General features: G+C 38.8%; 6 protein-coding genes across 13 annotated transcripts; 3 read left to right on the plus strand and 3 right to left on the minus strand.

Moving 5' to 3' along the window:
* Positions 1-534: 534 nt before the first annotated feature.
* Positions 535-13760, plus strand: LOC125258932. 2 transcript variants are annotated; one of them, XM_048176173.1, is made up of 7 exons: positions 536-1049; positions 1190-1318; positions 1394-1501; positions 2255-4322; positions 4641-4682; positions 12137-12235; positions 13275-13760. In XM_048176173.1, exons 1-7 carry the CDS (start codon positions 936-938, stop codon positions 13490-13492), a joined length of 2778 nt encoding a protein of 925 aa, XP_048032130.1. In that variant the 5' UTR covers positions 536-935; the 3' UTR covers positions 13493-13760. The 2 variants fall into 2 exon arrangements, with proteins under 2 accessions (XP_048032131.1, XP_048032130.1); XM_048176174.1 differs by lacking the exons at positions 12137-12235; positions 13275-13760 and adding an exon at positions 8974-9032 and having other exon boundaries at positions 535-1049.
* Positions 13761-15445: 1685 nt separating this feature from the next.
* LOC125259356 (janus kinase and microtubule-interacting protein 1-like) lies at positions 15446-28612 on the minus strand. 2 transcript variants are annotated; one of them, XM_048176965.1, is made up of 7 exons: positions 28330-28612; positions 20085-20344; positions 18260-18754; positions 17795-17974; positions 17597-17710; positions 15736-15882; positions 15446-15635 (listed from the first exon to the last, which is right to left on the minus strand). In XM_048176965.1, exons 2-7 carry the CDS (start codon positions 20226-20228, stop codon positions 15471-15473), a joined length of 1245 nt encoding a protein of 414 aa, XP_048032922.1. In that variant the 5' UTR covers positions 20229-20344; positions 28330-28612; the 3' UTR covers positions 15446-15470. The 2 variants fall into 2 exon arrangements, with proteins under 2 accessions (XP_048032922.1, XP_048032923.1); XM_048176966.1 differs by having other exon boundaries at positions 15447-15635; positions 20085-20341.
* Positions 28613-35730: 7118 nt separating this feature from the next.
* lpar4 (lysophosphatidic acid receptor 4) lies at positions 35731-39310 on the minus strand. 3 transcript variants are annotated; one of them, XM_048177091.1, is made up of 3 exons: positions 39131-39310; positions 38972-39054; positions 35731-38082 (listed from the first exon to the last, which is right to left on the minus strand). In XM_048177091.1, the coding sequence occupies exon 3, from the start codon at positions 37900-37902 to the stop codon at positions 36847-36849; it is 1056 nt and encodes a 351-aa protein (XP_048033048.1). In that variant the 5' UTR covers positions 37903-38082; positions 38972-39054; positions 39131-39310; the 3' UTR covers positions 35731-36846. The 3 variants fall into 3 exon arrangements, with proteins under 3 accessions (XP_048033048.1, XP_048033049.1, XP_048033047.1); XM_048177092.1 differs by lacking the exon at positions 38972-39054; XM_048177090.1 differs by lacking the exon at positions 38972-39054 and having other exon boundaries at positions 39095-39302.
* Positions 39311-40968: 1658 nt separating this feature from the next.
* Positions 40969-45952, plus strand: p2ry10 (P2Y receptor family member 10). The gene is made up of 3 exons (XM_048176774.1): positions 40969-41123; positions 42013-42221; positions 43029-45952. The coding sequence occupies exons 2-3, from the start codon at positions 42055-42057 to the stop codon at positions 43861-43863; spliced, it is 1002 nt and encodes a 333-aa protein (XP_048032731.1). The 5' UTR covers positions 40969-41123; positions 42013-42054; the 3' UTR covers positions 43864-45952.
* Positions 45953-56411: 10459 nt separating this feature from the next.
* gpr174 (G protein-coupled receptor 174) lies at positions 56412-63162 on the plus strand. Of its 3 annotated transcripts, none has more exons than XM_048176971.1 (3): positions 56412-56745; positions 57858-57997; positions 61604-63162. In XM_048176971.1, the coding sequence occupies exon 3, from the start codon at positions 61856-61858 to the stop codon at positions 62837-62839; it is 984 nt and encodes a 327-aa protein (XP_048032928.1). In that variant the 5' UTR covers positions 56412-56745; positions 57858-57997; positions 61604-61855; the 3' UTR covers positions 62840-63162. The 3 variants fall into 3 exon arrangements, with proteins under 3 accessions (XP_048032928.1, XP_048032927.1, XP_048032926.1); XM_048176970.1 differs by having other exon boundaries at positions 57858-57949; XM_048176969.1 differs by lacking the exon at positions 57858-57997.
* A 1396-nt stretch (positions 63163-64558) lies between these two features.
* On the minus strand, positions 64559-70120 carry commd5 (COMM domain containing 5). 2 transcript variants are annotated; one of them, XM_048176825.1, is made up of 7 exons: positions 69922-70120; positions 68593-68747; positions 67547-67575; positions 67336-67386; positions 67156-67251; positions 65809-65884; positions 64559-64954 (listed from the first exon to the last, which is right to left on the minus strand). In XM_048176825.1, exons 1-7 carry the CDS (start codon positions 70103-70105, stop codon positions 64853-64855), a joined length of 693 nt encoding a protein of 230 aa, XP_048032782.1. In that variant the 5' UTR covers positions 70106-70120; the 3' UTR covers positions 64559-64852. The 2 variants fall into 2 exon arrangements, with proteins under 2 accessions (XP_048032782.1, XP_048032783.1); XM_048176826.1 differs by lacking the exons at positions 64559-64954; positions 65809-65884 and adding an exon at positions 65965-66702 and having other exon boundaries at positions 67111-67251.
* Between the last annotated feature and the right edge of the window lie 785 nt (positions 70121-70905).

Genomic DNA, 70905 nt, shown 5'->3' on the forward strand with positions numbered 1-70905 from the left:
TTCTGAAAAGTGTTTAAATGATTTAAATAGATATTAAATAGATACAGATTGTGTATTTGCTATAGTGTTCATCACTGTGCCAAATACTTAAATATTTAGACTTAATAGGCTATTTATTTTCAAACTTTTTTACATTTTAATCTGGACTACAACATGCCCTAGATATTGTCTGAAAGTGTTTGGTTTTTTTGGGGGGTTTTTTCGGTCAAACTTTACATTACGGCTTCATTAGTTAACAAACTGCCAATGAAAAATTGATTCTAAACATTAATTAGTCTTAGGTAATTCCAATTTTAACACTGTTAAAATCAAAAGTTGCAACTGTTTAATGAGCTAACGACTAGGAGATGTAACAAAGATGAATAACTTGTGTAGCAAATGTAGCTATTGCTCATTTTGAATTTGAATGCATTAACTAACTGAGATCTTATTGTAAAATGATACCTATTGGTCTTTATAGTTCTTTTGCATTTTAATCTGTGTACATTTTTTTTTTTTTTTTTTTTTTTTTTTAACTTTATACATCTTTTGTCTATTGCTTAATTGTATTTAAATGTTCTGTTATTTTTGTTGTAAGAAAATGGTTATTAAACCTGTTATACTGTATTATGACAACACATTTTTGCGAATAAGTTTGTGTCGTGATAATACCATTAGGGCTGGTCAGAATACCTTTTTTTTTTTTTTTTTTTTTTTTTTGATTCGCAGCTCAGTAGTAAACGGCACTGAATATTCAAAGCTTCAGCGGGAGGGGGCTGAAGATATTTTTATTAAAGGCATGTGTAACGAGTATAAATATGGTGTGGCCCCTTTAAGAGCTGCACACTCTTGGTTGAACTGTGTCGAACTCGAACACATGTATGTGGGTTATTTCTGTTTTTCTGTTGCTCATTTAAAAGTTATTTTTAATGTGTATTTATTTTAATTCTATTTAGATGTTTACTGAAGGGTTTGGCCTGGTAAATTATTCCGAAAGTGATGAGACTGATGATGAGAAAGACAACCCTACCTCTTTTGTTCGACAAAAGACAAGGAATGAAAACATTCAGGTATGCCTCAGATGCAGTACTTTAAATTCTTGTGTAAAGTTTTTCTAAATAGTTCAAACATTTTTTTCCCTGTGACTGGTTTTAATAGAGTGTAAGCAAAAATGTATAATCGTACATTAAAATGACTCCCTTTTTGCCAGATGGATGGGGTACCTGATTATTCTGACCCTCTGTTTGACTCGAGTGAGAGTATAGTTGATGAAACTGATGAGGAGTCCAGTTCTCAATCAGACAAAGTTGTTCCAAAGCGAAGGACAAAAAGCATTTCGGTATGCAAATGATTTTATTAAATGATTTTGATAGAATGTGAACAACCATACCATGACCAAACTCCCTATTTGCAGATGGATAAAGTACCAGATTGTTCTGTTCCAAGTGATGAAAGCACAGATGAGATTGACACTATGTCGGAAATGGCTCCACAAAGGCCAAAGAGAAGCTGTCACCATCCTGTAAGCCTAATTTTTTTATGCTTTGTTACTTAATGGTTGATGCTACCCAAACTCCAGATTTTGTATGTAACCGACCCGGAAACGGCATTCCTTACGTCACGACTTAACAAGCGAATAAGGTCTCCATAAACGTAAACTTCAAATACCTTTCATAGTCAAACTATACTAACAGTAACTTAAGATTTCTCATCCATTAACATGATGCCAGTCCATTGTTGCTCCAAATAATATTGAAAGGGGTGTGCCACCTTATGCTTTTCTCTATATTTGGCACACTGTCAATGATTTTAGTCTCTTGGTCTAACTTTTAATTAATAGTTCATTTTTAATTTCTAATTTAATTTACTTGTTTAAAAGCTCTCTACATTTTTACCTAGGTTCCTTACAGAATGTATGTCATCCCAACATGCAGTAGGCAGTTCATTGTTTAGTCAGTTTTTCATGCTAAAGTTTATATATACATATATACACATTGAATGGAAATTGATTGCAACCAACAGTTTTAAGACTTGTATGTCGTTCAGGCTGGCTAATGGTAATCTATGCTTGTCCAATTGAAACTAAATGCTCTGTGTTTGTAATAAACAATATATAACATTATAAACCTATTAAGTAGTGCAAACTTCTGGTCAAAATGAGTGATCTGTATTTATTTCTATCATGTTATGAAGGATCACTAATGCACATAAATGATTGATGACCTTCATTTTGGGGGACTAATCCTGTTAACCTTTTCTTTTTCTTTTTTGAAAGATTCAAAGGCATCTTGTAGAATCAGATGACTCATGTGGCGATAGCGAAGATGAGTATATTCCAGATCCCAGGGAGGAAAGTACAGGGGAAAGCAATGACAGTGACTGCAGCTTGAAGTTATCTCTGGAAAATAAACCAAAGTCATCTATTAGTCAAAGCAGAAGCAAGTCATCAAGTAAGAGCAGGTGCAAGTCTTCAGGTCAGAGCCAATTTGAGTCCAGTCAGAGCAGAAGATTTGAAACAAGTCAAGACTCTGTGCAAAGATTTTCCAATAGCAGAGATGAAAGAAGCAGAGAGAAAACAGGGCAAACATATAGTAAGAAGGCGATGAGTGTTTCAGTTCCTCTTGAAGAGCCCTCTGTCTATGTTAATGAAGTTTTAAAAAAAGAAGATGGGTCTAGAAGATACAACAAGAAGCATCACTGCTTGTTTTGTAGCCAAGTTGTTCAGAAAATGTCCAGACACTTGTCACGTAAACACAGCGACGTAGTTGAAGTTGCTAAAGCATTAAGTTTGCCAAAGAACTCGAAAGAAAGGAGACTACAGTTAGATTATATCCGAAACAAAGGAAACTTTGAGCACAACGTTGAAGTTTTGGAGAGCCGCAAAGGCCAACTCATCCCATGGAAGCAACCAAAGAAAAAAACTGAAGGACAAGAATTTACGCACTGTGTTTACTGCTACGGACTGTTCCGAAAAAAAGTGATGTGGAGACATTTTAAGGTTTGCAATTTTAAGCCTCAGGGCAAAAACTCTAAACGAGGAAAATCCAGAGTTCAAGCGTTGTGTGCTTTTGCAGAACCTGCTCCAGCTGGTTTTAGTGACGCATACTGGAAGTTCCTGAGCGAAATGAACCAGGACGAAGTTGCAGTTGCAGTTAAGGAAGACCGCTGCATTCTTGAGTATGGTCTCAGATTATTCAGTAAGAATGAGCACGTAACTAGCCAACATCAATATATCAGACAGAAACTCAGAGAGCTTGCCAGGCTGGTACTTGAAGCAAAAAAGGTGACGCATGTGAAGTCAATAAAAGAACTCATAAAACCTGAAAAGTACAGTCAGGTTGTCAGAGCTACAAGATGCCTTGCTGGTTTTAGTGACACAACTGGCAAATATAAACGTCCATCTCTTGCTCGCAAAGTTGGGCATGGCTTGCATGCTTTAGCTATGTTTATCAAGTCTGAAGGACTGATGAGGAAAGATCAACAGACTGCCAAAGATGCTGAGGAATTTGCACTGTTATATCAAGAAAGTTGGAAATTTGACATTGCGAGTCAAGCACTTACTCAGCTTAATCAGACCAAGTGGAATTCTCCTCAGGTTCTGCCGTTCACACAGGACGTCCAAAAACTTCATTGCTATTTGTCTGACAAACAGCAAGAACTACTTGATGCTCTTCAAAAAGAGCCTTCTCCATTAAACTGGAAAGACCTAGCTAAAGTGACCCTGGCAAATGTTATCCTCTTCAACCGCCGTAGATCAGGAGAGGTATCCCGAATGCCCTTGTCTGTGTACTTGTCAAAGGATACATCAGAAACTCATGAAGATGTTAACCTAGCCCTTACAGCACTCGAGCAGAAGCTTTGCAAACATTTTGTCCGGGTTGCCATAGTAGGAAAGAGAGGAAGGAAAGTCCCTGTTCTCCTTACTCCAGTAATGAGGGAATCACTTGATGCTTTGACCGAGAAGCGAGAAGAATGTGGAGTTCTGAAAGAAAATGGCTTCTTGTTTGCATTGCCACACTCTGTCCATTACTTGAGGGGTTCTGATTGCATTAGGCAGTTTGTGAACGAATGTGATGACATCAAACATCCCGAAGCGCTAACTTCAACAAAACTAAGGAAACACATTGCTACTCTGTCAACCGTTCTAAATCTGAAAACAACAGAACTCGACCAGTTAGCAGATTTCCTTGGCCACAACATTGCAGTCCACAGAAAGCACTACCGTCTTCCAGAAGGCACCCTCCAGCTGGCTAAAATTAGCAAAGTACTTTTAGCTCTGGAAAAGGGACGGCTAGGAGAGTACAAGGGGAAGAATCTGGATGAAATTCAGCTTGATGTGACTGGTATTAAGCCTTTTTTTTTTTTTTTTTTTGTCCATCTGTAAATCATTCTCTTTTAGAGATGTAGCATTTAAATAGAGTAGTAAAATTGAATTGAGTTGTGGTTAGTAGAATGGAATTAAATAGGACAGAATAACATACTCATGGGGAGAGCAGGTTTTATAGTTATAATAGACCATAACTGGACCGTTTTAGACAGTCCGTTCAGTTCTTTATCAAGTATTTTTGCCTACTCTTGTTGGGTTGATCCCAGTTTCAGCTTTCCAACTCATTCATATTCTATTACTATTCTATTCATATTCTATTCTGTTATTATTTCAGAGGCTGTTGACGTGGACATGGATGAGTGCTCTCAAGAAGAAGGTGTGTCTGTATGATTTTTTTTTTTTATTATTTATTTAATGTTTATGAATGACCTTATTTAAATTAACTGATTAAAATTAGATTCAACTTTGTCACTGTGCAGAGTACAAGTACAGAGCCAATGAAATTTGGTCCAAATTGGCCAATCTTAATTGGCCAAATTGGCCGTTCTTATGGAGATGACATGACTACTTCGAGCTGTTTACAAAACTCTGCTGCTTTTTATTAGTTTATGTAAATACGCCATTTTCTATATAAAAAATACTAGTGCTGTTAATCAAATAAAAAAAAAGTAATCACACTTTTTTCTGAAATTGAGATTAATCCCACCTAACATTGTTTTTAAACATTATTTTTATATCAATATTCAAAAATGCACAAATAACTTAGTATATTTTTAATATTTGTTTAATGCTGTCTTTTATTGATACCAATACTACTGATGTCTTTACCCCCCCCCTTTTAATATTTTACAATTGACTATAGCCATTTAACTATACAGTATAATTGAGAACTATCATTTTTAACATTTATTAGACTTTAAAAAATAACCCATTATAATAAATTACATATTTAGCTACCTGAGCCCTTAAAGGTGCTCTAAGCGATGTCACATGTTTTTAGGCCAAAACATTTTTTGTCACATACAGCAAACATCTCCTCATTATCCGCTAGCTGCCTGTCCCCTGAACACACGTTAAAAAAATGTGGTCTCTGTAGTCGCCACAAGCTCCAAAAATGGCAACAAAAACAAACTGGTGCAGCCTGGACCACGAAACATAATAAACGCGCTCCAGCCAATAACCGATCAGAATGATTTTAAATGCGCCTTCATGACTGTTTCAGGAAGCACGGATGGGAGGGGAGGAGGAGGAGGAGGGAGGGTCTAGCTAGCCTCTGTTTTGTTTGACAACACTAAGAACGTCAACAGGAAGTTACTCCACCCAGGATCGCTTAGAGAACCTTTAAGCAGAAATATACAGAAATTGAATAAAGTTATCAAACACTAAATTCTAAATTAAATACAGCTCAATCCTTAAAGCTACAAAGGTTAAGTTAAACAAAGTTAATGATTTCCTCTTGGTAAATGGTTTCTTCTTCTTTTCCGATGAAGTTTAACAGTGGTTAAAATGCAGTGGTTAAAATTAAAACGACTATAATGCTGTGTACCAAACTGAAAGTGTCACAGGCACGCCAGGCTCTACCTTCACACAGACACAGCTCACGTCATCACCGGCGTTTTAATCACGCACACCTGCAGCCCATCACCACCCTCATCAGCAGCAGCACAAAAGACTCACGCACTCACTCAGTCACTGTCCAGTCTCGTTTGCACATGGTCTTACCTGCTTGCTTACCTCAAGGACTCCACTGAAGATACTTACCCTCGTTTCCTCATTGTCTCCTCTTCCTTCGTGAGTTCATCTATTTCTGCTCCAGCTCAAAGTCTGTCATCCATCTGCCATTACTGCAACACAAAGACAAGTATCAGTTCTACATCCATATCTGCCATCGTATTTACCTGCTATCACTTACCTGCACTCTGTCACTCAACTGGTTGTTCAATAAACATTATTACCTGCTTTCCTGTGTCGCTGTCCCCTTCTGTGTTGTAACGGAAGACCGGCCCAACACCGCTGAACACCAGTATGAGTACCGCGGATCCATTCCAAGAGGTCATAGACGCATTGCGCCGAGCACTCACAGCCACTCCACCCGCATCTTCACCAGCAAGCACTTCCGCATCCACCGCCGCCTCTTCCTCACCACCTGCCGTCGCTAGTCCCCATGGCCAAACCGGCACCCTTCTCTGGTTCGGAGGAGGATTGCAATGGATTCCTCCTGCAATGTTCGCTGGTCCTGGAGATGCAACTGCACCTGTATTCCAACGACAATGCTAAGGTAGCTTTTATAATCTCTCAACTAGCAAGGCGCTTCGCTGGGCTGAACCGCTCTGGTCCCAGAAAAATTCCATTACCCAGTCTCATTGCTCACTTCAAAGTCGTCTTTGGAAGACCCGCGTGGGATTCATCCATCGGTGAGCAGTTATACCAATTGAAACGAGGTTCAATGACTGTTAACGACTATGCTCTCCAATTCAGAACCCTTGCTGCAGCTAGCAGATGGAACGAGCAGGCCCTTATCACCACATATTGTCAAGGGCTGCATACGAGGATTCCATCGGGCTTGAACACTTCATTCAACTATCCATCAGATTTGCCACTCGAATGCAGTCTTGTCTCAGAGCACCAGGGCCAGCCGCTTTTCCATCTTCACTCCGCCGACCAGAATCCGTCAGCTCCCCAGAACCAGCCAATGAACCCATACAAATTGAAAACACTCGTCTGTCTGCGGCAGAGACGGTTGACCCAGAACTTATGTTTATATTGTGGATTATCTGGGCATTACATCTCTGAATGCCCCACTCGCCCAGTTCATCCCATGGTGAGTGTGATTATTCCCTCTATTAATAAGATGAAACCACTCACCACTATTGTAAAACCTTACTGCTGCCGGTTTGTCTCTTCCAGTCAGTGCCCTCCTCGATTCTGGGTCAGCTGGTAATTTCTTATCCGGCGCCCTCTGCCGACAGCTCGATCTCAAGACAACAGCCACGCCGTCGACTTACCAGATCCACTTGGTAACTGGAAGGCTCGTCAGCCGAAGTCAAGTGCGCTTCAGCGCAGGCCCGATCCAACTTCAAGTCGGCATCCTCCACGTTGAGCAACCCCATCTGCTGGTTCTGGAGGAATCCACCGATCTTCAGGGCGCCCGTGGTTGGAGCAGCATAACCCAGTCATTTCATGGAATACTGGGGAAATCCTGAAGTGGGGTGACAACTGCTTCCTGGACTGCTTTCCTGAGTTTCCTGTTCCAAGCTCTCCTTGTTTTGAAGAATTACCAGTCTGTGCTACGTCTTTAAGAAAGCCCCCTAGACAACCGTTCAGTGGACATTCCCCAGTGTTACTCCCACTTCAGTGATGTCTTCTGCCCAAGAAAGCCTCCACACCGGCCATGGGACTGCGCTATTGATCTGCTTCTGGGTGAGCCAGTGCTCCAAGGGAAGATCTATTCCCTATTCCCCTAGTAATGTCACAGACTAGCCAGGCTCTACCTTCACACAGACACAGCTCACGTCATCACCGCCGTTTTAATCACGCACACCTGCAGCCCATCACCACCCTCATCAGCAGCAGCACAAAAGACTCACGCACTCACTCAGTCACTGTCCAGTCTCGTTTGCACATGGTCTTACCTGCTTGCTTACCTTAAGGACTCCACTGAAGATACTTACCTGTGTGTTCCCTCGTTTCCTCATTGTCTCCTCTTCCTTCGTGAGTTCATCTGAGTCTGCTCCAGCTCAAAGTCTGTCATCCGTCTGCCATTACTGCAACACAAAGACAAGTATCAGTTCTACATCCATATCTGCCATCGTATTTACCTGCTATCACTTACCTGCACTCTGTCAACTGGTTGTTCAGTAAACATCATTACCTGCATTCCTGTGTCGCTGTCCCCTTCTGTGTTGTAACGGAAAGACTCGTACCAAAAAATTGCTGATCTGTATAACACCCCATAGGTGCATCTCAAAAAATTAGAAAAGCAAACATTCTTATATTCTAGATTCATTGCAGACAAACTGAAATATTTCAAGAGTTTTTGTTGTAATTCCGATGGTTACAACTTGTAGCTTAGGAAAATTAAATCAGTATCTTAAAAAATAGAATATTTTCTCAAAGATCAATTAAAAAAACAATATCCAAAGGTTTAATTATGTACTCAATACTTGGTAGGGGCTCCTTTTGGAAAAAAAATCCTGCAATGCAGCGTGGCATGGAGGCGATTAGTCTGTGGCACTGCTGAGGTATTATTAAAGCCCAGGTTGCTTTGATAGCGACCTTTAGCTTGTCTGTATTGTTGGGTCGGATGCTACTTATCTTCCTCTTGACAATATCCCATAGATTCTCTATGGGGTTCAGGTCCAGCGAATTGGCTGACCAGTCAAGCACAGTAATATTATGGTCAGCAAACCACTTAAAAGTAGTTCTGGCACTGTGGGTAGGTGCTAAGACCTGCTGCAAAATGAAATCCGCATCTCCAAAAGCTTGTCAGCAGAAGGAAGCATAAAGTACTCTAAAATCTCCTGGTAGATGGCTGCATTGATTTTGTACTTGATAAAACACAGTGGACCAACACAGATGACATTGCACCCCAAATCATTACTGACTGTGGAAACTTCACACTGGACTTCAAGCAACTTTGATTCTGTGCCTCTCCACTCTTCCTCCAGACTCTGGGACCATAATTTCCAAATAAAATTCAAAACTTGCTTTCATCTGAAAAGAGGACTTTGGACCAATGAGCAACAATCCAGTTCTTTTTCTCCTTAGCCCAGGTGAGATGCTTCTTGCTTTGTTTCTGATTCAGAAGTGACTTGGTTCTAGGAATGTGACAGTTGTAATGTGACAGTTGAAGATGTCTGTGTGCTGTGGCTCTTGATGCACCGATTCCGGCTTCGGTCCACTCCTTGTGAAGCTCTCCCAAGTTCTTGAATCTGCTTTTCCTGATAATCTTCCCAAGGCTGCAGTCATCCCTGTTGCTTATGCACCTTTTCCTACCATGCTTTTTCCTTCCAGTCAACTTCCTATGTGTATATTTCGATACAGCTCTCTGTGAACAGCTAGCTCTTTCAGCGATGACCTTCTGTGGTTTACCCTCCTTGTGTAGGTTGTTGATGTTCATCTTCTGGACGACTGTCATATCAGTAGTCTTCCCCATAATTGAGGTTGCATGTTCTAAACTAGTTTAGGAGGTACCCAATATTTATACTCAAAACTAATCAAGCTCAGTGGAATATTTTCATTTTTTGAGATGCTCTTTTTTTTTTTTTTTTTTTGGTTTTTTTTTTTTTCATTTTCCCAAGCTGTAAGTTGTAGTGCTGCAACAACGTGTCGACGTAATCAATTACGTCGACTACGAAAATACATCGACGTGCGTGAAATGCGTCAACGCGTCACATTGTTTACATTCATCTTGCGTAATGGCGGCTTCTGCTCCTGGGAATGGAGAAAGTTCTATTCTATCACAAAAACCTAGACCACGATTATCAAAAGTATGGGAATACTTTAAACAGAGGCCAAATAAAATGGTCCTTTGTTCCCTTTGCAAAAACGAGATGGCGTACCGCGGCAGCACAACTGCGATGCACGAGCACTAGGGGTGTGACATGAGATTAAAATGTGACTAGATTAAAATGTGACGAGATTTCTTGTCGAGGTGAAAAGTAGTCTTGTGATATTGTCATGACAGAGTGTTAGGATGATTAGGAAAGAATATGCCACCGCAACGTTTACATTATGCCTCCACTGTCGTTTTGCTTTGTATTTAAATAAAAAAACATTTAATTCAGCTGGATAACGGTCGCCGCCGCTCCATATTTACAGAGTTACATGCCATCGTGAATGTGAAAGTAGACGCGTGGGCGCATTCAAACGAGATTTCTGATGAATATATCTCTCAATATGAAAGCTATTTTAGGATGGGCAGTGTAGTTGTAACAATCTCTTAGCTCTGTATCAAAGAAAAAAATTGGTCTTAATTGCACTTTGAATATTGAGAGAGTGTGATTATGGTTGCACTTATTGTAAAGTGTTACCATAAAAATGAATAACAGATTTCTCTTAATCTTATTAAGCACAAACAGTAAGGTTTCATTTGTTAGCATTAGTTAATGCACTGTGAACTATCATTAACTAACAATGACTATTTTTATTAACTAGCATAAACAAAGATTAATAAATACTGTAGCAAATATATTGCTCATTGTTAGTTGATGTTGGTTAATACATTAATGTTAATAAATGAGACCTTATTGTAAAGTGTTACCATTTTTATTCTGTTTTTTATTTCTACGATCAGTTTGTGGAAAGGAGTTCAATTAGGAGGTCAAAAGTTGTAGAAGCTCATAAATCACATGAGAAGTCAGTCAGTTGAAAAAAAAAAATTAATAAAAGTTGAAATATTATATTAGAAGTTGTACTTATAATTTTTTGTAAAGTTATCCAAAGGATTCAGTAGCTAATCCCCGTATCCGCTTACATATATTTATATATAATCTATTTTTAATCTCTATAATAAAATGTATAATTTAGATTTTGATATATATATATTGATATATATATTATATATATCTTCCAAGGGGTTTTTTCCCTCCTAGGACTTTTTTCCCAGTGTTAGCACGCTGGGTTTTTCTCCTAGGGGTTTTTTTCCACCCCTGGGAGTCAGCCGACATTGGCTTAATGTAGCACCATCTTGTATATGTTACATATTACCACGCTTGTTTGTACAGCTTATTTTTAACCACTTCCCTTTTTTCTGTGCTTCTAATATGTAAAGCTGCTTTGAAACAATTACCAATTGTAAAAGCGCTATATAAATAAATTTGACTTGACTTGACTTGACTAATCAAAAAAAAGAACACTAAATTAATAAAAAATATTTAATAAAAATAATCGTTAGATTAGTCAACAGAAAAAATAATCGTTAGTTGCAGCTCTAGTAAGCTGTAACCATCAGAATTAAAACAAAAAAACTCTTGAAATATTTCAGTTACTGTGCAATGAATCTAAAATATAAGAAAGTTTGCTTGTTTTAATTAAATAACAAAAATAAAGAACTTTTTTTTCATGTGTTTTCCATATGTTCCTTTTAATATAAGCCTTTACTTTAAACATAGACTGTGAATCATAGACCCCCCCCCCCCCACACACACAAAAAACCCAAAACAAAACGAACAAAAAAAACAGATGACACATCTCCACTTCATTCCACTATAGAAAAGGTAAAACTAAAACATTGTTGATGACAACACCCAGTATTGGCTGCTGTCATCTTGACCGGTTACGTCATTTGCCTTTGTCTGCACAGTAGTGATTTGGAGCCTGAGTCTGTACAGTAGTGAGCATTGGAGTGACACCGGATGCGAGCGACGCAACATGTCAAAAGACAATAGATCCCATTATAATCCGTGATATTGTCTACACTGGATGCGGCACGGAGCGATTCCCCATTCTATTTGTGACGTAGTCCAATGGTCATCGTGTCACGTTCAGTGTAGACAGCTTTTAGCTGTTGCGGCGCAACGCGATAAATCACGTCTGGTGTAGACACGGTGTGAGCCTTATCTGTGCTATCAAAGTCCTGTCCAAACTACTACAGACCAAATAGAAAGTTCAGTCATGATGCTTCACCCCATTTTTATAACATCATATGGCTAAATAAACTTAAAAAAAAAAAAAAAAACTCGAACATTTGAGCATTGACTTTTAAAGTTTCTGTATGATAGGTCATAATCTTGTCAGTGTTGCTTGCAGTTAATTTAGATTTTGATTTGTCTTTTTAAATAGATTGATTTTTCTTTTTAAATACTTTTTTTTTTTTTTTCTTGCACTCAGATGAATTTATTCCGGAAGCTGTAGACAGCGTGAAGTCCATTGAGGAACCAACTTCAACAGTATATTTGCAACCAAAAGCAAAGACGGCCAAAAAGAGAGGTGAGCTTAAAGTAAAGCAGATTGATGGTTCAGCTGATCTTTAATCCTTTGGGGTCTGAGGGTGTTTTTGGGCCCTGGAAAAGTTGACATATTAGAATTCTACTGACTATAAGTAACTACATAAGTAACTCAACTAAACCTAACCCTACCAGTCTACTAACACTCAGAGTTATGAGATCGACTATTCACTTTATTTTGATGGTTATTCATACCCTTAGTGAATATGACCAAAGAAGGCTGTGAAAATAAATCTGCATCGTTAATACTTTTGATCTTTTATTTAAAAAATCTACAAAAATCCCAACTTTCATTGGAGAATAATAATTTTAAATGGGGGGGAAATCTCATTATGAGAGAAATGTTTTTCTCTAATACACATTGCTCACAATTAATCATACCCTTTTATTCAATACTTTTTGCAACTTCCTTTTTCCCAAGATAACAGCTCGGAGTCATCTTCTATAATGCCTGATGAGTTTGGAGAACACCTGACCAGAGATCAGAGATCATTCCTCCATGCAGAATCTCTCCAGATCCTTCAGATTCCAGCTCCATGTTGGTGCTTCTTCTCTTCCCTTCACTCCACTCATTTTCTTTAGGGTTCAGGTCAGGGGACTGGGACGACCTTGGCAGAAGCTTCATTTTGTGCTCAGTGACACATTTTTGTGTTGGTTTTGATGTTTGATTTGGATCATTGTCCTGATGAGTCAGGTTTTGATTTTCATCTGTTGTTATTTGATAGAATCCATGATGCCATGTATCTGAACAAGATGTTCCGGACCTCCAGCAGAAAAATAAGCCCACAACATTAAAGATCCAGTAGTATATTTCATTGTACACATGGGCTATTTTTTTACCCCTGTGTGCACGAAACCAATTTTAAGTGTTTGTGTGTGTGTTTGTTTTTTGTATATATGTGTATAATATATAATTTTAATCAAAACCAGTAGTGTTTCAGATGGGTTTTTTTTTTTTTTTTTTTTTCAAATTAAGTTCATAAACATAACTTTTTTTTTTTTTTTTTTTAATGTATACTTAGGCAAACAAACTGCAGCCAGAAGATGCTGGTCCGCCGATGAATGTGCTGCAGTGGAAAAGCACCTCAAGAAGTTCATTACGAGGAACCAAGTCCCTGGAAAAATGGACTGTGAGCATTGCATTGAGGCAGAACCAGAAGTTTTAGGAACCCGAGACTGGAAGGCAGTCAAGTATTTCATAAAAAACCGCATTACTGCTTTACGAAGAAAAGTAGAGTAAAATAGTGTCCACTAGTGTTCAGCTTGGGACATGAGTTCAAAGTGTTTTCAGGTAAAGGTCACACTCTAAAAAATGCTGGGTTAAAAACAACCCAAGTTGGGTTGAAAATGGACAAACTGGGTAGTTTTATTTAAACCAAAAATTGTTTAAAAATTACTATATTTCTTGCTTAAAATGAACCCATAATATGTTGGAAATTAATATTTATTCAAGTTTAATAAACAAACATTTGAATAATACTTAAACAATAAACATTTATTAAATTGCTTATTAATAAATGCTCCTCTTTTATTATTGTTGCCTCTAGTAATTATGTGTCTGATTTTTAATTTAATTTGGGTTCATTTTAAGCCAGCCGTACAGTAACTTTTAAACAATATTTGGTTTAAATAAAACTACCCAGCACGTTGGGCAAACATTTAACCCAACCACTGGGTTTGTCCATTTTCAACCCAACTTGGGTTGTTTTTAACCCAGCATTTTTTAGAGTGAAGTCTTTTTTTCCATTGTTTTTATTTTATTATTCTCTTAAAGCATTCGTTCACCCCCCAAAAAAAGTTTATTTTTTAAATAAACTGTTATTCTAAACCCATAAGAAATGTTGAGTCTTCATTTTGAAGGAGCTAATGTTGAAGGCCCCATTAAATAAGACAAAGGTTACTGGTTAGGAACACAAAACTGCATTAGAAATGGATAAAAAATAACCAGGGAGAAACCAGATCTTTCCACCAACACTTCATTAGAGAAGTCCATTTCATGATCAATACAATGCAGACAAAGTTCAGTTGGTGTCTTGTAGGCTGAAGTAATTCAGACCAAAATTTGAGGACTCATTGGTTTTATAGGAGACTAGGATTTGAGATATGTTGAGCCGGAGGTCATTTTTCTAAATGTCATTTTACTGCTATGTTTTCTGCCTCATTATATTTTGCTCAGATCCAACCAATCATAGGAGTGACTAAGCTAATGGGTTTATGAGCTGATTAATTTAAAGGATATAAACTATAATCTATACAATTTTCTATGATAATCAAGGCCAAACTAATGGAAATGGTTGTTTCCAGATAGTAACCTTTGGTCCTTGCTAGGATATAAAAACTGGAAATGTTTGTGTCTGTGAAAGTGGACCCCATAAGTTCTAAATGTTGAAACCAGAACCCCACAAGTGACCAAAAAACACACATGGGAGAAAATTTTGTCTGAATTGTCACATTGAAGTTATATTTGTTATTAGGAACTGTTTATTATCTTGCATGATTTTTTATATGTGCATAGATACACTGGAAAGGGTGGACCCCACAACTCGCCAAAAAACGGTGGGCCCCCTTATGTGAGGAAAACAAGAGTGTGTGTGTGTGTGTGTGTGTGTGTGTGTGTGTGTGTGTGTGTGTGTGTGTGTGTGTGTGTGTGTGTGTGTGTGTGTGTGTGTGTGTGTGAGTGTGTGTGTGTGTGTGTGAGTGTGTGTGTGTGTGTGTGTGTGTGTGTGTGTGTGTGAGTGTGAGTGTGTGTGTGTGTGTGTGTGTGTGTGTGAGTGTGTGTGTGTGTGTGTGAGTGTGTGTGTGTGTGTGTGTGTGTGTGTGTGTGTGTGTGTGTGAGTGTGAGTGTGTGTGTGTGTGTGTGTGTGTGTGTGAGTGTGAGTGTGTGTGTGTGTGTGTGTGTGTGTGAGTGTGAGTGTGTGTGTGTGTGTGAGTGTGTGTGTGTGTGTGTGTGTGTGTGTGAGTGTGAGTGTGTGTGTGTGTGTGTGTGTGTGTGAGTGTGTGTGTGTGTGTGAGTGTGAGTGTGTGTGTGTGTGAGTGTGTGTGTGTGTGTGAGTGTGTGTGTGTGTGTGTGTGTGTGTGTGTGTGTGAGTGTGTGTGTGTGTGTGTGTGTGTGTGTGTGAGTGTGAGTGTGTGAGTGTGTGTGTGTGTGTGTGTGTGTGTGTGTGTGTGTGTGTGTGTGTGAGTGTGTGTGTGTGTGTGTGTGTGTGTGTGTGCGCGGCTCAGAAACGCACCTGCGTGAGCTCATCTATGACGCCGCGCTGCTCGCTGATCTGCAGACGCAGATACTCCACTTCCTGTTGCTCGTGGGCGAGACTCAGGTCCGTCAGAGAGGTGTGTCTCTTCAGGCCGCCCGGCTGCTGCGAGTTCTGCTGCGATCGCTCCTTCTGGACACACACAGCCACAGAGCTCCAGTTTCAGTGCGGTTAAATCTTGAACATTCAAGTTATTCTGAAGATAATCAATATATCAAAGCTTCCATCACACCTGCTCTGCGTTCTCTCTGCTGAGCGTCTTCAGCTTGTCCTCCATGCGCTGGAGAGTCTGCTGCAGCTCTTCGTTCTTCTTATTCAAGCGTTTATTCTTCTCCATGAGCGGCTTCATCTCTCCGTCCGTTTCCCGCACTCGTTTCAGCTGTACGACAGAGACAGACTGATCAACACACACAATCCTGTTGGGATTTCCACCATCATGTGGACTATATCCTAAAGAGTTTCCCAACAGATATTAACAACAATAAACAATCTTGAGAACAGTGACTCTACACTGTAAAAAAGTGTTTTCAGAGGTTGTAAATACTAGATTATAGGAGTAAGTTTTACAAGAAAATACAATTTCAGTCATTTTATGTCAAATTTAATTCAATGTGTTTCTTTAAAGGTGCCCTAGAACCAGTTTTCACAAGATGTAATATAAGTCTAAGGTGTCCCCTGAATGTGTCTGTGAAGTTTCAGCTCAAAATACATCATAGATTTTTTTTTAGTAATTTTTTTAACTGTCTATTTTGGGGCATCATTAAATATGCGTCGATTCAGGCTGCGGCCCCTTTAAATCCTCGCGCTCCCCCACCCCTGAGCTCACGACTCTATCATCGCATAATCAAAGTTCACACAGCTAATATAACCCTCAAAATGGATCTTTACAAAGTGTTCATCATGCGCAGCATGTCTAATCATGTGAGTATAGTATTTATTTGGATGTTTACATTTGATTCTGAATGAGTTTGATAGTGCTCCGTGGCTAAAGCTAACATTACACACTGTTGGAGAGATTTATAAAGAATGAAGTTGTGTTTATGAATTATACAGACTGCAAGTGTTTAAAAATGAAAATAGTGACGGCTCTTGTCTCTGTGAATACAGTAAGAAACGATGGTAACTTTAACCACATTTAACAGTACATTAGCAACATGCTAACGAAACATTTAGAAAGACAATTTACAAATATCACTAAAAATATCATGATATCATGGATCATGTCAGTTATTATCGCTCCATCTGCCATTTTTCGCTATTGTTCTTGCTTGCTTACCTAGTCTGATGATTCAGCTGTGCACAGATCCAGACGTTAATACTGGCTGCCCTTGTGTAATGCCTTGAACATGAGTTGGCATATGCAAATATTGGGGGCGTACATTAATGATCCCGACTGTTACGTAACAGTCGGTGTTATGTTGAGATTCGCCTGTTCTTCTGAGGTCTTTTAAACAAATGAGATTTATATAAGAAGGAGGAAACAATGGAGTTTGAAACTCAGTGTATGTCTTTCCATGTACTGAACTCTTGTTATTCAACTATGCCGAGGTAAATTAAATTTTCCATTCTATGGCACCTTTAATGAAGGATTATTGCATTATTTTAGTGTTGTGTGTTACTGTGACATGAAGAGCAAAGGAAACACAAGGTCTATTTACACACAAGAGGAACAAGACACACATATAGGGCTTTTCACAATACACATTGCTTCAAAGCAGCTTCACAGTGGCAATAGGAAAATTCTTATCGAGCTAAAGTTGGTTTTTGATTGAATCACTTCCGTTGTAAAAATTGTTAATTATTACTTTAGGGGCCGCTTAAATGACACCTTTCCTGCTGGAAACCGAATACCTTTAATGCATTCTTGCTGTTCATTTACATGTTCAGTCTATAGGTTTGAGTGTTTGAGTGTGTGTGTGCACAAGCTGCAAAAGAACTACAAAGATGGCAGACAGAACAGGAAGTAGTAAGTTAAAGAAAAGTCCAGGGACAAACATGGAGAGCATATGACAGTTACTTTAATGTTGTGTGCACATGCTTCAGCTGAAGCTTATTGAGTGTGTGTGTGTGTGTGTGTGTGTGTGTGTGTGTACCAGTTCATTCCTCTCATCTGACAGCAGTGTGTTTCTGTCCTCTAGTTTCCGGATGACTGCCTGCAGCTCCGCGATCTTCAGCTGGAACCTGCGCACGTCCCTCTCTTCCACTTCCTGTGAACGGACAAACACAGTGTGATGGTAAAGGGCAGGAAACGGTCTCTGACATGTTCATGTTCCTGTTTCTGATGAACAAACCTGGTTACTGACAGAGTCTGTGTTTTCCCCGAGGGCCGGCACCACCTCCCTCTTCGGACTCCCATAATTCCGCTCGGATTCCTCCCTCTGCAGCAGCAGACGCTGCGTCTGTCCCGCCTGCGCTCCCAGCTCCCGCTCCAGAGACTGAACCACACGGTCTCTGCTCTTCAGCTCCTCCATCTCTCACACACACACACACACACACACACACACACACACGTGAATAAAGAAATGAATACTTGTATTCAAGCAAGGATGAATTTCTCCTTTTTTAATTAAAAAAGGTAAATGTAGTAATATCACAGTAACATTCAAAACACATTCACTCATTACTGAGAAGTTACTGATGAGATCCAACATGGTGTTAAGTTATGATTGATTTATAAGCTCACGTTCGACCGGGTCAGAACTGACCCAGCGATATGAAAGGTGTGAGCAGCAGTGAAATCCCTGCATCCGTCTCACCAGTCTCCGGATTTCTCTCTCGCTCTCGCGCTTGATCCTCTGGATCTCCTCCTGATGGGCCTGATGGGCCACTCTGAGATCGGCCGCTTTGGCCCGGTCCGCCTGCACGGCATTGGTCAGCGCCTCCTCCGCCTGCCGCCGGGACGTCTTGGCCTCCTGCAGCTCCTGCGTGAGTCGGAGCCTCTCGGCCTCGTGGCTCCGGCGGGCCTCCTCTCGCGCCTCCTCCTTCAGGGCGTTCCGGAGCTCGCTGCTGGCCCCGTCCCGTAACACGCACACCAGGGCCTGCAGCCGGGCCAGTTCTGTCTCGCGGAGCCGCGCCGCCCGGGCCAGCTCGGCCTCGTGCTGTCGGGACAGGCTCTCTCGCGCGGCCGCCACCTCGCGCTGCTTCTCCTCGTGGAGCTTGACCCGCAGTTCGGTGAGAGCGACCGAGTGCTTGTGCTGCTCCGTCTCTCGCTGCGCCCGCAAGTCCTGCAGCCGCTCCCGCAGCTTCCCCACCTGCAGAACAACACGACACCACTCGATTCACCACGGACACATCAGCGTTTCTCACGCCACAAGTTCACCGGTGAATCTCATCACCTCTTCAAATCTGAGATTCATGGGGCAGAATATCAAAACTACTTAAAAACTCAGAGATTCACATTGAGTCTGTCTCCGAGTGTTTTTAAACACTAACTAACCAAAACATCCTACACACACCAATCATCTGTTCAAACGGTCAAGGCATAAGTATAATACTCACGTCACATGACAACCTTCAATGTTCACTGACTCTGTATTCAAACAAAGGTTCAGACAAGTTTTATAACCTCGAGTAACTAAACATTTACTCAGCTAAACATTTATTTGCACTTCAGATCTGATCTGAGGTCAGTGTAAGAGAAACACTTCCTCTGCTTTAGTCTCCCATTGGCTTTTCTTTCCTTGGTCTTGCATTACACTGAATCTATGATCTATTTCGGTATCTGGCACATGTTCTCCACTCTTTGTTTCCACCATTAGCAAAATGTCTTCATATTTTTTGTCAATATTTTATAACCTTCAGGGTTTTGTAATGGTTTAGAGAGGGATGGACAGAAATGTACCAAACTGGTCTTGCATTACAATAATCTCTGTGTAAAAACATTGTTTCTGAGATTCATTTGATCAGCTCTGAAACCATGTTTGCATCATTTGATTATGTGGAATAATTCGCTGTAATCCAGGAGTTTCCTGGAGCTCATGCTGGATATGATTCATGAGCCGCTCAATCTTCAGAGATAAACTAATGCGTTAAAGCAAGAGCTCGAGCAAACTAATTATTCTTTTGAATATCTGAATCTGTTTAGTTGTTTGTGGCATAAATATTGCATGCGAATCTGATTTAAACCACGTTCATATATGGTTTACAATCTGATGCGAGTTTTTAAACCTGGATTTTAGGAAGTGTGTTTCGGTCTGACTGTCAGATGTAAAGTCTTATTCTCATGTAGGGAACTATTGAAAACACTGACTTCTTTTGACTTTGAAGTTACTGACAAGCATTTATGGTTGACTAAAATTCTTCAAAGCCATTTCTATTGAAACCTGTTTGTCATATTTAAATATATTAGTAATTAAACATTTGTAATGATGAACTTGCAGTTTAAGACACTTAAAATACATGAACTTGAAATGTAATATCAGTAAAATCAGTCAGCACATCAGAGTAAGTGCACTTCAGCAAACAATTATTAAAACATGATGATTTGAAGGAAAACCTTTAAATCTGACATTATTACAAAGTGTACTTTATAGTGTGTTCACGAGGGGTCGTACAGGTCAGGTCAGGTCAGGTCGGCCGTACCTTGCCTCTTTCCTGCTGCAGCTCGTTCTGTACGTCACTCAATCTGCTCTTCAGCTCCTCATTGGCTGTCTGTAGAGTCTCTGCTTCCTGTTTCCCTCGGCTCTTTTTGGGAGGCGGGGCCGAGGTGGGCGTGGTCGCAGCCATCCTCCCCAAACGATGATTTCCCAGTCAAATCCACACTTTGGCAGTCAGATGTCACTCTAACCCTTCTGTGAGGCTGGAGATGAAGCACAGCGCCGCGGCATCTTCGTCTTCTCCTGCTGGAACAGAGCGGGTCAGAGCGTTCACACACAGCTGCTGCGCTCAGAGAGAGGGTGTTGCCCTCACACATGCTCTCAGACAAACAATCCCAAACACACTGTCCTGAACACTCACATGTGCCATTTGTTCACTGCAATCTGACTCCACTGTGTTTGGCATGTTTGTGCCTCCATCTAGTGGAGCATCGTGGTACTACTTTACTACAGACGCAACAGTCACTATATGGTCAAAAATACTGCTGAACCACTGTGTAGTTTTTGATTTGTTGTTGTTGTTGTTGTTGTTGTTGTGTGTGAAAGAGAGAGACAATACAGCACAGATATCTAGACAGCAAGGCGCTGATATGCAAAATATATAACATGACATCAAATTGAGATGTAAAATACCATTCAAAAGTTTGGGGTCAGCACAATTTAAAAAAAATAAATGAATACGTCTATTCAGCAATAATGCAATAAATTGATCAAATGAGAGTAAAAACTGTCTAACAAATTTTTACATTGTTACAAAAATGCTGTTCTTTTGAACTTTCTATTCATCAAAGAATTCTGAAAAATAAAATGTATGACGTTTTTCAACACTGATAATAATCATCAATGTTTCTTGAGCATCAAATCATCATATCAGAATGATTTCTGAAGGATCATGTGACACTGAAGACTGGAGTAATGATGCTGAAAATTCAGCTTTGATCACAGGAATAAATTACACTTTACTATATATTCACATAGAAAACAGCTGATTTACACTGGAATAATATTTCACTGTTTTACTGTTTTTTCTAAGAAATAAATGCAGCCTTGGTAAGAATAAAGAGACTTCTTTCATTTAAAAAAATAAAAATATTACCCCAAACTTTTCAGTGGTACTGTAGGTATAATAAACAAGATCATTTTTGTCATTTATGTGAACACTTATTTTCCATTTATACATGCTCAAAATACACTACACAAAATTGTAAAGAAAATGAAAAACCAGCACTAGATGAATGGATTACTTCAAATTATTTTAACTAAACCTGCTGCACAATTATCATTTTCTAATCATCTATCATCTTAAAATGGCCAAATCTGAATCTTGCTGAAATCACTAATAAACTGAAGCTCAGAGTAAGTTTCGTGAGCAGAACTCTGTCCAGAAACACAGACAGTACAACATTTAAATCTGACTGATAATAAGTTTAGCTGTATGTTGGGCTCAACAGTTTGTGTTTGTTGTTTCTGCAAAACAAAAGTACTGAGACTAAAAAAAAGACTGAGAATCAGATAAACCTCAGACTCAGAGTAATAAAAGAGTAGCCATAAAATGTAATTAACCTTAAATTAACAAGTTTACCCTGACCTATTTGTCATGTGAAGATCACACACACACACACACACACACACACACACACACACACACACACACACACACACACACACATCTCTCTTATCTGGAGAATGAACAACAGCAGAGCTTTGAAGGAAATATCATAAAAACTAGTGCCTACTTGTTATATGGACCTATTAAAACACATCTGGATCTGGAGTGTAGTTCAGCTCACTGGAGACAGTGAATGTTCAGCAAACTAGTATAAACAAACATTACATCAACATTACATCAATTTTTCCAAAATGTTATTCTTCCTCAAGCAAGATGACAGTGAACCAAGGGTCATGAACATTTGCATGACTTAAACATTTGCTAAATATATCCCACACACACACACACACACACACACATTTGTCTCCCAGATGTCCAGTCAGTCACAAGAGTCTGCAGATACTGCGAGAAACATCAAAGTCAGATTCCCTAGCAAAACTGCAGGGAAAAATAAAGCCTCTTTATTGGGTTATTAAGTAGCTGAGAGTCAAAAACAAAACGACTATGAACTCTTTTCCTTAAAAACAGACAGAGAAGAGGGAGCTTCTCATAAATATGGTATTTAAAGGGTTAGTTCACCAAAAAATTTAAGTTCTGTCATTAATTACTCTCCCTCATGGCGTTCCTTCGTTCATCTTCAGAACACAAATTAAAGGGCACCTATTATGCCCCTTTTTACAAGATGTAATATTGGTCTTGGGTGTCCCCAGAATGTATTTGTGAAGTTTCAGCACAAAATACCCCACAGTTAATTTATTATAACCATTTGAAAATGTCATTTTTGGGGCCTGTTTTAAAAAGAGCTGTTTTGGTGTGTACCACCTTAAATATAAATGAGCTGCATATCCCCGCCCTGCCTTTGGATGAGGGCGTAACTTGCATACCTATGGCAATAAACAGTCGGTAGAAGCAGAATGGCTGAGAGTGAGAGACCCGCTGTTTTGCATGGCATTCAGCCATACATGTTTGAACCGGAATCAGACCCAGATGATGAAGAGACTCCGGCAGAAGAAACACAATTGAGAATGGAGCAGGACGTCTCTGAATGGTTATTTGATACATTTATGTACTTATAGAGTTTTAATCGCGCCCCCTTTGCAATTATGGATGTGCAACACACACACACACACACACACACACACACACTGTGATAATGTTCGCGCAATTTTTTGAAACTACAAACACAAATACTGTGATAACGTTTGCTAAGTAAACATACACAGTTTTTAATACAATATCTTTAAAATATATATATATATACGTGTGGATACACACTATACAAACAAGGTTTAAATTATACAGACATTCTATGACGACGACAACAACTTTAGACGCATTTGTTATTGAATTGGCTGACATTGACTGAAATGACTATTTGCTCAAAAAACATTAAATACACTTACTTCTTCTGGAGGTGACGTTGGATCGCGAACAGTAGGCAACGATCCACACTTGAGGATTAACTTTGAAGCAAGACCTGCTTTGAATTGACCCTCGTTCTCAAAACAGTCAGTCAAAAAATGATTCGCGCAAACATAAACGTATTTTGGAATTTTGAGTGGCGCCTTTCCTTCGTAAATAAAATCCATCCACTGCGTTTTCAGTGGATCTGATGTCGGAAGTAAGTGAAAACTACTATGTTCATTATTAAATCCCACAACAGAACACTTTCTTAGGAGACATTACCGGCTGTCGTTGAAACAATGGAGGATGGTTGACAGATCACCGAGGGCGGGGTCTATGCCAAAACCAGATTGTCAATCAAACCACGTGGGTGGGGCTTAGCGCAATTCTACGTCACAGTGAGAGCAATCTTAGAACAGGGCGTTCTGAGACAGTGCTTATGAATTATTGAGATTGTAAAAAAACCACTGGGTGGATTTTTCTCATTCTAGGGTGGTTTTGCTCACACACTGCCAACACACATTTATGGTCAAACACCATGTAAAAGTGAATTTTGCATAATAGGTGCCCTTTAAGATATTTTTGAGATTTTTCCTAATGACACAAGGTTAAATGATGGCTGAACTAACGCTTTAAACCTGACGGTAGCAGGGTTATCATTCTTAACCTGAATAAAAAACATTTAATGTTAATAGAAATCAAGCTGAAATAAAATAAAAACATAAATATTAGATACAAATTAAAATTAAACAAATTAGTTGAAGTACTAAAATTACTGTGAATAAAACAAAAACTTAAACAAATTAAACCTAAATACTGATATTTAAAAAAACTAAAACTAATAATAGCATGGTGCAAATCACAACAAAATCACTAAAAATTGCACTAAAATTAAAACTGAAAATATAAAACTAAAGGCTTATTCAAAATATTACTACAAACTATGATTATATTTAAATCATACTAAAATAAAAAACATGAAAATATGAATGTAATTTCATTAAAATATCAAACATATGAAATAATTCTCCATGTTAAAGTGTGATTTACTGCAGTCTGAACAAACGCAGATCAAATTCCCTTTAAGAAGATTAGAAATATTGCGCCCTGAACAAACCAAACTCAGAGGAAACACCACGGGTCATTTCTGCTGACCTTTGAAACTTCTAATGCCCTGGTATCTTAAGGACTCAATAACAGTGTTATCTCTCTGGTCATGTGACTGTGCAAGAGCTATGGAGATATGCTCTCGTGGAGAGTCAGAGTAAGTGGATTAAACTGTTTCAGGTAAAAGATCTCCTACAGAGGCAGGACAGGTTCTGTTAGGGCGTAACAGTGTTGACATTACAAACACTACTGTGTGTTTGACAAGGAGTGAACAGCGCCATCTTACTGAAGACACCCAATCAAATAATCCAATAAGGAAGCGTAAAGAACGCTGGTTACATATTCAGCTGTCAGAGACAATCAACTTTATACCCTTATTTATATCATACTACAGAAGTAACACGGCATTATCCAATGCATTAAAAAATAGCAAAAATATAAAAGGTAACAAACATAAATATTACACCAATGTTCTATATCAAACACTAACCATAACCTGATAAAAAATATGACACTTTGCCCTGATGTGATATCAGACAGTTCAAGCTTCTATAAGTCTGATCTGGAGTCAGTAGAAACTACATCAGTCTGTGTAGAAGAAGATGCAGAACAGGTTTGAATCACTAAAAAAAGTTTAATCACTAACAATTAGTGTTTGATAAATTAATTATATTATATAGTTGACCTTCTCCCATGTCCAGATTATAGTCCTTTGAGGACCCTTTCGACCTCCTTCACTTCAACACCTTCTCCTGCTTTACAGCCGGTGTGATTCGATCAGATCAGTCAGGATACGCGTGCCGTGTTAGACTGACATCTGACGACTGAAGTCAGTGACCTTCAGCGGTGTCTGTCGAGGGACCTACAGCCGACCCTACAGTGACGATCCAAGGCCCCGGCCGCTCAGTCCGGTCAGTCACGGTTAGAGCCGCGCACACACCTAACGATCGTAAGGCCGATTATGAATGTAAATCGATACTTATGACTGATCGCGCTCAAACGCGTCCATTCAGAGCCGGTGTTCAAATTCCACGTGTAAGTATTTAAATCTGCTTCAGTCGCAGGAAACAATCGCTGTGTGTTCAGCTCAGTCTTTGAATGCTTTAGCTAGTCGTTAAATGTGCGGCTTTATAGTGTTCACTTCATCCCCAACAACTCAAAACTAAAGCTTCTTTACTGGCATCTGTGCTTCCATGATGAACCTTTACTATTCTGTTCTCTATAGTGGAAAAAAGTTCTTGAGGTGATTAAAACGTTCTTCACACTAAAAAATAGGTTCTTTTAAGAACTGATCACTGAAAGGACCAAAAATGGCCCTTCCATGGCAGTGGTCAAACCGGGGGACGTGAGGTGACAGAGGGGGTACGCAAACAACATTAAAACTGACCATGTATTTCTAAAGGCAAAATGCCTCTTCTAGTGTAAAAACAGGAAAATTGTAGTGCAGTAAAAGGTCAAACACATGACATCCACTCAAATGACCTGATCTTCTGTGTGATCATCAGTGTGTGTGTGTGATCGTGTGCAGATATGCTGCTTTAGCAAATCAGACCCTGTGTGAGTTCTTGTTTTAAATGTTCATAATATATTTATTATACAAGCAAGAATGCATTTCCCCCGAACAGCCACACGATTGCAGATGTGACAATGATTTTATACAACAGTTCAAGAAACAAAAAGGTAATATTAAGTGCTGTAAATGTTAAACACAGTAGTGTCAGTATTGTTTGCTCTATTTCCCACTAAAGCTACGGCAGAAGTGTTGTTCGTCTCCATTCAACACACTGTGCTTTCGTTAGTGAACTAATATTCAAATCAGGAGAGTCAATGATTCAATGACTCCTTCATATACAGCCACTCGCTTTATTACTGAATGAATGAATGAATGAACGAACGACTCGCCGACTCACTCATTAACACTGATTAAGTATCACTTTGTTTTTACCACCGCTTCATATTTCTCTATTGAACATTTTTTATTTAAAACTTTATTTCTTAATTGCATTCAAGCCACCTCTGAGCAGCATTAAATTCATTTGATTTCATTTGATTCAAATTGATTTAGTTTAGTTAATTGCTTTATTTATTATATTAATAATTATATTAATGGAGTTTTGAGAATTTGGCATAAAACATGACATACATTTAATAGGGTTAGAAAAACTCTGCCTTTATAAAGGGGCAAATATTGTCCCGTCATGGAAAAGGAGTGACTGCAGCGTAAGTGGAAGAGTGTTGAAGGCCTCAGGGGATCTACAGTATTGTGCCCTTTTTCAAACTCCTGATGTTGTTTTTGTGCTCTACTAGAGCAGGTTTTCCTGCTTGAATGTTGATTATTTTCCTCATATTCTCCATTGTTGCAGCTCCTCTCTTCCCAGTCTGTCAGTAACGCTCTGTTTAGTTCCTGTCTCTGTGAAGCCCCTCCTTCTGAAAAGCACAATGTGCTCTAATTGGTCGGCTGGAGCAGTGTGTTGTGATTGGTCAAGCAATTCCGCCAGTTTCAACACACTACTAACAAACTCAACCAGGCCCCGCCCCTTTATTCAGCGCATGTCTTGGCAGGGCTGAACGCTGCTGGCCCAGTCGACATCGCCTGCTGGACCCGTGGATCAGATTTTTACTTGCCCTGACAAAATTTTCAGTGACCCCAAATGAAACAATGAAATAAACAGTGTTTTACGTTTTTCAGGTAAATCTAACAGTATTCAGGTACAGAAACTGAATAATCAAATGTAAAATAACACTACATCTTCACTGTATGTATTAAATATACAATACAAAAGTCATTGATTGAAGAGCAGTGAGTGATTCTCTCGGTCTTTTGTTGTTTGATCAACATTAATGACGGCGGCAGAAATATTAGGCTGCTGTCACTTTAAGACTTAATGCACAGATCCAGTGTACTGCGTTTCTTCCTCATCTGCTTACGTTCAGTTAAGACAAAACCGACAGTGTTTACGGGAATACTCGCCAAGACATACTTTTGACACTTTTGTTGTGTGTATTTTCCCATTCAAGCACAAGAAGATTCTGTTTTCTGTGAGAAATGAGACACAGAAAACACTGAACTGGTTCTTTTGTTGCACTTGAATCTGAATGGTTAAAATCGCTTGAATGTTTAAACTGACAAGACTTAAATACATGCAAATGATAAACTTTCCTGACGACGCAGCACTGACCCGAGCGTCTTTCACACTGACCCCGGGCCAGCGGTCAGTCCTCACTGTCCAGCCCTGCTTGAGCGGGAATTATTTAAATGAGGAATACTGTGAAGAAAACTCAAGACTACAGTTCAGAAACACGGATACTGATCTAGAGGAGAACTGCAACATTACACACTGAAGACAGATGAAGATGAAGCAGAATATGACTCCTTTCAGAGTGTAGCTCAGTTTCTTGGGGAGAAAAATATATGATGAACAGAATTCGCAAAACTTATTTCATTTTAAGAGGGTTTTGATCTGCGGGTCTGAAACAAACTTACAAAAGCACTGACAGAGAAAACGCACGTTTGTAGATTCACTGAGACCTTGTGTTCTTTGTGTGACAACTAGCCCCAGTCTCCTCTCTTCTGAAGCTGAGCATAACTAGAAACAATATATTCATAGTCTGCAGAAATTCTCATGACTTTTCGAGGCCTGAAAATCACAATTCCAACATTCCCTGTAATTTCCAGGTTTTCCATCAGCGTGGGAACCTGTGCAGTGGATCCAGAGACACAGAACTGATGAGCAGAACCACACCCACAGCACCGGCCATCACAGACCCACTGCAGAGACACATCTGTGAGACACACACACACACACACACACACACACACACACACACACACACACGCCGTGACTGACAGCGCTGCGTCATCCTGACTGACAGATCTGGATCTTCGCCGTTTAAAGCAGCGCGAGGACAGATGTCACTGTTACATGCATTAAATATGGGTGTGATGTTGCGAGCGCGAGCAGATCCACACACTCTCTCCGGTGAAAGTGAAGAACAGCCACATTCATTCATTCGCATGAAATGATTTCATTTATCATAATGATACTCCCACACAGATGTGTGCTGCGGAACTGTGCGCCGATCAGGTTATAAAGGAGCATTTGTACGATACCCGGTAAGTTGCCGTGAGGGTCTCAGGTGTCCGCGGTCCAGCAGGCCGAAAATGTGTCCTTAATTCCGGTCAGTCCTGAGAAACACGCCGGGCGACGGCATCTGACAGCAGCAGCGGAAGTGTCGGTCTGTTCACCGCTGATAGTGTTGCATTAGTCTCCACACATGCAGGACAGATCCGACGGCCGATACTCCAATCCTACTACTGCGAAGGGCTCGTGTTAATATTCATGAGCAGCGCTTTGCTATTGGACGAAAGAGATGCAACGTCAACACTGTGTAATTAATATAAATGAGGCAAGCGATAGACTGTGTTAACGAATGTCAGCTTTGTCTAATTATTATTCATAAACTAATCCTTCGTCATAGTACGATCTGTTATTTCCACGCCCACCGTGAAGGACGTCATCCAAAACTATCAGATAAAAACGGTGTCGTCATTTATTCATTTTAAGTTAATTAATCTGTTACATTCTTGGAAATACAGGGGGATTCGCTGTGATGTCACAGAAGAACCATTTCTGGTTTCCCAAGGAACCTTTCCTAGTTTGAGGAACATTAAAAATCCAAAGAACAGTAGAAAGTTTCCACAGATGTTGAAGGTTCTTCCGGAACCATAGATCCCAATAAAGAACTTTATTTTTAGGACTGTATATCTTTAATCCTAATCTCAATACAATTTTATATACTGTGATATGAAGACCATAGGTTTGTTTATTTTTTTGTTTTTAACAATAATAATGAAAAATAAAAATAAATAAAAATAAAAAGTCTAATATTATAATAAAATGTCTAGTCTTTATCAATATTAAATAATATATTGTCATTCAATAAATGCTTTTAAATAAACTAACACTTACTATCAGAGAAAGCTTTCAATAAGCGATCTGTTTTCAAACAAGTCTTCAGGGTTCGTCTGATGAACCGGTGAAGAGAAACGCTTGGGAACAATGTGGTCACAGCAAGACTGAATGAATGAAAGAGTCATAGTTCAGGAGAAACAGCAGCGAGGGTGAGAGCGGCTCTCTGCTGAGTGAAGTGGAAAATCAGCCTCAGAAACATCAGAGAAGTGCCATCATCATCCTGACCTAGATTCACACTCCCTCTGACTCTCCTGTACATGCAGTCCAACACAGACATTACAGCATGCATGATTAACAGCATATGTGGGCCACTACCCCAGGCCAAACACACACACACACACACACACACACACACACACACACACACACACACACACAGGTTTTCATGTTTTATAGGGACTGTTCATAGACATAATGATTTTTTGACTGTACTAACTGTATATTCTCACCCCCCACACTAACTCTACCATCACAGAAACATTTCTGCATTTTTACAATTTCAATAAACATCACTTACTGTGATCTATAAGATGTTTTCATCATGGGGCCAAAAATGTACTATCCTTATGGGGACATTTGGTCTCTCACACACACTTATTCTAATTCTAGGTCTCGAGTTCAAGGATTGTCTCTTTTTACAAGCATCAGTGGATAAAATCATGAAAGTCTCGAAAATGTATCTCATTTTATGTTATCAAACAAGAAAACATTAATCTTGCAAACGGTGAGAGACAAATATCACAATATGTACAACTACGATAAATGCCCATGTTTTCTGTACATTATTCCTCATATTTGAGTATTAGTATCTTCTATATGCTATCTCAAATCTTCTTCTGAAACACTTTATAATGCTCTGAGATGTGTCGGTATGTGGCGTTGCACAGTGTTACTGCATATAAAAGATAAAAAATAATCAGGCTAGATTTGTATATTTCTGACAGTAAAATATTTGAGTCCTTCAGTGTGACATACTAAACTCCATTAAACAGCATTTTATCAATTTCTTTATAATTTCAGATTTTTGAGATCATATTAATTGAGAGACATGGAATATTATTCTTGAGTTAAAGAGTCTTTGTCGGGTCACAGGCCAAGATGTGAAACATAAACTACAGTCAAGAAAAAGGTTACTAAAATGGGAAAGTGTGAGGAGTCATGTGACCAATATATATTTTCATACATTTATATAATTAGGAAATCATTTTCAACTTAAAATCTGTATGTTTATTTAACCCTTTAGGTGTACCACGAACACTAACAGGTTAAAAACTCACTGGTGTGAATACAGACACTCTCCTTCTCATTCTCAGTGTGTAAAACTCATAACAAGCTCCTTATGTTAAAGCTGCTGTAAGCTGCATTACTCAGCGACGCTCGTGAAGTGTGTGTGTGTGAGTGTATGAACCTTCTGTTCGGCTAAACCCTGGAACAAAGTCCAACTCAAAGAAGGCCAAGACGACATCCTTGTCTTTGTCCCTGTTGGTGAACCTAAACACAGCCGTGCGTGACCTCGACGAACCACAGAAAACTGAAAAACAAACACCAGTAAAACTCTAGAGGAACAGTGAAAGTGAAAGGAAGTGTCTGCATGAGGAAAAGACATGATCGCCTGCTATCTCAGATGCCATTATCTTCTCTTCCTCTTTTTTAAAGACTAGTGGTTAATCTGTGAACAACTCATGCACCATGTGTTCATACTTTACTGGCTGATATGACACGCCACTTGAAAGAGAGTAAATAAAGAGTCCTAAAAGATATGACACACTGGGAATGTGATAAGCCAGTTTATTATTTACAGGGGAACAATCATGTCCTGCCTCAAGAGAAGAGAAGAGATGCTCTGCCTGATCTGTTGCAGCGAGCTCGGTCACCATGGTTACAGCACACATCCCTCATCAGCAGAAGATCACACGCACACACACACACACACACACACACACACAGGCACGCACGCACACACACACACACACACGCACACACACACACACACACACACACACACACACACAGGCACGCACGCACACACACACACACACACACACACACACACACACACACACACACACACACACACACACACACACACACACACACACACACACTCACACACACACACACACACACACACACACACACACACACACACACGGGATGGCAATACCAGAAATCTTTGACATTTTTTGGTCCATATGAGGAAAACAAATGCACAAATGCAGAAAGTTTTCTGTGATGGGTTTAGGTTTAGGAGTTAGAATACAGTTTGTACAGTATAAAAATCATTATATCTATGGAAAGTCCCCATAAAACATAGAAACCATCTCAGGTTGCATATGTAACCCGGTTCCTTGAGAGGGGAGTGAGACGCGGTGTCTGATGATGCAATGGGAATGTCAATACTGACGCCGCAGGACGAATGCCTGCCTGTGTGACAGACGTCTGTTGAGGACAGACAGGACACGGTCAGCTTGTGATCCTGGGGTTGAATCCACGTCCGGTCGAAACCTGTGCGGAGAGGACCAGCTGCCGCAGCACAGACATCACCCTGAGAAGATGCCCTGACTCCTAAAGGTGAAGCTAATCCGGGCATCTCATAGGACAGAGTGATAGCATCTGTAATCCATATAATCTGTAATCCCCAATAATGGGAAAAGCACTGGTTGGTGACTGCATTTCCTCTGCTGTCCCAGACGGGATATAGTAGATGCAGCCTCTCTTGCTCCGGCGACACCTGTGGCGGATGGAAGAAGGCTTGAAGTACGACCAACACAACCTCAGTTGAATCTATGAACTGGTACCTTCAGACCCAAAGTTAGATCTTCAGCCAGGGGTGAGAGACTGATGGAGCCAGTACTAACTCTGACAGAAGACGGTGCCCCGGTGGCCTGTATCCAGCAGTTATTGTTTACAAAGATAAGGTTATATAAAGCACAATCACTTCAAAAGAATTACGCTTGAAAGCAGACCTCTGAAGATATTACTATAAAGCCTTCTCCTCTGCCTGCTGGGTGAGGCTCATGTTTATATCAGCGCCGGGAGCGATCGGGGGTTCATGTCCTGCTCGAGGGTGTGGGTAACGAGAGCGGAAGAGAGCGCCGTTCGTTCACTGCTCACGGAACAGAGGCGGAACGAGGGACGGAGGGCCCGGCCCATTAGGTGGAAGTGCTGGAAACTGACACGTGTGCGGTCCAAACACACGGGCGGCAGAGAGGACGGAGGAAGGCCCGTCAGGAACACCAGGATCACCGGACTTGGGAGCGCAGTGACTTGTGGCAGGCCAAGCTCCACGTGTGTGTGTGTGTTTAAATAGTATTAGTATTATATTGCTTTAAAATCTCAATAAAAATATAACGTTAACAAGATGTTTTATTGATGTCACAGCTTTCCTCAGTGGTCTTTTCATTGATGTTCTTTAGGTGATAAAATCAACTTTGAGAAACACTGCAAATGTTTTTTTTTTTTTTTTTTTTTAAAGATCAATGTGTATTTGATTTTAAAATACATATTAGCTGCTGTGAAGCTGCATGTTTAATGAATGAATGACTAGGTTAAATTAGACACAAGCATTAAAACTACTACTGTACACCAGAGCTTTACAGTCACATCCTCAACCACCACAGGAGAGAGAGAGGGATAGATTATTATTATCATCATTATTATTATTATTATTATTATTATTATTATTATTATTATCATCATTATTATTATTATTATTATTATTATTATTATTATTATCATCATCATTATTATTATTATTATCATCATTATTATTATTATTATAATTATCATCATCATTATTATTATTATTTGAGATTGTATGAGATTGTTCTTTATGCTGATTTTCCATCTGGGATATGTAAGAGTATTTTGCTTGTCCTTCCACCAGGTGGCGTTAAGCATCTTTTCTTTATGATTCAGATAATGTTGGCTGTGCATTTTATCTCGTTTGGTGTCTGATAGAGGTCTCAAGATGAAAATATACTCAAAGACTAATTTGCCTCCACTGATGTGTGTTCTTCTCATCGGGATGAGCTGCCGTGTGAATGTTGTAACTCATATTGTTACACTTCTTACTGCACCGTAAATCACTCTCTCTCTCGAGCAGGTGCTGTTTTTGTCTGCTATATAGTAGGGAAATATGTGATATTTATTTTATTTTGCATTTACAGTATTTACAAAACATATACTTTAAGTTACATAATAGACAGAATGTTATTTAGGTAAAGAGATGAAATGAAGGGGAAAATAATATACATATACATAATGAATAAAAAATATAACCAGTAATAATAATAATAATATACAAATATAAAAGAAAAAGAAACAAAATGGATTTGAAAGGCCGTGGGATGGGATGGATAAAAATGTTTTAGGCCTATATTATTTTATATTCTTACTTATTCTATTAACATTTATTGATAATAAACTTCATTTGAATGTCTATAAGCAACATCACACAATATAATACAGGCCTAATATAACAGGTTAATATAGTTTCTTAATTTCACACTTTTTTGTCATTCTTAACTCAAAATGAAATTTTAATCCATTAATAATTTAAATTTCTGATAATCCCAAGTTGCTATGGTTACGTTTACGCATTAAACTCATGTTTTTCCCTCAACATCTCGAGGATCTCCAGGCCACAACATATGATCACATTCTCACAAGATAATAAACAACGTGAACCGAACCCTGCATACGTCTGTACTTCTGCTTTCTGCACTGAAGCTCCTGTCATCAACACAAACTCCTTCTGTACGAGTCTGATATCACTTCACCTTACAAGAAAAAAGGTAACTGGAAGACAGATTGCTATAAGATTAACAAATTGGTAATAAATGAATTTGATGAAGATGAAAATAGGCAGTAAAGGGAAAAAAACCCTTCAGCATGATTTAGAGTGCTTTCCCGTAATCTAATGAAGGTTACGTGCCAAAAGGGGCCTGTAACAACATATTTAAGAGCATTAAGACGGCTCTCACGACCTGGACACAAGCCTTTTTCAGTCTGAGACAATGGACCCATTGCTGCAGGAATAATAAGCGTTCGGTCAAGTAAGTGCAACACCAGAGAATTCACATAAGACCCAGTTTCTGAATCCCACATGCTGTTGTGTAAGGCATTCTGATGAACAAACTCACGTTGCCACTGCACCAAACTGAGGATATGTAACTAAACATGATGTGTCCAGCTGTTTATTTACTTATAAGACAAAACAATGCTTATGACAGTCTCAATAATTAATGATTTAGTCCATTTAGTCAATCTGAGGTCACAAAAGGTCGTGTTAAAGAGGTGTGTGAACTTGCAGATGATTTCAGGCTCTCTAGGCTGTTATATACAGTGACATTGAACACATTGATATATATTCACTGTACATAAGGCTGTTTGTTCCCTAGTGGCTTGCAAGAGTATTTAGGTTTTGCATATTTAGTCATTATCCAAGACTTTTTGTGAAAGTTTAAATTTGTTTGAAATGTTGATTTTCAGTGTTACTTTTTGCATTATGATTACACACCGCTGAAAATTCAGCATAAATCAGTATGAATTAAATGTTGGTCCAGGGCAGCGTTTCCCAAAAGTATCGTAAGCTTAAGTTGATCGTAGCCCCACTGAAACCAAAGGAGCTACAGGTACGATCAACTTAGGCTTACGATGCTTTAGGGAAACGCTGTCCAGGCTGGTTTATGCTGGTCTATCTATTAGTCATGCTGTTCTCAAGCAAATCTGTGCTGGTGTAGCTGGTCCACATGACCTCCTGCTCCCCCTGTTGGTCCCATATGTGAAACATACAAAAAAAAAAAAAAGATAAAACCTTTTATTTTAATAGTATATTCAAAATGGTTGGCATTAACATTAACATTCCTAAATGCTTTAGAAGTATTTTCATTGTTAGTTCTTGTTAACTAATGTAGTTAACTGTATAACCAGAGGAGAACTGCCCACTTTGTTTTTTTAAGAAAACTGAGAACAGAAAGAAAAGTTGAAATCAACCACAACCATCTGCTCGAGAATCTTAGACGATTTCATTTCAAATCATCCCCTAAAACAGAGATGAGAAATTCTGTTCCTTCACTGTCTTCAATCACTGTCTTGCAGTGTTATATTCAGGTTATGTTCAGGTTATATTCAGGTTATATTCAGGTTATATTCAGGTTATGTTCAGATTATGTTCAGGTTATGTTCAGGTTATGTTCAGATTATGTTCAGGTTATGTTCAGGTTATATTCAGGTTATGTTCAGATTATGTTCAGGTTATATTCAGGTTATGTTCAGATTATGTTCAGGTTATGTTTAGGTTATGTTCAGGTTATGTTCAGATTATGTTCAGGTTATATTCAGGTTATGTTCAGATTATGTTCAGGTTATGTTTAGGTTATGTTCAGGTTATATTCAGGTTATGTTCAGGTTATATTCAGGTTATGTTCAGATTATGTTCAGGTTATGTTCAGGTTATGTTCAGATTATGTTCAGGTTATATTCAGGTTATGTTCAGATTATGTTCAGGTTATGTTCAGGTTATGTTCAGATTATGTTCAGGTTATATTCAGGTTATGTTCAGATTATGTTCAGGTTATGTTCAGGTTGTGTTCAGGTTATGTTCAGAGAGTAAGTTTCTACATCTTATCCTGAAGGATACCCCAGCTTCTGGATCCATTTACTCTGTCATGTCTGAGTAAAATACACTAGCCTGCCATTATGTAAAATTAGAGACTTCACTGGATGTTTAAAATACAATAATAGATCATTTACAGATAATATATTCATAAAAAAAGTTGCAAATATCCACATCAGAAAAAACAAAATGCAGAAGTAAAATAACTCTTGCTGGTCACCACACAATTTGAATCATCCTCCCATGATGCACTGCGTGAAAAAAGCATCTACAGCTATTAGATGAAAACAGTCACTGGCCACTCTTTATTCACACAAACTGCACTGGTCAGGTCTTATAGTGGACACTGACGTAAACATCATCTGCCGTCACAGTTAGTCAAACTAGTTACACTGTTGACATGTTTATAAACAGCTACATGAAGACTAACGCCTGGATTAATGACAGACATCTTAGGAAACTTCAGGGCCGTCTGGAGCACTGAGGATCGTCACAGCCACAGTAATGCACTGACGGATGTGTGAAAACATGAATACACAAGTGTTTCTGTTCACCAGTTTTACAGCGGATGAACCTCTTCTTCTGTAGAGCTTGAACCACTTTCTGTTCTAGTTTTGCAGATATTTCCACCTAATGGGATTGTGTGCTTATAGTGTTAAGTACATTTAAGTGTTTACGATTAATCAGTTAACTGCTTACCATTATTGTTTTCAGTAAAAGGCAAACCAAATTTTGCAGACTGCAAAATTTACACAAACATTCAAACAAGTCATTAACACAGATCTGTAACAAAACTTTCAGAAGGTGCTTATGGGTAAAAATACAACACGGCACAATACAAATGTATATGTTATGGTACTTATTGATCAAATACAGTGACACACTGCACACCTGTGTAAACACACACTGCCTTTAGTAGATCTACGTTTTAAGTAGTTGACGCAAACGACCGGACAGTGTTAGATGTTTCATGCACGGGTTTCAGTGGACAAAGTCCAGATTCCAGTCATTTTTCACAGATCTTCTTCTACGCTCTTCAGAACGGAGTCTCGCTGCCCTGATCTTTTCCGTTGCTGGTCAGCGTGTGGAGCTCAACCGCGTCAGTATTCTCCTTGGCAGACACGGGGCCATCGCTCCTCAGCGTGTTTTCCTGCATGGCCTGACACTTCCCGGTAGACAGTGATTTCTGAAAGGACTCGGAGGTGAAGTAGTAGACCACCGGGTCAAAGCAGCAGTTGAAGGTCGCGACGCAAAGCGTTATGGGATACAGGGTCCGTGCGAGCCTCTCCACCCAGCAGCTCGCGAGCGCTCGAGTGCGCACCATGGCATAGACAAACAGAACCGAATTGTAAGGCACAAAGCAAACAATAAAAATGGCCAAATGCACTACGATCATACGCAGAACGCGCCGCTTGTTGGTGCCGATCTGACACAGAGTAGCAGGTCTACGCAAAGTCCTCAGCACCATGGAAGAGCAGGCTAGGTTGATCATCAACGGTATGAGGAAACCCACCACTTCAATGAAGATGGTGATCTTGGACAAATGGGTCTTCCACGTTTTCTTGGAGAATCCCTCGAAGCAGGTGGTGCTAGTCTTGGACTGGTTGGTGGCAGAGAAGAAGGTGACTGACATGCCTCCACCCAGGATCAGCAACCAGATGGTGCCGCACACGATGCCAGCGTTGCGGCGGGTACGGATGGACAGCGAGCGGAAGGGGTAGACGATAGCCAGGAAGCGATCCACGCTGATGCACGTGAGGAACAGCATACTGCCGTAGATGTTGGTGATGAAGGCTCCTCCGGAGATCTTGCACAGCGTATCGCCGAAAGGCCAGTGGCGATTCACGTTATAGAAGATTTTGAAAGGGAGAGTGAACACAAACACTAAGTCTGATAAAGCTAGATTGGTCATGAAAAGCGTGGTCTCGTTACGCAGTTTCATGCGACAGCAGAAGACGAACAGTGAAGCGCAGTTAGTGGCCAGACCCAGAACGAACGCCACGCTGTACACCACACCGTACAGGTTATACTTGAAGGAGTCATCGATGCCACAGTTCTCCATCCCCGTCTCATTGAGAACAAGACTGGCCATTGTGGCACTCGCAGTGGAAGCTGTTCTTCTGTTTCCAGTTAATTCCCAACACTCAGCAGGAGCTCTGCGTGATCCGGCCTTCCCATCATCTACTCAGATGTTCACATCTTGTGCTTTGAAAGTACAGTCTGCTTCATTCGTCTGGTTACAGCACAGACCGACAGGCAAATCTGTGGTTTACTGCATGAGGACGACAGTGAGAAAATAAGTTAGTGCGGAGCTTCCCAAACCTGTCCTGTCCTGTCCTGACCCACACCACTGCACATTCACTATGTCTTCCTCATCAAACACACGATTCAGCTCATGTGATTTATTTATGAAGCCACACAAAGCTTGACATTTATGATCACTGATATGACAACCTTCCCCTGCATCTCTGCCAAACGTTATTATTACAATTGAATCATTACATTAAAAATCACTTCTTTATTAATGCATTGGAGGACTGCATTACTTGGTCTGTTAATTGTCCTAAATGAAATGAATATGTTATTGATTAATATGTTATTGTCATATGGAGCTCAGTGGACTTCCCCAGCTGGGAATGGGTTTTCCTCTCCAGTACCTACACATCTACAGCGTTTCTCTCTTATATGTGAAGCTTTTGACACTGAAATATACATCTCTGGAGATCTGCATTGAAAGCATACAGAATGTGACCTGACCTATTCAGTGAGTTGAACTTGAGTGGTCAGAATTGTAAAACAATCATTAATTGATGAATATTGATTCAGTCACGAATCGGACAGGCTGTTTTCCTCACAAACACAGTGAATAGAGATAAGGCAATTATAAACAGAACTATCAATAAGAAAACCTCTTCATGAGAATAAACAGCATGTAGGGTGAATTCAGGTTGATTGGGACACTTTTTCACACCAGTCATCTCAATGGCAAAAAGTGTCCGAATCAACCTGAATTCACCCTATATTACACAACAACTCAGTACAAAAGCCCAATCATGTTGAGTTAAACAATTAAACTGTTAACATCATTACTTCAGTATTCATACACTGAATCGTTAAAGCATCACAGCAAACACCAGATCTGAGCATTAGTATTTACTGACCTGTGACGCGATTCTTCAGGGAAATCTCATATTTTAAACAGATGAGGATCGCGACACCAACAAACACTCAGAGTTTACACCATCTGAACAGAGAGCAGAGCTCCACACACAAAGAAAACTTACATCAAACTTTAAGTTGTCATCTCAGGCTGTCTTTACCCGCTGTGATCCAGAACCGGCGACCCACTGGAGAAATCCGTGCCTGTTCCGCGAGAACGCGCCTCTCCTGCATATTATCGTGAGCGCGCTTGGAGAGTCTGAAGAAACCGCTTTGTGAAAGTGTGCTTTGGAGGACCAAAATAAAAAATTATTTTTGTATTCATTTTCCTTAATTTATTATTTTCTGCATTTATTTTTCCATTTATTTAATTCTTTTTAAGTTTGGTTTATTTATTCTATAATTATTTTTTCCATTTAATTTGATATTTATTTATGTTAATTTGTTTTAATATTTATTTATTCCCGCATGTATTTATTTTCATATTTCTTTATTTTTTACATTTATTTATTCACACATTTTTATCTATATTTGTATTCATTCATACATTTCATTTAGTATGATAATTAGCCCGGTTGGTCTTGCGTTTCATTGGTTCATCGTAGATTTAAAGAGGTAACTCACCCAAACATGATAAATCTGTCATTAATTACTCACCCTCATGTCGTTTCACACCCGTAAGACCTTCGTTCATCTTCAGAACACAAATTAAGATATTTTTGATGAAATCCGATGGCTCAGTGAGGCCTGCATAGCCAGCAATGACATTTCCTCTCTCAAGATCCATTAATGTACTAAAAACATATTTAAATAAGATCATGTGAGTACAGTGGTTCAATATTAATATTATAAAGCCACGAGAATATTTTTGGTGCGCCAAAAAAACAAAATAAAGACTTTTCAACAATATCTATATGAGCCGATTTCAAAACACTGCTTCAGAGCTTTACGAATCGAATCAGTGATTCGGAGCGCCAAAGTCACGTGATTTCAGCAGTTTAGCCGTTTGATAGGAGATCCGAATAACTCGAAACAAAAGATTTATAACGCTCTGAAGCAGTGTTTTGAAATCGGCCCATAGATATTGTTGAAAAGTCTTTATTTTGTTTTTTTTGTTCAAAAACTATTCTTGTCGCTTTATAATATTAATATTGAACCACTGTACTCACATGACCTGATTTAAATGTGTTTTTAGTACATTAATGGATCTTGAGAGTTTGAATGGCTTTGCTCTCACTAGAGGCCTCGCTGAGCCATCGGATTTCATCAAAAATATCTTGCTTTGTTTATGAAAAAACAAAAACAAACAAACAAAAAAAAACATTTAACACTTTGTTTACAAAATATTAATCTCCAAACACACATTCATGTAACAAGCTCTGCTCTCATCAACTCAACACGCATGTGTCGTGCTCTCGTGAACGCGCGGTGGAGGTTCATATTTTGTAAATAAAGAGATAAATTGTTTTTTTGTGCCAACAAAGCAAATCAAAATGATCTTCATTTATGGTAATTACATGTATAAACTGCAATTTATTAAAATAGAAAACTTTATTTTAAATTGTAACAATATTTCACAATATTACCGTTTTACTGTATTTTTGATGAAATAAATGCAGCCTTGGTGATCAAAAGAGACTTCTTTCAAAAACATAAAATTGTAATGTTTCCAAATATTTGATCGGTACTGTAGTAGGCTACTGTAAATTTAAATAAAATTGTAAAGATGATGCAACCAATCATGTTCCTGCATCTACAGCGAGGAACTCAAGGTGAATTCTTAGAAATCACACCTAACCACTCTAACTTGCTTTAGATAGCAGTGAATGACACACGTAACTAACTGAAAAAAGTCTTGTTTTTGTGCATTTTTGATGTTTAAGTTTAGATTACAGTATTGTGTGAAGGATGTGGGTTCATCTGCGCTTTCATCACTCTGTGAGTTTATAACTAACTGACTGCCACTAAATCAACAAACGCCTCCTGCATCACCAACAGTTTCACTTTCCTGAGACACGTCACGGCTTGTGTCTGTTAGTGGTCTAGCTGAAAAATAACGTGACGTTCATATAACTTCCTCTTGCTGCAGCGAGCTGCATGATGACCTGAACTGGAAAGCACCAAATTCATGCAGACTTCAGCTCAGTCCAACAGGTAGGACAAACCTTTCATAACAATAAAAGACTTGTTCTGCTTAATTCTGCCTTTCTATGTACACTTGAAACATACCTGGATTAAGCAAACAAACAAAAAACTTACAGTGTGCAATTAATTCTTCTTACAGGGAAAATACAGGTAGGAATTTAAATGTGAATTGCAAATATTTAATTATGAATAGTGTCGCTGATTCTGTCGTTGCTATTTTTAAGTTTATTTCACCATGTCTTTTCAAAGTCAAATCACTGATGTATCATCACGTCTGTCGCAGCAGAAACTAAACACATGACAAGAAATAAAATGACTCTAACCGAAGAAAATAATAAATGATCAGATTTGCATACTTGTAAAACTTGAGTTCCTCCATTCGCTCAACATGTGCTTTCAGTTACACAGCACACAGCTTTACATTAGATATTGTTTCTGATGACCAAAATGTTATGAAAAATCTTAAAATGACTTTTCTAAATCAGAACACGAGACATAAGCACATAAAGACGTACCGTATGGGTATAAATATGTACACCTACGTCACACACTTCCTTTATGCTTGCACAGGAAGGGAGTTCACAATTATGAAACGTTATATTTATTCAAACGTTATAATATAATAACATCGAAATTTACGCAGATATTAAGTAGCCTCAAAAAGTGTTCGAGGATTTAAGTCAGTCTAAAAAATGTGTGAATGTCGCATCAGTATCAAAACTGCCATGTGCTGTAGTTCATCACTGATGTTTGTCAACCATTTTGCTTGATCTTTTGCTCATGTATGTACATTTCGACCACAATTTGGCTGTATAAGGCAAATTTGTGAATATATATTTATATATATGTGTGTGTGTATTGGAAGGAATTTCAAAGTTGGTTTAATTTCATTCCACAGTGATTTTCTGTCTACAATAAATGAAATCAAAGTTTCACAGTCATGAATATGTCATGTCCGAACGTCATGGTGAACTACTCCTGTTCAACCAGTATGACTGACTGGGAAACAGCCATGAACCAGCTCTACACCTTCTTTTACCTGATCATCTTCATCCCAGGCCTGCTGAGCAACACTCTGGCTCTCTGGGTTCTGTGTCGATTCATAAGGTCAGTGTTTCAGCCTCAATGATAACTTAATAAATCCGGATTCACACTGTACGGTTTTGGCCACGATTTGGCCGTCTGAGACAAATTTTGTGAAGATGCCTCTGAAGTCTCTGATCGCTAGTTTGACATGTTCGCCAACAGCCGATCAAATTTGACCTCTGATGAAATTCTGGCAGTTTTGAGGCTTTTCCAAAGACAACATCAAATCAAAGACCAATAAGAGCGCAGAACCTGATGATCAGACCACCGCCTGCTCCACACAGTCTTCATTTTCATCCAGTTCTGCTTTCAAGAAAAACCACGATCAGAATTAACTCTAGAGATAAGTTTTGTTTGCCGGCCACCATTTCAGTCCCGTCACAGATCGTGTCATTGATTGAAGAAGAGAGAAGACACAGTCTGACATTAGATCCGTCAGAGCGTCACGGCTTACATCACGTTCGTACGGTCTGACGGGCAACAGTCATAAAGGACTATTATAATTCGTACAGTGTGAACCCGGCTTAACGTACATCTAACTTACAGTATTACAGTTAGTCACTCTGTTCAGAGCTGGTGCAGTTAGATTTGAAGCATTCTGACACATTCAGAGTGCAAGTTGAGTAATATGAAAGTGTTTCGCGATCATTTCCTCTGAGAAATTTCACTGTTAACAGAGTCTTTCCTGGACAGCTCAGTGTCATCGTGACAGTACTGATCAAGCTTTCAAACCACATCAGGAGAATCTGCTTTTCTTACATGTATTTCAAGAGGTCTGTTTAGAGTCGCGGGTGTCTTCTAACGCCACGGGTTTTCTTCGATTCACAGCAAAAAGACGAAAGCCATCATCTTCATGATTAACCTGACCGTAGCTGACCTGGCTCACGTGATGTCGCTGCCCCTTCGAATTCACTACTACATCCGTCAAGATTGGCCTTTTGGCAGCGGGTTGTGTCTGCTGTGTTTTTACCTGAAATACCTTAACATGTATGCTAGCATCGCTTTTCTGGTCTGCATCAGCATCCAGCGCTGCGCTTTTCTCCTGCGGCCGTTCCGCGCCAAGCACTGGAAGTCCCGCTATGACGTCTGCATCAGCGTTGTGGTGTGGGTGGTGGTGGGGCTCTGCTGCTCACCCTTCATCTTAATGAGGAGCAGACCGGATTCAGCAAAGGAAAACAGAAACTGCTTCAAAGACCTGCCAATGCGAAAGCTGGATTTTCGCTTAGCCATTTCCATGATGGCCGCTGCTGAACTCTTTGGATTTATTGGTCCATTATTCATCATTGGCTTCTGTACCTACTTAATAGTGAACTCTTTGCGACAGAGGAATCGCAGCGACCAATCCACCGGTAACACGAGAAAGGCCTTGCGCATGGTCAGGGTGTGCACAGGTGTCTTCCTCTTCTGTTTCGCCCCCTACCACATCAACTTCCTGCTTTATCTCATGGTAACCCAGTGCATTATAACAAACTGTGAAGTGAGTCAGGCCATCAGACAGTTTCACCCTATTTCTCTCTGCATAGCGAGCCTGAACTGCTGCCTCAACCCTCTCATCTACTACTTCCTGACCACCGAGTTCAAGCAGCAGCTGTCCCAGCACGGCAGCTCCGTGCTCAGAGGCCGTCTGATGAGTATGGAGAGCACGTCTTCCTATCGGGAATGAGTCACGAGCAATGCATTATCATTTCATTTTTGTTAAAACGTTTAGTGTAGGGCTGCAGCAAGCGACTGTTCAGTATTTCTTTGTTTGTCATTTTCAATGAATCAAATGTTTCACATCATGCTTAAATCTTGCTTGAAAATATAATACAAACATAAAGCTTACGATATAAATGAACATTTTATGTCCATCAAGTATTGTTTTGAACAAAATGATTCCCTTTCATGGCATAGTTGCAAACACTGTATGAAGTATTTGTAGTTTAATAGTGAAAAGCATTAAAGACTAAATTTGAATGGAGCAGAAATTAAACTTTCTATGGACTGCGTGACAGAGACTTTATTTTTTTATAATGCAGACATCAAATTCCAACCGGATGAACTGATAATGTTTGAATCTGCACAGACGAAAAGCACTGATAGAAGTGAATCTGACAATGACTGAGCCAACTAATCATTTTAAACACCTGGTTATTTGGGTTATTTGACAAAGTTAAAAAATAATGGAAATAATACTGCATATTCATGGATCTATGGACACCTGATGAACATAAGTAATTGGATACTGTTTTCACACTATTCATGTGTTGCTCTTTATTGTTCATTATTGTCTTGTACTTAGAATAGATTAGATTAAATGTGTTAATGCTTAATAAATGAGAGTGAACGTTTAATGGTGTTTAACATTCGTGTTCCACAAAAAAAAAGAAAAAAAAGAAAATCATGGTTTAGAATGACATTAGGATGAAAAATTAATTACAGAATTTGAATTTTTAGGGGACTTCCGGTATAGCGATTGAGGGAGTGAGATTTGTCTGGGATTTTAATAGTTAAAGGTGCACTATACAGGATTTTCAGTAACACAATTTGTAAACACAACATTCAGACTTGGCCCCTCCCCGTGGGCGGGGCACCACCGGAGGCCACACCCCTGTCCTGATATGACATCAGTTGCACACACAGCCGAACTGACTCAAAAGAATAAGTGTGGGTCTCAAGCATGTTTTGTCTTTTTTTCCAAGGGCAGGTAGATTTGGGTGTCATCAGCATAAAAGTGAAATGACATGCTTGTGTCGTAGGATGGCCCTTTAAGAACGTGTACGTTGGGTTGGTCAGGCAATCACATTCATATATACAGGCACAGGTGTGATCTTCCTCCTCATGGCATCGTTGGTGTGACTTGTTTGTGTGCCACTTGCATTTTCTCCACTCCTCTGAGTATTCGGTGTATCCAGGCCTTGTTAGTGGGCATGTAAGTGTGTCTCGCACAGAAGAAGTGCCAGCTGCTGTTTTGCTGTGGCTCATGTAGAGTCTGGATTGCTGCTTGTTCTTTGTGGTTTTGAACGCCGTTATTTTGCTGTTTGCCTGGATGCAGCTCGCCTCGGTGAGCTATAAAACAGTGGCCTTTTGTTCCGGCGCCACCTGGTGTGTGTGTGTGTGAGTTAAATTGAATGTACTTGTTTAGTTTTTCTTTATTGGCTCATTGTTTATTGTATTTTGTTTAAGTAGTTAGTGTATTTGTTTGTTTGTTTGTTTAATTGGTTTGGTTTGTTTAATTGCAGTGCAATTTGTGTTCACAGTTTTGAGCCTTATCTAATGTTTTGTGCAAAGACATGAGTGTAAAAAAAAAAAAAAAAAAAAAAAAATCTTTCAGTTATCTTTTTTGTTTGTTGTATGGGGAAAAAAATCCTTGTTTTTTATCATTTTGATTTATTGTTGTTGTTGTTATTATTTTCATTATCATTTTTATCTTTATTGTTGTTGTTGTTTGTATTGCTTTTGGGGGTTGTATAGTTTGTTTTTGTTTTGTTTGTTTTGTTTTTCGTTTGTTGGTGTCGTGTTGGCCGGTCCATTTGGTCTGACTAAAACACAACCCATTGACGGACTACCTTGTTAAAGTACAGTGTACAGTAACTGAATGTTTGCATCATTGGATCTCCTGTACAGTATTGTGGCCACCTCAGCAATTAATGACAATGAATGTTTAGCATTTGGGTTAAGCTAACTGGTAAAATTTTAGATTGCGAGGGTTTTTGTTTTTTTGATGTTGATGTGTTTTAATCATGGAGAAATAAACTGATGATTTTGTGGCATTATGTTTTTGCTTGTCATTCTTCATTTGGAGGCTTGTGTGTTTGGGTCTCTATTAGGGGCATTCATTGTGTAACTGATTAGTGCACAATCACACTTGTAAAAATGGACCCCAAAGGAAGCATATATTTATCATGATACATTTGAAATGATTCTATAATTTGATAGAATGGTTGGGTCAAGATTTGATATTTTAAGCAAGGGTTTAGCAATTGCATGTATTTTGGGACAGTAGCAGTATAAGAAGAGACTCGTTTATCACAGCTAAAATAATTGGCCCAACAACATTGAAGACCTGAAGCAGGTTTTAGCTGCTTAATTATATCATGGAAAGCGATCAAAGAGATTGCCTGGAATTCTTTAACAGTTGAAGTACAAAGAAGGGGAACAGACAAATCACAATTTGGAGGAATAATAATGTCTTATGTCAACATTTTATCTGTAAAGTACTTTCTAAAGAAGAAAACTGTCTCATACTGAAGCTCACAGACAGGCAAAAAGTTAAACAAGTAAAACACAGTTGTCATGGTTTACACACGACGACTCAAAATTGTTCACACTTATTTCTAATGATGAGATCAAACCAACTGCACAAAATAAGCAAGTTCAGAGTGTACAGCTGGCACAGGTGTAAAACTATATAAACAATATAATCCTATTTAAACCTTCACATACCTAACCCATTTGAAGAGTAATCTAACTACACATATACTTTACATAAATACTTTACATAAAACTTATCTATCCAGTCAGCATGAGTGCAGGCCTGTATTTAAACACAGTCGGCTCACCCATGATTCCTTGACAGTTCTCAGCATTCCTCCACCACCCCGTCTCCTCACACTCACCCGGTTACTTCTTGACCTGAAATTAGGGGGGGGGGGTACTCTGGGTTCGGGCCACATACCGAGCTCAGAGCCTTCTCCCTGACAGCACGTAAAATAAGCATACCATTTATTCAATCTGACTTATTTGTAAGTGTGAACTTGGGAATCAAGTCAAAAACAGCGCAAACAGGAGTGGTCACAGACAAGAGCAGTGCCGCGTTAAGCCTTCGCGGGGCCCTGGGCTAACGACCGCAAAAGGCACTTTCTTTGTCCATTTATTCAGCTTCTTAATGATTTTAGTAGTAACATTTAACATAGATAGGCTTTAGCAAGTGATTGACAACATATTTCTATTATGCTTAATTTTTATGAACATGCACACGGCTTCACTTTCGCATGGGCTGTTGTAGAGTACACACACGGTCCGTACCATCACGAAAATTGGCCTGCATGCGGATGGGGAGTGCGGACATCCATACCGTCCGCGAACCCTCCTGATGACGAAAATTACGCATTGCGAACGCCCGAAGTATACCTTGGTGTTAAGTCTGTAATAGCGGGCCACTAATCCACCCGGGCCCATATGCACATGCATACCCAGACGCTATACGCCACTGTCCTGGTTGTATTTCCTGCGTGCGTGTCCGCTGTGCCTGTGACTCTTGATTCGGGTGTGTGACGACGATGCGTTTTAAAACGCAAACGAGGATTGTCTCGGGGGCCCCCAGTGTTCGGGGCCCTGGGCTGCAGCCCATGTTGCCCATTAGGATAACGCGGCCCTGGACAAGAGTATGGTCACACTTTAGATTAGGGTCCAGTTCTCACTAGAAACTAACTATTAACTATTGACTTTTGCCTCAATAAACACCAAATTACTGCTTATTAAAAGTTAGTAAGGTAGTTGTTAAGTTTAGGTATTGGGTAGGGTTAAGGGATGTAGAATAGGGTCATGCAGATTAAGGCATGATAATAAGCAACTAGTTAATAGTGAGAATTGGACTCTAAACTAAAGTGTTACCAAGAGTATTAGTGAAGGTGGATGGTTTGTAAGGCCCACTTATGAGTAGTCTACTCACATAGTATTGCACATAAGAATTGTAAACAATTTTTGAAATAAACAGTCCTTGGCGGACAATAGCACCAAGAAGTTAAGTGTGTGTTGGGATGGGGTGGGAGTGTTAATGTTTCTGGTTCAGGATGTAGGGGTTTGAACATGGTTCAGAGATTTAAGTTGAGGGCTCTTGCAGCCTGGGGAATGAAGCTGTTGAGCAGTCTGGCAGAGCGGGCTCGGATGCGTCTGTATCCTCTTCCTGATGGCAGGAGCTGGAAGATAGGATGGGTGGGGTCCTTCACGATGCTGGTGGCTTTACTGGAGCATTGTGCAAGGAAAATACCCAGGATGGAGGGGAGAGGGACACTGATGTTCTTTGCATCTGTGTTCACTCTCTGCTCTAGGGTCTTGTGGTCTGCAGCGCTGCAGTTCCCAATCCAGACAGTGATGCAGCTGGTCAGCACACTCTCAGTGGTGCCCCTGTCGAATGTGGTGAGGACAGGTGGAGACTTGTTCTTTTCAGACGGCATAGGAAGTGGAGGCGGTGCTGGTGGTCCCCTCTGTCATGTGCACTCCCAGAAATGTAGTGCTGCTGACTCTCTCCACAGTTGAGCTGCCGCTAGTCAGTGGGAGGTGGTCGACAGAGTTTCTCCTGAAGTCCATCACAACCTCCTTTGTCTTCGCTACATTGAGGGACAGGTTGTTATCACCACACCATTTGGACAGTTGTGCCACTTCCCCTCTGTCGACTGTTTCATCGTTGTTGCTGATGAGGCCTACCACAGTTGTGTCATCAGCAAAGTTGATGTGGTTGGAGCTGAACTTGGCAGTGCAGCATAAAGAGCAGCCCTTGTGGGGCACCTGCACTCAGTGCTCGAGGTGTTGTGGCCGACATGGACTGACTGAGGTCTTCCAGTTACAAAGTCCAGTATCCAAATACAGAGCGAGTTGTTAAAGACCAGCAGGTTTAGCTGGTTGATGAGCTTTTGAAGGATTATTGTGTTGAATGCTGAGCTGAAGTCAATGAACATAATTTTAACATAAGCGTTTTTGCGCTGTAGGTGGGTGGGAGCCTGGTGGAGGGTGTAGGATATTGCATCGTCCGGAGAGCGGTTTAGACGATATGCAAACTGGAGTGAGTGCTGGAGACATGTTTGGGAGACTGAATTTGATGTGATTCGACTAACCTCTCAAAGCACCTCATCATGTTTGGGGTCAGTGCTATAGGACACTAGTCACTGAGACAGGACGCAGGTGTCTTCTTTGGTACAGGTACGATGGTGGTGGACTCGAGACATGTGGGGACGACAGCCTGGCACAGAGAGGTGTTAAATGTCTATTAAGACATCTGTCAGCTGTTCAGCACAGTCTCTCGGCGCATGTCCAGGTACGTTGTCACGACCGTGGGTTAATCCTGGATAGGGTCTTCCTTACGTCAGCTGGAGACAGACAGAACACCTCGTCATTGGGAGGTGTGGGTAGTTATTGTGCGGGTGTGTTATTCTGCATCTCAGACCATGAGTAGAAGTGGTTGAGGGCATCTGGGAAGAATGTGTCATAATCACAGGCCTGTGGCAGGGGCTTGTAGTCAGTGATGGTCTGAATGGCTTGCCACGGGCTCTGTGTGTTACTGCTGTCTGTGAAGTTATTGTTCATTTTTGTGCAAACTACCATTTTGCCTTTTTGATGCCACGTGACAAATTGGTTCTTGCCATTTTAAGGGCTTCTTCATCTCCTGAACTGAAAGCATCTTTAGCAGCTGTCCTGTGCCATGTGGGGATGGTCTTGGTGACTGTCACATCATCAGTCCACTTGTATAAGCAGTCACTGTATCAGTGTATTCTTGAAGGTCTGTGTGATCGGTGTAGTTGGCTGCCTCTATGTTCCAGTCGGTGTACTGACAGCAGTCCCCGAGTGTTGAAATAGCATCATTTGGCCACGCTGTGATGTACTTTTGAACAGGTTTGGCAAGGTTGAGAAGTGGTCTGTATGCTAGAATTAGCATAACTGAAATGTGATCCGAGCACCCGAGGCCTTGTATGCATTTTGCCCCCATTGTGTAAACCAGGTCTAATGTGTTGTTTCTCCTTGTTGCAAAGTTCAAGTGTTGGTAGAACTTCAGCAAAACTGCCTTTAGGTTTGCATGGTTGAAATCACCAGATATAATGAAAGAGCCATCAGGGATGTTCATTTGTTGCTCGCTGATAGAGCTGTGGCTGAAGACACACCGCGGCTAAAGACTGAATGGCTAATGCTAATGACTCGTCTGGAATCGTTTAAAGCTCTTTGAAGCTGCACTGAAACTGACATTTTGACCTTCAACCGTTTGGTGTCCATTAAAGTCCACTATATGGAGAAAACTCCTGGAATATTTTCATCAAAAACTTTCATTTCTTTTCGACTGAAGAGAGAAGGACATGGACATCTTGGATGACATGGAGGAGAGTAAATTATCTGGATATTTTAATTTGAAAGTGAACTAATCCTTTAAGGTGGTGGTCCTTCATCCAACAAGAAATGTCTGCCAGCCAAGCTTAGATCCGTGAAGCTACTGTTGGGATCATCCAGCTAGAATGAGTACGGATGATGACTGCTCTCTCCAGTCTTAGAGCTTCAATAACTAACAGCAGGGCCATTTCAGTTCAGTGTCTACTTTTGAAAAGAGACTCATGTGAAAGTTTAAGTCAGCAGGACTCATCTGAGAAGAATTGTATTGTTGATTACTATTTTGAAGTGTTGTGTAATGTAGGGCTGTCGCGGTTAAGGAATTTCCCTTGCAGTATTTTTGAGTGGCTCAATAGCGCGATATGCGGTATTACCGCCACCATATATATATATATATATATATATATATATAGAGAGAGAGAGAGAGAGAGAGAAAGATCATATTCAATAACGAAACTAAATAGAGCATTGAAGTAAAGAGAATGTCAAAATAAGGGTCTACAAAACAGAACATAAACCTGACAATAAGATGGTAGAGCTATTGTTGTATGTATAATAGTTAGTTCCGATCCTCGAATCTGACTAAACAAGACTTTCTGCTGATATTTCACGAGTATAAGCAGAACTAACGTTACTCATCTCTGCGCGTTCTAGACGGGCTGTCAGTCAGTGCAGTTACATTGTTGTGACACAAGGTGGCGGCAAGGGACTGTCTTTGAGTCTTTAAACCGTTCATTCAACCGCACGTTCAAAAACGCAGATTCATTCAGAGAGATGAAATGAAACAAGCTATTGAAATCATTTTAATGTTGAGCGCCACTTTATAAGGCTCAGCTGACCAGTAATGCTTCGATGCTAATGCAGAGATTTCGCTATCCTTGGACACGGCAACTTTTTTTTCACGAATATATGTCTCGGCCTGAAGGACAGACGCAGGTAATCGCACGCGCTCAGTCGATCTCTCTCACATTCACTGTCTGTTTAGGCTTGTTTAGTGCAAATCTACGGAGCCTCTGTACAAATCACCATGGTACACATTATGCTATCATTATTACCTTATTTAATATTTAGTACTCGTGTATGAAGTGTAAAACGAGAAGGACATAGCCTTTCAAAAAATAGAAAACATGCAAATATCGCGGTTGCTGCGGTTTTTGCAGTGTTCTGCGGTTGGCTCATCAAAAGCGCGATATTACGAAATTGCGATTATCGCGACAGCCCTAGTGTAATGAAGTAATGTGTGGAGAACAGAAGCAAAGAGTAAACAAGATGGATGAAGTTTGCTACTCTTGTCTCGCGTGCTTTATTGTTTATGAACTCCTGACAGACACCACAGGATGCCACAGAAGGGGTTTCTAAATCCAGCAAATTGCCTGAACTGGCGAGAGGAGACTGGGAAAGTGACTCCCCCTCCCGAACTCCTCTGCCAGTTCCACCTGCGACGTGCACAAACAAATCCCCCACACTGCCTCAGCAGGAGCCGCGGGGTGCAGACGCTTGAACAGGCCAAGTGTGAGCTGAGCTTCCCCATTTTCTGCTTATCTGGGAGTAATCTGTCACATGCTGTAATGCTGGGTGCTCCAGAGATAATAAAGAGTAGGATCCAAGTGCAGTATTGGTGGTTTATTAATTAAATCAGTGCTCAAAGTAGGCCGGTACAGACTGGTACGCAGTACCGGAACATCTATATTTTAAGCTGTAGCGCACCCTCCGTTTGTCTTGCTTACCGGCACTTCTCACGTGTTGCCAATACCAGGGGCACCACTAGGCACTTTTTCTACTCAGCCCCCCTAAAAATTGTGATAATCTGAAATTCGTGATCGCCTCAGTCATATGAAAACAGCAGCAGGCTACGGCTCCCCCATCTGTGTTCTTCAGTCTGCAGCGGCGCACACTGATGTGTGTTTATCCATAGATTGTCATGATATCTGCAGTTCTTTGTCATAAATGTCATTTACATAATGTGATGCAGGAGCGAAACACTGTCAAGCTTTCACCGTGTTCACCCTCATCACACTGTTTCCTCCAGCGAAAATGGAACGCAAAGACTTTAAAAAGTGTTATTTTCATTTGAATATTTAATTTTTTTAATTAAAACATATTATTGTGGATGTGGCATTAGATTAACATCATGCACAGAATTTTTTGTTGGTTTAACTTGAAGTAGCCTAACCAGGTTCTTAAAATTTTGAGTTCATTTAAACTAAAAATGTGAGTTGACTCAAAGAATTAGATTAGTTTATTCAACAGAAACTCAAAATGTTATGTTATCTGAAGAACATTTGTGAACCTTAGCTGATTTGACAAAAGATTTGTGAAATAATGAAAATATTTTCTACAGTGCAGCGGCAGACAGCACTGATTGACAGGCTTCTTTCAACTGCTTACACTCATTTTCAAAACTTTACACACAAATCCAAGAATTGCACACACAAAATGCAAAATGCCTGACATCTCTTGCAAAATGAAGCACTGCATTCAAAATATCACTAACACATCTCAAAAGCAAACATTTGTCTTTGCAAACACCTTTGCTATAATTTTCTATTTTTGGATATACACAGTTCATCAAAACATAAAGCTCTTGTTTCATGAGCTCCTGTGTACATTTCTGTACAAGACTGAAAATAACTGGCAGAGAGATGTTCAGTTTACGGTAAAGTAAGATTGAAACCAACCTTTTTTTTCTTTTTCTTTTTTACTGTAAGCATTTGTGGTTGTGAAAACACAGTAAGAAAGAAAAGAAATACATCAACCATGTGCAGTTGGACAGAAACATAGGTTGAGTTTGAAAAAGGAAATCAAGATTCTTCCTGTTAGATTTTTGTGTTACATACATGCATTTTGCAAAAAGTGTTTCATGAAATTGAGTCGAAGGCCGAGAATTAATGTATGCTTTCACAGATTTGGTGTGTGGTTTGAGTGTCAGGTTTCAGAAATGGTGTGACAAGTAAAGATTTTGTGTGTAAACAGTTGAAAAAAACTGTATTTTACGCAGTTATTTTGTTCTACTAAATAATGATCCAGCAGTCACATTTATAGCCTTGCCCTGCGTCTCAATCAGCTCCGTAGCTCCCTAGGTCGTGAATCAGTATATGGGTCATTCTACAGAAACGTCCACTTTTGGTATGACAAAATGTCTTAAAATGTATTTCTTTTTTTAACATTTAAACTTAGACCACATTATTATATTACACTTTGACTTTATGAATACACATAAATGACAGCTTAATGATTTTTTATTTTTTTTGTACATTTATTTAAAAACTGCATGTCCCCTCTTTTTGTCACTGGTGTTACCTTACTTCTCTGGCATTTTTAAACATTTTTATGAAATTATTTCTCATTTTTTTTCAGCACATGCAGTCAGAGTTACAGAATAATAATGATAATGCAAAAAATAAGGAGATTGTGTGTTATTTATTTTAATCAGGTTTGTTAAAAGTGTGATTGAATGATGTTAATTCAATTGCGCAACCATGTATTTGCTATAACAATAAAAATATTTGAAAAACAATAATAAACAAGTAATGATACAATCCTTTACATCTTAATTCTTGAGTGTAGCAGAATTCAATGAATGTAAAATTATTATCATGTCACATATGACATTTTATTTAATGTGACAGACAAAAAACAGTAACACCAGTGACACAATGAATCACCAGTGACGTATACATAGGACCAAAGATCCTTAATTTTTCAACTATAATTAAGTAGTTTGGACTAAATTTTTACATTTGGTGTACAATAAAAGACTGTCATTGACACTTAGTGAAAGCAGTCAGTAAAAGATTATAAACAACATTTTAAAACTGTCTGTAAAGTCCCTGCACTGAATTTAGCCAAATCCCCTTAATTTAGCCATATCTGACCAAAGGAGGATTAACAATGAGAAAGAAAAGTTAGAATCATGTAATCTTAGTGCTTTTTTTATGCAAAATAACTAAATGAATAGCTTTAAATAAAGTTTATCTAAAAACGGGTAACACCAGTGACGGTACCACCAGTGATATTTTCATAAAAAGGTAACACCAGTGACAGTAACACCAGTGACATTTTTCATGAAAAATGCATTTTACAAAATGGTTGCTGCAAGGAATCAATCCACATGTTGTAAATTATGATATATTCACTAAATCAAGTAATTTAATCCATTTGTATTCTAGTTTTTTAAAATTCCCTAGCAATAAAGTAGGTCACACCAGTGACTTCAACTAAAAGCTTCATATGAAAATATGATTTTATAATTAAAATATCTGATAACTGAAAAGAGATAGTGGACTTTCCATTGGCCTTTCTTCATTGATCTTCAGGAAATAGAAAGAAGGAAGTCAAGTGATGTCATCAGTGTGATTTTTTCTTTCAAAATAAGAGTGTTTTGTTAAAGGTAACACCAGTGACACAACACCAGGGGACAACTACATTCATTAAAAATGTTAGAATATTTATTTAGCATTTGGTTTTTTTATGTCATTTACATTATATATTTGATAGTTACGCATACATTATTGTATTTGAAATGGTAGAAAAACCTGTTTCTGAGCTCAAAATAAAGCACTTTCCCTCTGTACATGACTGTGGGGACGAGCACTTCTGTGGCGCTTGGAATTTTTATAATTAATTAAAAAACAAATATTGCCACATTGATGGCTCAACAAGGTTTCATTGTTCAAATAACATATTGTTTCATATTAAAATATAAAAAAATTGTAATCCTAAAGTGTTTTTTAAGTGTAATATTTCTGTAAAGTCTAGGGACAGAAAAGTGGACGTTTCTGTAGAATGACCCATATCATGAAAATGAATGTGGCTGATTCCCTGATCAGTGCCCTGACTACTGAACTAGGAAGCTGATTGAGACGCACCCTTAGAGTAAAGGGATTTGTGGTCTTGATGTTACTTTGAATTATAGAAATGAAAAATTGATAAATTCATGTTCTGTTATTTTTGTTTTTAATAGAAAACAAAAGGAATGGTTTAATATAGGGCAGATTAAACATATTGCCGATCTAGATAATTACAGTAATATAAGTATTGTCTATATTCTAAATTAATATTAATGAATATGATATGATTAGTTAAAATGATCTGAAATGAAGTCACTATAGCGATTAATAGGTAGTTGAACCTACTGTATGTATTGCTCCTGCCTACCCTACACATGTTTTTAATAAGCACTGAATAAAATAACAAAATTTATCCACACAAAGGCCAAACAGAGTAAATCAAGACGAGTGGAAAGGTAGGCCAAACAGAACTGAAAACCACGTGAGAAACACCAGACAAAGAACATGGGAAAACTGGGTTTAAATGCTCAACATAACAAGGACAGGTGAAGGTGATGAATTGTCATGGAAACGAGTGAGGGTAACTATGGAAACAAACAAGGTACAAACCAAACAGTAACTAAATACAGAAACAATAGGAACAGAATACACTTCAACTTAAAAGTCCTTTAACACAAGACAGGAATCATGACATTATTGAGGTCAGACTTTAACACACACAGATATAAATGTCTTACAAGATTGAATGCTTTTGATGTCAAAAATGAATTTATTCAGAATATCTGATGAGAGTTGAGAGAAGGGTTATTGAGTGTTATTCAGTGAACTGACACAACACATTCACTTAAAATTATGAAATGATATACACTCCATGAACAATCATGTGCTAAGAATATAACAGAAAACAGGCTGAAAGAGAAAATATCTGACAAAAATCAGTTAAAAAATAAATAGAAAACAAAATAAATTAATAAATGGCCCTGAGTTCTTTCTATTAATTTAATATTTTGAATGGCATAAAGCACAGCTGGCTGGAATCATCAATGTCTGGCTCTCTTTCAGTCAGTCAATATAAATGTAAGTAATTAACTGTGGATGTATTTAGCTAAAAGTGCATAAATGTGTACAATGCTGGAATATTCAGTTTCCAGTCAATATGTCTGTTATGATATGTAAATCTAATGCAGAATTGTTTTTGTTTTTTTTATGAATGACTTAAAAACAGTAAAGAAAAGCAACTTATCTCAGGAGAATGTTGTTTTTTTCATCACCAGCAGCGATCAGCCAATGCTGTGACAAATAGCAGAAGTAGGAGTATAAAAGCAGCAGAACGCTGTTCACTCCCCCACAGGAAACTACTGACATCAAGAAAAAACTGTCAGCGTGAGCTGACACAGAAACAGAAAGTACATCACTCGGGATACAATATATATATATATATATATATATATATATATATATATATATATATTTTTTTTTTTTTTTTTTTTTTTAATACAGGAAAAAAGTCAGAACTGTTTCAAAGAAGATGTGTTTCCATTAGTGAGTTGGACTGATAGATATTGAGAAACAGGGAGTTTATCTGATGAAACGTTGTCTGCTTTGGGTTGCGGTCACATGTTCATGGGTTGTAGTGTGTTTCTGCCAGACATTCATGCAGGGACCACATTCACTCAGTCAAGGTAAGATACTCTGTTATACTGTCCTTTACTGTGTGTGTATCAGACCATTATTATCTGTGGCAGACCTAAACCTAAACCTAAACTGGGCTGAACCTCAACTAGAGTAATGCTCACATGGCCTTCTGGTGTATGAATATGGTGGATTGACAAACGCAGGGGCATCATTTTTTACATGCTTTCAAAACTCAGTCAGACTAAACTCTGCCTGCTGATCTCATCTTTCACTTTTACACTCTTAAAAAAGAACACAGAAATATGAAAGTCAAGCTGAATCCAAAGACAGTCTGAAGTTCAATAATATGAATAATACTTCTACTACTGCTACTACTACTAATAATATACATCAACCAAAAGATTAGTTTAAATAATATTATTCAGTTGTCACAATGATCAGCTAATATAAAACTGGCTTATATAAATATGAATCTCAAATGCCCAGACTTCTGTTGAGGTTCTGGCTCTGCTTTGATTGTTCATCTAAAATTATTCTGTCCATTACTTTACAATGAACAGAGTCCAGGAAACTGATCGTTTTAGCAACATTTCCGCTGTGAATTTGCGTTTTGTTCTTTCTCAGTGTGACTTTTACCCTGTTAGCCTTTATGTCCATTCATATGGCCAGTTATTTCAACAGACTGTTTATAACAATATTATTTTAATACATTTTGTACCATCCCACCTATATCCAAAACCTATAAAAAATAAATAAAAACCCCCATATATTTACATATTCATCACAAATGCCATACTAATCAGCATATTTATATTTTATAGATAGATGGTTTTGTGTGTTTGTAGGATTTCAACATGTAATCATTTATGTAGTCTGAGAGAGTAACATCAATAATCAATAGCAGAAAATGATGAATTCTGTATTAATTATAAAACGCAGTCAAGTGGGATGATATGTTACTTTGAAACGAGTGCAGTAATACACGGAAATTCCCACACTTTCATCGTGAACCTTGTACACACACCACCCACAAACCAACACACACACTGTGACAAATTGCAAAAAGGAAAAAAAGGGTTTCCAGATTATCATACTGAATAATAATAAAATATTTTTTTTTAGCCACCTAAAAAAAACTTTGTGTTGCATTTGCCCTCAGGGGTGTTCGGTGTGAATCTAGTGAGTTTTGCCTATATGAAAACAGTATGAAAAACAACTCTCTCAGTTCTCCCTGAAAACACACAGACCTCAGTAGGTGCTCTGAATCAGGTGGTCAGGAATGCAAAATGTGTTTAGAAGGTACGTGACAGTTATCCATGAACCTGAGAAATGATGCAAATGTATTTTACTATCCACAACCAAATTCCATTCAACTTTTATCTTTATAATTCACAATGCATGTGAAATGAACTGTACAAATGGATTCATGTTTGTAAACACAAATGTTTTCTTTTGTCTGAGTGTATCATAATTTGTGTATGCAACAAGTAAGATGTGCGTTTGTGGATCAGGTGACGTGTTCATTCACTGACGCTTTTCTGAGTTCATCCTGTTTGATTCATTTGGCTTTGAATAATGAATAAGCTGCAATAACATTATTATAGTCTGCAAAATTCTGAATGACAAGAATGTGAAGCATTTTGTACAAATAGAGGCATGTTTGTGAATACAAATGTTATATTTTGTGTGAATGTATCACTTTTTGTACATGCAACATGTAATATGTGTGTTTGTGCATCAGGTGATACGCCTGCATTCATTCACATCTTTACTTAGTGTGTCCTGTTTGATCAGTTTTGATTTTAAGACTTTCTTCTGCTGTCTTACACGATCCTCACAGAACTGTGCCAAAGAAATTCAGCCAAACGCCAATGATTTTATTAATGATTTACACTGTTTTGGTGGTTTGACTCTTCTCATGTGGCTCAGAAATACTTTCACTATAGATCTGTTTAGCACCATAGCAAATTCAGTTAATATTATTAATATTTTGTCAAACTTACATCATAACATAAGACACAGAATAGATAAAGTTACTATTTGCCCAACAAATCGTTGACAAAAGCGTTCAGAAACCCCAACAGAGCTGTTTTGATCAGTACTTCATTCATTTGGGCTTCTTTATATCTCTGTAAGCATTAGCGGTTCAGCTGAAACTGAGGATGATACACAAATGATGATCATTTATTATTTCAGTAAGGCATCGGCGGATATAGAGGTCTCTCATGATTCAATCTTTATTCTGCTGCTTTTTTCAGCGATTCGGATTTCGGATTTCTATCGCTCATGTCAAGTCAATGATAACAACCGAACTCACACCTGTAAATGTTCAGGACTCACAGCTGCGTTTTCAGTTCACAGTCCTGCTGTGTGAACAGAGTATGCTAAAATTATAGTATTATATTATGTTTTATACTTATAAGTAATAGTTCTACTAATAAAACAATAAGGCAGATAACTGGCGACACCCTGTAGTGTGAGTTTCATCGCTTGCACAAGCAGTTTTATCACAACTCAGAGACCATATTTGACATAAAATAGTAGATGTCTAAAACACTTTGACACAAGTTTATTTTCAGTGAGAGAGAGAAGACAGAACAGTGTGAAGAGAAGTAAAACCACTGATCACAGTTCACACCCCAGTTCAGAACAGAATTCAGTCACCAGCAGCCGCAGACGAAAACACGATGCTTACAAGGAAGAAGGAAACAGAGTCTGCATATACGTAAATAATATTAGCACATATTCTCCACAAAGAAACAGGTAATTCACCACAAAACAAAAAAAGTTAGTAACAATAGTTGTGCTAGTCCTGAAAAACACAAATTATAAATACCTTGAATGAACACTTGTATTAAATCCTTTTAACAATTTATAACAGTCCTTTACGATTGTTGCTTGTCAGACTGTACGAACATGATCCTTGTGTCACACTGCGGGATCTCAGCTGTCATTTATGTCGGACTGTACGACAGTTAAAAACGACTACAGATTTTTGCCTAGGATTATAGGAATCTTTTAGGATTCTCAAAATTTGTCTCAGATGACCAAATCGAGGCCAAAATCTCACAGTGTGCACTCGCCTTTAATCAAATATCTTTAAGATAACTGGACTTAAGAAAAAGGAGTTAAAATCAAATGGGTTCTTCTTTAAAAGATACCTACAAAACAGAGTTTCCTGAAAACAACAGGATTTATGTAAATAAGACACTTCACAATACTTCTTAAGCATACGGTTCACTCATATTTCATTCAAATACTCTGACGAATGTCACTAATCATTCTGAGTGTCCATCAGACATCCGGGCAGACTTTTTGCCTACTGTTTTATGAGTGCGTTCAGTGAATTCAGACATACTTCTTTAGTCACATACTGTTTTTCACCTACTATTATAGTAGAGAAGTATGTGATTTCGGATACAACCTATATATCAAAATAAGACTACTTTCTACCTCAAATGATAAAACCCATAACACAGAGCTACAGTTCCTCACGACCACATTTAAGTGAGTTAATGTAACTCAAGGACACACGAACAACTCTGCAATTTTAGAGTGAACAGCATTAAACAAATCGACATATGATAGCTCTCGCTCAGTTCAAATCTATATGCATCCATAAATCACTATTAAAGCATGAATGAGCAAACAGTACCTGATAGTAAAGCATGCTTGTTTGAATGAATGGATGAGACGAGAGCACTACACTACTGTGTGGCGCAGGTCCTTCATCTCATCTGGATCCGGCCTGGATCCGGCTGACTACGGTAAACCTCGGGAAAAACAGAGAGACTAATATTATCGCCATTCTTCTTCTGATGCAGCGAGTTCATCAGGCGTTATGGGAAGTGTTCCCGGTTCTGGTAATTGACATGATTTGAATTATAGAAGTAGAGATAATGTGTTATGTGTATGCCAGGTTAAAGAGATGCGTTTTTAGTCTAGATTTAAACTGATCGCAATAGACTTGAAGGACTATAATGTATCAAGAGCTCGCTCAGCTAAACCATTTAGTGCTTTGTAAGTAATTAGCAAGATTTTAAAATCTATACGATGTTTAACAGGAAGCCAATGCAGTGACGACAGAACTGGGCTAATATGGTCATACTTCCTAGTTCTAGTAAGAACTCTAGCTGCTGCATTTTGTACGAGCTGTAGTTTATTTATCAAGCGGGAGGAACAACCACCCAGTAGAGCGTTACAGTAATCTAGCCTTGAGGTCATGAACGCATGAACTAACTGTTCTGCATTCTTCATTGAGAGCATATGTCGTATTTTGGTATATTTTTCAGATGGAAGAATGCAGTTTTACAGATGCTAGAAACATGGCCTTCAAATGAAAGATTGGTATCAAAGAGCACACCCAGGTTCCTAACTGACGACGAGGACTTAACAGAGCAGCCATCAAGTGTTAGACAGTATTCTAGATTATTACGTGAAGAAGTTTTTGGTCCAATAATTAGAATCTAATTATCGCGGCCTGTCCTACTCAAACCAATGAATTATTCTGAGCGTTAGCGTTTATAGTGCAGCTCTGGAGAAAACTGTGATGTCATCGTCCAGCTCAGCTCAGTTCAATAGTATCAATGCAGACAGATCAGTAATATTGTTGAATATTAAGTGTCCCCGACTAAGCAAGCCAGAGGCGACAGTGGCAAGAACCCAAACTCCGAAAGGTGAGAAAATGGAGAAAAAACACCTTGGGAGAAACCAGGTTCAGTCGTGGGCCAGTTAAACAGAGTTTAATAATAAGATACATTTGCAACTTTTGTGAAGTTCATGGATAACTGTGCATGTCTTTGTTAATAATTATGAGACTAACTTCATCCCATAGTTTTGCTTCTAATGTTAGACTATAGGAATGCTTTATTGTATGTAACTTAAGCCGTCTCTGCTGTCTTTCAGAACCGGACACATTGAAACTACAACTCTTGTGCGGAAGTAGCAATGTCAGAAGACTATTTCTGGGATTTTTTAAATAACCACATTTTGATAAGGTATTTTTGTGTTTACTGGATGCTGTTTTGGACTCTGAGAGGTTTCTAACAACGTGTGCCATCCCAAAACTACAGTGCAATGCCAAGCTGAACTCAATAAACTCTCAACATTCATAGAGTTCATTGGAAAACTCTCGGATTCCAGTTAAATGAGAGGAAGATGAGTGACAGCAACCTCTCCTGCAATACCACTGAGCTACAAGCAATACGAGATTATCAGCATCATATTTATGCAGTCTTCTACACAGTCATTCTAGTTCCTGGACTGATCGGCAATGTTCTCGCGCTCTGGGTTTTTTATGCCTACATAAAGGAGACAAAGAAGGCAGTGATATTCATGATCAACCTGGCCGTCGCTGACCTGCTGCAGGTGCTATCGCTTCCTCTGCGCGTCTACTACTATTTGAACAATTCATGGCCTTTCGGTAAGATCGCTTGCATGATCTGTTTCTATGTGAAATATGTCAATATGTATGCCAGCATCTTCTTCCTGGCCTGCATCAGTGTGAGACGCTGTCGACTCATCATCCAGCCGCTGCGCTACAGCAGCTCAAAGAGACGGCGGGACCGCAGCTGGTCTTTATTCGGGTGGTTAGTGGTGTGTTTGGGATGTCTGCCGTTCCCTCTTCTACGGAAAAACGCAGAAGAAGATAAAGATGCAAAATGCTGCTTCGCCGAGCTACCCATGAGAAAACTCAGCATGGAAGAGGGAATATCCCTTGTGACAGCTGCAGAAATCACCGGATTTCTTCTTCCGCTGGCTGTAGTGGTCACCTGCACGTGGTTGACCGCAGCGAGTCTGCGTGAGAAAACTTCCGTACCGCAGGACACGGGGGAAAAGCACAAGGCGCTCAAGATGGTGTTGAGTTGTGCTGGTGTATTCCTGGTCTGTTTTGTGCCCTATCACATAACTTTCCCTTTAGACTTCTTGGCCAAATCAGCTACCGTTAGTGATAAATTTAGGTTTGCAGTCCTCCATGTTCATCCAATTACCTTGTGTCTAGCGAGTCTGAACTGCTGTCTGGATCCAGTGATGTACTACTTTACCACCGATGAGTTTAAGCGTCGCCTGTCCAGGCCAGAATTGCAAGAAAGTTTGCAGTTACAAATCAGAGGTTCTTGCTCCACAAACTGTGATGTCTGAGGCCTCGAGTACAGACAGAGACTGCACAGGGACGTCGCTTTTAAGCCATAAAAAAACAACAACTTTCTGAATGTACAGTCGATGAACTCCAAACATATTTGTTGAGAAATGTGTTTTCAGACTGCAGAATATTTTTGAAACTCAGCTGTGTATTGATATGATTTGTTGTGATATGAGACCATTTCTCAAATAAACCTTGTTCTGCTCTTAAAGTTCAGGGAATGGGCAAAAAAAAAAAAAAAAAAAAAAAAAAAACACTCAGTGATCATATTTTTGTAGAAACTGATCTTTTTTTTTCAGTATTCTTTGATAAATAGAAAGTTCAAAAGAACATAATTTATTTGAAATATATTTGTGTAACAATGTAAAAGTCTTAAAGGGTTAGTTTACCCAAAAATGTAAATTCTGTCATTAATTACCCTCATGTCGTAACACAAATTAAGATATTTTTGATGAAATCCGAGAGGTATATGCATTAAGGTTGAACCACTGCAGTCACATGACTGTTTTAACGATGTCTTTAGTTCCTTTCTGGACCTTGAAAGTGTTGATTATATTGCTGTCTATGGACGAGTCATAAACCTCTTGGATTTCATCAAAAATATCTTAATGTTCTGAAGATGAATGAAGGTCTTACGGGTGTGGAACAGGAATTAATGACAGAACTTTCATTTTTGGGTGAACTAACCCTTTAAATATTACTTCTGATCCATTTAATGCATTCTTTCTGAATAAAAGTATAACTTTCAAATATTTTTTACTGAATGTATTTAAAAACTGTAATAAACTAACAATCAAGGTGCTATATTGTTAAGAAACAAATGTTAAGACACAATTTAAGATTGTTTTTAACCTTGCTTCAGATACACTTAATTTCCTATGACATACAGGTTTTCTCCGCTATCTAAAACTATCCACTTTTCCATCAGAGTACGCCGGATTACATCTGAACCGTTTTATTTATAGCACTTTTAAAATCAACCAAAGTGTTACCCAAAGCAATTCACAGTTATAAAACTTTGAAAGCAGTAAAATGAAAAGTCACATACACACACAGTAACATCCTCTCAGTTCTGACGGTCACAGTAACGTCTGGAACACACGGACATGTTCCCGAGGGAGTTTAGAGCCTCTACAATTCATTTAAAGATGACAAAACTCAAAAATCATCAGCCTAGCTCATTTCAGTGATGATGTTTCAGATTATTTAAAGCAGCTTCACTTTATTAAACAGGAAAATAACAGCTTTAATGCTGAAAAAAAATATGTTTTTATTAAATCATCCCATTTCAGCTATAAGCGGATCGACAGAAGACAGTGTCGTTACTCGGATCAGTTCAATGATAGTGTAGATGCTGCGAAGTTCATAGTTTTGTCTGACTTCACGTTTTCTACTGAGTCTCTCGCTCAAACATTGATGTTTAAAATATTTAATAGTAATATGATATATAAATAATCTCTAAAGTATAAACAGTGAACTCTGTCATCATTGCTTCATGGCCTGCTCCTGCTCTTCCCTGGCCGACAGAAAACAGTCATTACATTTTTGGGTATCAGACAAAACGGGATATCTTCTGGCAGGATCCGGCGTCTGGGGTTCGATCACATCTGATATTTCTGACATGGAGAGCTGATCTAACATGACATTTCCTGCAAAATCCAACCTGAAAAACCTTCTTTACTGCTACTTTAAATATTAGAATGACTGTGAGAAGAAACTTTTCATGTCAATAAGAGAGATAACATTTATTTTTATAGATAAATGCGGTAAACTGTGTTTCTTGTCCACACACTGACAAACAAGAATCAGTTTAACACAATTAAGCACAAATCATAAACAGTTTATAAAAATGAATTCAGTACAAATAATACAATTTACCAAATATTAGAAAAGACAAAACAGATTGGGAAGAACCTCATAAGGGATTTTCATCAAGAGTGTTTTTCTCACTGCTGACACAAATATTATCTTTTACACATGGACATGTTAAACAATTTGATCTAAATAATCTATCAGTCTTGAATTTTGAGAATACTTCTCTTCTCTGTGTCATTCATTTCCTTTAAAATTAGAGACACATTGTACCGAAGCTCCTGGAATTTGACAACTGGAACCTAGAAAAGAGAGAGAGAAAGAAATGAATAAATCTCTCTCTCTCTCCGTCTCTCACACGCACACACACACACACACACACACACACACAAGTTTGTTTTTGTGAAATGTGAGGACATTCCATAGGCGTAATAGTTTTTATACTGTACAAACCGTATTTTATTCATTATATTTTTATCGAGACAGGAATAAAAATGACCTTGCGGACAATCTGGTTAGTTGTAAAACTTTTTGCATGATTTTAGCCGTTGATACTAGCCCACCTTCTAGCTAGCAAAAGTCGGCCGGCATAACCGAGTTAAATTGCCGCTACAGGTTTCCAACTGACGAGATTGTGTTTATTCAGAGGATCTGTGCAGAAAGAGATGAAAGCCCCTCCTATGACGCGAATTCGCGTCTGAACACACTTTGTTTAGACGCACAAATTGAGCGAATTTTACGCGCGTCTGAAGCATCTGACTTCAAAATGTTCAAGCGTCCAACTAGACGCGTCTGGAGCGAATTTGACGCCCCAGACGCGTTCGGTGTGAACGCAGCATTAGAGAGCAGAAATGGAGCAGTATCAACTATATTTATTTTTGCATTTATTTTGGGAGTATTTGTATGCTTAACCTTTTGTTCTGCATTTTTAGCAAGACAATACAGTTTACAGAAAATAAGCAGACCTAATAAAGTACTCTTTGTTATTCGTCAGAAAATGATTTTTTTTTACAGCACTTTTCAATAAAATGCAGCTGCTAACATTCGTAGGCTTCTGTTTTTGATACATCTGTAAATATCAGATAAATTAATAATGAAATGGTGTGACTACAGTGTACTACGAAACAATGTAATCAATCAGTATAAGAACCATTACCTCAAATCGATACAAATGTCCATCTGAGAGTTTCATCTGCATGAGAATGGAGGGCTGCAACGCTCGAGCCTGTGAGCTGAACCACACAAACATGAATATCAATCATGTGATGCTCACATTAAACATACGCTAGCTGATACAACAGCTGCACAATTCATTTAAAAAAATAAAATCCATATAAAAGCTTTTCACTTTCCTTTTCATTGTTAATTACAGCATTTTATTTAGATATAGCTCCTGTGGCTTCAGAGGTTTGTGTGTGTTTTCAGGGTTCCCGCTCTCTCTTCAACACCTGATTCAAGGACTGAACCGTCGAAGATCGATCGCTCGCTCCGGTCTGCCTCGTTTCCGTCTGTAAGCTCTGTATAGCTTTTGTTTTGAATCTCTATTTACCATCATTCCATATATCAGATATGGTCTAATATTGTCTAAATCATATTAATCTGACAATGCTAGCTTTAACGCTCAGGGGTCAGCGGTCACGCCGCCGATACCACCTCGGTATTTTTCTTACCAGTGCGAAAGAGACTAAAAATACTCCAGCAATTTAGGACATGCAAATAAGAGTTATATATTATTAAAAACTCTGGAATGTCTTCTTTTATTTGTGTACACACAGTAAACATTTTTTGCTTTTTGCAATATAAACAAAACTAACATGATGTGTCGTCTCGCTCTGAATGAAGTCCAATCTGACAGTCCACAAAAATTAACTAACTTAGTGAATACAAATGACACAAAAATGAGATTTATGTCTGAAGAAACGTGGAAATGTCAGGTTTTAAATCGTGTAAGTCAAATTGAAAACTAATATTCTCGGTTTATTTAATCCGTTTGAAAAGAGAGAGATCGCGGGTCATCTCATTATCCGCTAATGTGGCCACGGAGAGCGCGCTATTCAGATGCAAATTCTGAGGCGATCAAGCTTAGATTCACGGACATCATTTTGAGACGCAGTGAGGAATAATTCTGGAAGAGCACTTTCAATTTCACTTCGATCGAGGATCAACTTGATCAAGCTGATGACTGTGAATGGTAAATTTTATTCTCAAGTTCTTTATTCTAATCATGATACAGTGTTCAATGTAAGGAATATAATTGGCGACTATGATTGTTGTCATAATTGCACAGCCCTAACGGATACATACAGTACAAACTGTCCACAAATCACAAGTTCCTTTAACTGCAAATGAAGTACTGCTCATTTTACAAAATATTATGGAATTTTTGTATATAGAAGACCAAGAAATGTGTGACGAGCGTCGGGCACAACACCGTATGTCTTTAAATTCTTTTGAAGACATTTCAGTTCTGCAGATGTCTATGAAATAATCATTACTTCTGTACCTTGTTGAAATGGCAACATCAACTCTCCATTTAAACTCTTCCAACTTTGCCAGACTCGGCCCTTGATGTCTATCACTAACGTTCATGGAAGTTTGCCTGGAAGAGAATCCAGTAATTAAAGAACTTGTCAGGATAATACAGTCATTCTGAGGGAAGACGGAAAGTTTGTTCAAATCTCACCTGTTTCCAAAGACAACACTGGAGACGTCTGCAAGGAACTCTTCAGGAATCCTGTTGATAGACAGCATCTATAAATACAACTGCACACAAATCACTGCAAACATATCAATACGGAAAAATATTATGACTATTTATTTGAATTTCACGAGCATACTAATAATTACTCTTAAAAAAAAAATACAATAATTGAACTTTATAAGACATTTCTTACCGAAGAGCTCTGAGATCCTCATTAAAAACCTGAAATAGAGAGAATTCAAAATCATTGAGCAAATTCACGCGTTTATTTTAGATTCGTGCATTTATATAATCCGTCTTAATATAATAAACCTGCTGCTATTAATCAAACAACCAAAGAAACGAGGGAATCGCTCACTGTTCTTGACCGAACAACATTTGAAGCTTAACAAAAAACAAAGAAAACCCTGTTCATTTCATTTATTTTTGTTATATTGTATTTGCTCTATTATTTGTTATTTGCATCTTTGTTCTTACTTTGAATAACAAAGATAGTTTTCAAGAATTGTTTTATAATCGAATCATCAGGGTCATTAATTGTAGCGATTCCGATTCTGCTTCTTTCAGATTCCAGTAAAAACATTTATTCTGTCTTATTCTTGTATCTTGTGTTTGTTGCAGCTGATGTCCATGAACGAAAATCAGCAGTTTCCTATGCTTTTGACAAAACTGCCATTGCAAAAACAACTGGACTAATATAAATTTCAAACATTATTAAAGGTAAACCGTAATAACATAAGAACAAATAACAAAATGGCAACAACAAATAAATAAAACTGAACAAAGTTCAGGTTCAGAAACTGTAATCAAATGTGAAATAACACTGCAGTGACAGTTTAGTGTGTACTTGAGTCTTCCTGCGCTCCAACACACGAGAGCTAACTATAGTATCGCACACTCTATGTGTGTGTGTGTGTGTGTGTGTGCGTGTGTGTGTGTGTGCGTGTGTGTGCCGAATTGAGTTCTCTTTCGTGTCTTCTTGCTCTTGAAAATGGATTGAAATCACATTATAATGCGTGCACAAGAATTAGCACGTGGAAGAATCATAAGAGTGAAAATTCACACCTACTACAGTAAGTTTTATTGCATGAAATGATCACAATGAATGAGTTCCTGTCACACTTTGTAGATTCACACATTTGTAAAGCACTGCGGCTTTGCTGTTGCAGAATCAGTGAAGACAAACGATCAGTAAACACAGAAAGGCAGAGACAGACACACATGGTGTTAAAAGCAAACCTCTTGTCTTAAAGCAGGCAGACACAGAGCTTCCTTCAGAAGAGCATATAGTCCCGCCATCACATGGTTCAAGCTCTCCTCCGAGACGAACCCGCTCTCTGAAATCTCCCTCACGGCCTCACAGCAGTCCTGACCATCAACGGCGTCCACCACAGCTGTGACAGAACAGAGTAATGAACCGTGTTGCATTTCCTGTCAAAATTACAGAGTTTAGCCTTTAAAAACCAGCAGAAGACGCTGCCGGATCCTCCAGTAGTGGGCGGAACTAAAGCGCAAGCGACGATCTCATTGGCTATTACTGTCCCTGTTTTGATTTCAAATCAGTTGAGTGAAACCAAACAACGTGATTAATATTCATTAATCTGGCGAATAAACTATAAAATGTATTTTTTTCTATTGCCAAGGTGTGTGTAGAGGTCAGTCAGTCTACTAAAACTAATGCTTTAATAATATCACTGGCAAATATTTAACACCTAATTTATGTAAGACGCCGATATTGATCTTTCATCAGGCTCTTAATGAACACGAACTAATTAAAATTCATAACTAAATATTTAAAGAGAAAACTTCGTCCTTAATCAGGCGTTAAAGCTCTTTGGTTAAGTTATCCTTGTATCTTTACATATTTCATTAAAGTTTAACAATGACCACAGAATACTGAGTTTCATCATCAAATCGTGTTAATCAGGTAACCACGCCCTCCTCATTATCATAGTTATGATTTCCAAAATAATAACACTAACGATAATAATAATAATAAACTACAGAGTTTGTAATGAAAAACATCCTGAACACATGCAGAAACTATGAAACAACCTCTATATAAAAAAGAAGAAAACAACTAAAATGACAAATATTCTCCAACATAGGCTATAATAAGATTCATATTTTCATGAAATTTACTGCTGCTAAAACACCATATTTCTGCAGTTACTGCACGCAGAGCTGGACTCTTTGTTTCTGCACAATCATTTGCAGAACATTTCATTTGATATTCAACAGTGCTTTGATCTGCATTGACACTATTCTGCTGTGCAGCCCAAATAATGTACCAGTTATCACTGTAAAGCTGCTTTGACACAATCTGCATTGTAAAAAGCGCTATATAAATAAAGGTGACTTGACTTGACTATGTTTTTAAATTGCGGTTCAGATGATCGGTATAATATTTATAAAGATAAAGAAAGTTTCTCGCGAGTATGATCACGTGCCGCAGGACAGTCTCCTCACACTAATGAACTGTAACATATAACATTATAAATGTATGAGCTGCAGTGAAATCAGCAGCTGAGAGCAGGAGGGTGTTTCGGGACAGATAATGAAGCTCACCTCGGAGAATCTGTGTGAAAGTGTCTCTCTTCAGGTTCTTCAGGTGTTTCCACAGCAGCTCCACCTCAGCAGGAACTCTTCCTCCAAACACACTCACAGATTCACTCATCTTCACTCCTCTTCCTCGAGACCTTCCTGTTCTTCTCGTGTGTTTATTGGCGGCGGTAAACACTGTTAGCTGCATTCCGCCACCTGCTGTTATGGAGGACGATAGTAGTCAAAATAAAATGTTGCCATATTGTCGCCATAAAGGTTTTAAAATAGGTTAGTGTCACTAATTAAACTAGTATATACAGTTAATTTTCCACCTCTTGGATGTCTGCATCTCAAGAGATTGTAGAATTCAAGCGACAAATGATGTTTTATAAACAAAGTTTGGGAGAAACACATTCAAACGGTCTTTCTAATCAGCTCGAGAGGAGGAATATACACACAGACGAGAGCGACTCGCCTATAGTTACTTCGACAGTTTTCTGCATCCCTCCGCTAACCCGCTCCTCACTCTCGGCTGGGGATACGAGGATAACTTTGGGTTTGGGCTAAATTCCAAGCTTGGAGCCCTCAATCCCCTTGGACAGCACATCAAATACACTTTTATATATATATATATATATATATATATATATATATATATATATATATATATTTTTTTTTTTTTTTTTTTTTTTTTTTTTTACTCTATTCAATCATTTGTAAGTGTGAACTCATGAAAACCATTGCCACAGGTAATCAGACAATATTTATTTATTTGTTAAAGATTTATTTTTGGCATCTCAAAATCTATATTCAAATCTATAAATCAAAATGTATTGCATTTATGAAGAAAAAGTTGAGCACCCAAGGCTCTGTCGCTATTGCCTCAATGGTGTTCAGTGTCTTTGGGTGGATTAGGAGTGTTTGTGATTTGGTCTTAGTGACTCAGGTGTCCTCTTGACTACTCCTAATGTTTCACAGATTTAGGAGCTAGTTTTAGCGCTACTTTTA

This window comes from Megalobrama amblycephala, linkage group LG23 (genome assembly GCF_018812025.1).
Source record: "Megalobrama amblycephala isolate DHTTF-2021 linkage group LG23, ASM1881202v1, whole genome shotgun sequence".
NCBI lineage: Eukaryota > Metazoa > Chordata > Actinopteri > Cypriniformes > Xenocyprididae > Megalobrama > Megalobrama amblycephala.

Coding starts and splice junctions, on each gene's coding strand:
- LOC125258932 (XM_048176173.1), top strand. CDS start 936: ATGTTTACTGAAGGGTTTGGCCTGGTAAATTATTCCGAAAGTGATGAG. Junction 1,502..2,254: donor AGAGAAGCTGTCACCATCCT/GTAAGCCTAATT, acceptor CTTTTTTGAAAG/ATTCAAAGGCATCTTGTAGA. Junction 4,323..4,640: donor AATTCAGCTTGATGTGACTG/GTATTAAGCCTT, acceptor TTATTATTTCAG/AGGCTGTTGACGTGGACATG.
- LOC125259356 (XM_048176965.1), bottom strand. CDS start 20,228: ATGGCTGCGACCACGCCCACCTCGGCCCCGCCTCCCAAAAAGAGCCGA. Junction 18,755..20,084: donor TGCAGCAGGAAAGAGGCAAG/GTACGGCCGACC, acceptor GTTGTTCTGCAG/GTGGGGAAGCTGCGGGAGCG. Junction 17,711..17,794: donor CAGACTCTGTCAGTAACCAG/GTTTGTTCATCA, acceptor GTCCGTTCACAG/GAAGTGGAAGAGAGGGACGT.
- lpar4 (XM_048177092.1), bottom strand. CDS start 37,902: ATGGCCAGTCTTGTTCTCAATGAGACGGGGATGGAGAACTGTGGCATC.
- p2ry10 (XM_048176774.1), top strand. CDS start 42,055: ATGAATATGTCATGTCCGAACGTCATGGTGAACTACTCCTGTTCAACC. Junction 42,222..43,028: donor GTTCTGTGTCGATTCATAAG/GTCAGTGTTTCA, acceptor TTCGATTCACAG/CAAAAAGACGAAAGCCATCA.
- gpr174 (XM_048176971.1), top strand. CDS start 61,856: ATGAGTGACAGCAACCTCTCCTGCAATACCACTGAGCTACAAGCAATA.
- commd5 (XM_048176825.1), bottom strand. CDS start 70,105: ATGCAGCTAACAGTGTTTACCGCCGCCAATAAACACACGAGAAGAACA. Junction 67,576..68,592: donor TGCCTGCTTTAAGACAAGAG/GTTTGCTTTTAA, acceptor TCTCTATTTCAG/GTTTTTAATGAGGATCTCAG. Junction 65,885..67,155: donor GATGTTGCCATTTCAACAAG/GTACAGAAGTAA, acceptor TGTGTGGTTCAG/CTCACAGGCTCGAGCGTTGC.